Here is a 71,646-nt window from a genome sequence, read left to right as displayed (position 1 = left end):
TACATTTACGTAGAGACTAAGACGGCGTGTATGTACACGTCTCTACATTTACGTAGACTAAGACAGCGAAAATAAGGGGAACGCAAGAAACGTAGCGTCTACGCTATTTGCATTCCCCTTATTTTCTCCATCTTAGTCTACAAAAATGTTTACGTAGACTAAGACGTGTCAGAATAAGGAATGCAAATGGCGGCGCCCATGGGTGCCGCCATTTGCGTACGTGCATTTTTTTTTCTTTTAAATCAGCCATGATAGGCTACGTAAACATTTACGTAGCCTATCACGGTATTTTTTAAAAATCTAGCCATGATAGGCTACGTAAATCTTTACGTAGCCTATCACTTTTTTTGTTGTTGTTGTTTTTTACTGGACATGGCGGCGACGGCAGCCGGTCGGAAGACCGGCCGCCGCAGCTGCCGCCGCCGAACCACCGCCAAGCCGCCTCCGCCGCCAGGAAGATTCGCCCAAAGTAAGTCCCATCCTGGGGGGGGTGGCAGACCATTTCGCCACTGATTTCGGGGGGCCGAATGAGCTGGCATTCGGCCTCCCCGAGATTTGTGGCTTAATTCTCTGACATCCCTAGCTAATGCAATCTAGAAAGATAGTTGAGGCTGTTTAAGTAGTTTATAATCAGACAGCACTGCTCTCATACATCTGCATTAATCCATGTCTGGAAAAAAAAAGAAGCAAAGAAAAATAGAATAAAAGATAACTCAAATACAAGACAGAACATGGTGCTTTGAGGTTTAGCATGATAACGCATGAACTGTGAACCAAGACATCTGGGTCTACATCTCAGTTGAACACCATAAGCTCACCGAGAAGCCCTCCCCCTCTCTCCCTCTCGGAGGATTTCTAGTGGCACTATCAGCCTCAGCAAACACCATGCCACTGCCTAAGTTAGGTGCTCAAAGATTCCCCCCCCCACACACACACACACACAACAAAACTGCCCCCCCAGTCAGGCTGCTCCCCGTGCACCTTTCCCTGTGGCTGGTGCCAGTCACTCATGACTAGTATTGCCAGACCCCCGGGCCCTGCCCAGAGTACCTCGACCCCACCGTTGACCTCAGGGCAGGATGGGAGGGAAATAATTTCTGATCGAATGAGAGCTCTCTGCACCCTCTCTCTCTCCCTTGCCTGCTGCCCCATTCTCGCGCAAGCTTTTAGAAGTGTCCCAGCTCCTACAGCCTACCCTGTGAGTGCCGCCAACTTCCCAGACAAGCAGCTCCCCACATTTCTCTCTTGTGTAAAGAACGTCCACCAAGATCTCCTCCACAAGGAGAGATGCTCTTTATTTATTCATTTATTTATTTAATTTATTAATCGCCCATCTGACTGGTCACCCAGCCACTCTGGGTGATGTACAACCCACCATAAAACAATTTAAAACAAAATTTTACCATAATTTTTTTTAAAAAAATACCCTAACCCACCCCAAATGCCTGCCTGAACAACCACATTTTTAATGCACGACAGAAGCTCATTAAAGAGGGGGCATGATGGAGTTCCCTAGGGAGGGAGTTCCACAGAGTGGGGGCCACCACAGAGAAGGCCCTCTCCCTCGTCCCCACCAGTCTAGCTGTCCTGGCTGATGGGACAGAGAGAAGGCCATCTGAGGCTGATCTTGTTAAGCGGCCTGTCTGGTGTTGCTGGAGGCGCTCCTTAAGATAGGCTGGGCCGGAACCATATAGGGTTTTAAAGGTCAAACCAACACCTTGAATTTGGCCCGGAAAACAACTGGTAACCAGTGCAACTCCTTCAGCACTGGAGTGATGTGATGTCGCCAGCGGCTGCCTTTAATCAGGCGAGCCGCCGCGTTCTGTACCAGCTGCAGCTTCCGAACCGTCTTCAAGGGTAACCCCACGTAGAGCGCATTACAGTAGTCTAAACGAGAGGAGACCAGGGCATGTACTACCGATGGGAGCAGATGGTCGGGAAGGAAGGGGCGCAGCCGCCGCATCAGATGGAGTTGATACAGCACTGTCCGGCTCACAGCTGACACCTGAGCCTCCATGGACAGCTGGGAGTCCAAAATGACCCCCAGGCTGCGGACCTGGTCTTTCAAGGGTAGCCGTACCCCATTCAACACCAGATCAACATCCCCCAGCCTCCTCTTGTCTCCCACCAAAAGTACCTCGGTCTTGTCACAGTTCAGCTTCAGCTTATTCCTCCCCATCCAGCCACTCACCGTCTCCAGACATTTGGACAGGGATTCTACGGCCAACCTTGGTGAAGATTTGAATGAGAGGTAGAGCTGCGTGTCATCCGCATATTGATGACACTGCATCTTGCCTTATACAAGTTGAGGTCAGGATGAGACCTCTCCTCTCTCTCTCCCTCTCTCTCCCTCTCTCTCCCTCTCTCTCCCTCTCTCTCTCTCTCCCACCTCCAGGCCAGAGATGAGGGAGAAAGCAAGCAAGCACAGGATATGGTTCCAGAAACAAAAAAACAAAAAAAGTGATAGGCTACGTAAAGATTTACGTAGCCTATCATGGCTAGATTTTTAAAAAAATACCGTGATAGGCTACGTAAATGTTTACGTAGCCTATCACGGCTGAGTAAAAAAAACAACCGCGCATACGCAAATGGCGGTGCCCATGGGCGCCGCCATTTGCGTTCCTTATTTTGGCACGTCTAGTCTACATAAACATTTACGTAGACTACGGCGAAAATAAGAGGAACGCAAGTAGTGTAGCATCTACGCTATTTGTGTTCCCCTTATTTTCGCTGTCTTAGTCTACGTAAATGTTTACGTAGACTAGATGTGCCAAAATAAGAAACGCAAATGGCGGCACCCATGGGCGCTGCCGTTCGTGTACGCGTGGGTTTTTTGTGTGTTTTTTACTCAGCCATGATAGGCTACGTAAACTTTTACGTAGCCTATCACGGTTGACTGCAGGGACACAAACGGCGGCGGCTACAGCCGCCGCCATTTGCAGACCCGGCCGGCCAGGATTCGCGGCGGGAGGGATGGGGCGCCTCCCCCCAGCCAGAATTTTGGGGGGAGGGATGGGGCACCTCCCCCCTGGCCACAATTTCAGGGGGAGGGATGGGGCACCTCCTCCCCGCCTCAAATCACATTTCGTCAAAAGGTAAGTGACTTTCGTACATCCCTAGGACACAGAGCTATCCTGATCCAAAGTATGCATCTGTATTTGATCACCATGTTCTTTATCAGTAGCTACTTATATATGTCATTCTTCTTCCTTTTACCTATGAACCACATTTCCAACTAAAACAAACCATAAATCCAACGTGTTTAGTGTCAAAAAGCACAACTAAACATAACTAGGCCTGAATGTAAAAGAGAGGTTTACATTCATGTATAAGAAGGGCTCTAGCTATAGCCTGATATCCAAGGGTGGGTGACATCTTCCTACTCCTTCCAGACCAAAGGCCATGCCCATTTTCATTACATGGGTTTTGCTGGATATGGTATGATATGTAGCATGCTTGTCATCTGTGAAGAACTATGACTCCTACCTAGGGATGGGGGAGAATTTCTCCCCGAAACTTCGGGGGGCCGAGTGCCAACGCATTCGCCCCCCCAAAATCGGCAGTGAAATTCTCCGCCCCCCCGCCCCCCCTGGGATGGGACTTACCTTTCACGAATGTCCCTCCCGGCGGCGGGTCCCAGCTGCAGTTCGGCAGGTTTTCGTCAGGGGCGGGGGCAGCAGCCGGTCTTTCGACCAGCTGCCGCCGCCACCATTACAAGTGAAGTTAAAAAAAAAACAAACCCGTGATAGGCTACGTAACGATTAATGTAGCCTATCATGACTAGATCTCCAAAGTCAGCCGTGATAGGCTACATAAATCGTCACGTTGCCTATCACGGGTGACTTTGGAAAAAAAAAAACGCGTACACAAATGGCAGCCCCCATGGGGCGCCGCCATTTGCATTCCTTATTTGGTCCCTGTAGTCCATGTAAATTTTTACGTAGACTATGGCGAAAATAAGGGCAATGCTATTAACAGTTAACAGTTTCCATTTGAGCACAGAGCATTAAACAGCGTGTCACATTTAAATGGAAACTAGTAATAAAAGCAGGAGGCCTTCCATTTCAAAATCGTGATTTTGATCTTGCGATGGTTGGAATGAGCAGGTTTTGGGGTGGTATGTGATACATTTCAGTGCTGAGGCAGTAGGATGCAGACTATGCTCAACTCCTGCCCATCTTGCCTAACATCTAATAAGGAGGGGGTGGCTGGATGGGTCTAGGAGGTTGTCAATTACTCTTTGAGGGTGGTGGTGGTACCAGCCTCCTTAAAAGAGGCAGTAATCTGGCTGTTCCTGAGAAAAAAAATACCCTAAGCTGGACCCCAAACTGGAGGACAACTATAGGCGGGCTGCAGCAACCTTGCCCCTTCTTGGGCAAGGTTGCTGATCAACTCCAGACATTCTTAGATGAAGCTGAATTTCTAGATCCATTTCAATCCAGCTTTAGGCCTGCTATTGGGACAGAAAATGCCTTGGATGCCTGTGGGATGACCTTTGCTAAGACAGCCTCACAAAGAGAGAGAGAAATGTGACCCGCATCATTCTCTTGGACCCTTCAGTGGCTTTTAATACCATCAACTATGGTATCCTTCTGGATCAGTTGTCTTGTTGAGTTGGCCAGTTGACTTGGCCAGGGGAGTTGCAGTGGTTGAAGAGACAAAGGAGACAAAGGATACAAAGGAGACAAAGGAGACAGAGGCTAAGAGGTAAGTGGGCTGCAGGAAGCCCAGGGGGCTGCCCTTTATCCTACTGATTGGCTGTGAGCTCACCAGGTGCTTCTGAGAGCTCCAACTGAATTGGGGGGGTGGCCTAAGTACTCCCAGCAGCTGAGTGGGCAGGAAGCTTCAGTCTGTTTCCCGCCTCCCAGCTGAGCAGAGCAGAGCAAACTGCTCCAGCTGGTCCAGGGACTACAGAAGCAAGCAAGCTCCCAGAGAGCGAGCAACCAGAGCGAGCAAACAGGGGGAGCAAACAGGAGTTGGCCTGGGGAGGTCGGCAGGGGAGGACAAGGGGGAGGCCCCTAACATTTTTTTTCATTTTTTCATTTTATTTTATTTTTTAACTAACTTTTTTCCATTTATTTCTCTTGTAACACACACTTTCACACCAGTGGGACTCTGCTTTTAACCTCTACTGAGTACAGGAGCAGGCACAGGCTAGTCTAGAACAATCACAAAGCTAGACATAAAAAGGGGAAAGAGGCTATGGAAGGACAGGACTCTCCAGTGGTGGTGACCTGCAAGGTGTGTGCAATGTTTGTTTTCTTGCCGGAGAACAACATGGCCTACACCTGCAACAAGTGCAAGTTGATCACGCTGCTGGAAGAAAAAGTAAGTGGACTGGAGTGGCGACTGTCGACCCTCCAGGGAATAAGAGAAGATGAAGAGTTCTTGGACACAATGGGGGAACTACAGCAGCAAAGGGAAGACCAGAAGCTTGAAGAGCAACAGCAAGATGAGGCAGTGGGAAATGCTGAGGTGAAGAAAAATGGAGTAGAGGATACTCCTTGGAAAAGGGTGACAGTTAGGAGAAGAAGAACTAGACGCCACTCTGCACCAGTAGAAGCAGTGGAGCTGTGGAACTGATTCCAGTTACTTGCGGATGAGACTGGAGGACAGCCTGCAGAGGAAGAATGACAGGGGAACCTACATGAGAGTGAGCAAGAGGCTGAAGGTCAGTCAAACAGAGGCAATGAAACCCAGGCCTACAACAACAAGAAGAGAAGAGTGGTAGTAGTGGGGGACTCCTTGCTGCGTGGGATCGAGACCCAGGTATGTTGCGAGGACCCGTGGACTCACCAGGTATGTTGTCTCCCAGGAGGACGAATTGGAGACGTGACTGAAAGGTTGCCTGCACTCATAAAGCCCACTGACAGGTATCCCTTTCTTCTCATCCATGTGGGAACAAATGATACCGCCAAGTGGAGCTACGAAGAAATCACATCAGACTTTGAAGCTTTGGGATGGAAACTCAAGAACTTTGGGGCCCAGATAGTTTTCTCATCCATCCTTCCAGTAGTTAGAAGAGGGATAGAAAGGGAACGAACAATACTCCGGGTGAATGACTGGCTACGAAGGTGGTGCCGAATAGAGAGATTTGGATTCTGGGACCACGGCCTACACTTCCTGGAAGATGGGCTGTTGGCAAGGGATGAGTTGCACCTCACACTGGATGGGAAGAATGTGTTTGGCCACAGCATGAAGAACTTCATTAGGAGGGCTTTAAACTGAATCCTACGGGGAAGGGAGATGTAATGTTGGGGGTAACAATGGATGTAGGCGCATGCACTGCAACGGAGAGAACAGCTCTGATAGCGCCCAATAATAGTCTTCAGAAACATGTAGGAAGAAAGCCAGACTATGAAGCACATGGTCTTCAGTGTCTATATACTAATGCCCAGAGTATGGGAAACAAACAGAATGAACTTGAACTCTTAATACAAGAGGGAAATTATGACTTGATAGGTGTAACTGAGACTTGGTGGGATGACTCTCATGACTGGAATACAGCAATTGAAGGATATAACTTGTTCAAAAAGTACAGGAGGAAGAGAAAGGGAGGTGGGGTTGCACTGTATGTGAAAAATACATATCTCTGCACAGAAATACAGGAGGAGGAGCTAGGTAGCCCCATCAAATGCATCTGGACCAAAATAAATGGAGCAAAAAATAAAATAGCCAATGTTTTAAGGAAGCATGATGTAGTAGTAATGGGGGACTTCAATTTCCCCGATATTTGTTGGGAGACCAATTCTGCAAAACATGGCCCCTCCAGGAAATTCCTGACATGTGTGGCGGATAACTTCCTCCTACAGAAAGTAGAGGAAGGAACTAGAGGATCAGCTATCCTTGACTTGATCCTAACCAACAGAGATGACTTAGTGGATAAAGTAGCAGTTACAGGAACTCCGGGGGAAAGCGACCATGTTGTACTTGAGTTCTTGGTTCTAAGGGAAGCAAAAGCCGAGTGTAGTCAAATGCGTACCCTGGATTTTAGGAAAGCTGATTTTAATAAACTCAGAACAATGATCAGTAAGGTCCCATGGCAAGCAACGCTAACGAGAAAAGGAGTCCAAGATGGGTGGGAGCTTTTAAAAAAGGAAATTCTCAAGGCACAATCCCAAACAATTCCAACAAGAAGAAAAGGTGGAAGACAACAGAAGAAGCCAATGTGGCTTCACAAAAAGCTTAGGGATGACCTGAAAACAAAAAAGGACACATATAGGAAGTGGAAAGAAGGCCAAGTAACAAAGGAAGAGTACAGGCAGGTAGCACAGAATTGCAGGGATGGCCTCAGGAAGGCTAAAGTTGAGAACGAGCTGAGGCTAGCGAGGGATGCTAAAAACAACAAAAAGGCTTTCTTCAGCTACGTGCACAGTAAAAGGCAGAGGAAAGAAATGGTGGTTCAGCTATTAAATAAGGATGGCAAAATGATAACAGATGACAAAGAAAAGGCAGAGGTGCTCAATTCCTACTTTGGCTCAGTCTTCTCCCAAAAGAGGGTCTATGACCCCCCTGGCAAAGGCGACATACAGGCTGAAGGGGCAGGATTGCAGCTTGAGATCAATAGGCATATGGTCAAGGAACACCTAATTACTTTGAATGAGTTCAAATCTTCAGGGCCAGATGAACTGCATCCGAGAATAATAAAGGAACTGGCAGAAGAACTCTCAAAGAGTTCTATTCTCTTTGAGCAATCATGGAAGACAAGATGAGACATACAAGATGAGATGTTCCTTCGGGGCATTTCTACATGAGGCTTTCACCACACACCTTTACCGGGGCTTCTGCTTCTGGATTCTTTGAGGACTTAAGATCAGCTGCTTTACACATGCTTTTCTCTAGGGGGTTTCTTTCTCTGCCTTTCTTATACAGCTGCTGGGTGGCTCTGTGCAATAGCACAACTGTGCAATTATAGACTGTAAATATAACACCATTCAGAAAAACACTGCAATTTCTTTGATCCACCTCCCCTCCGCCCCACAAAAATGGTTGCAAAGCACGGGAGAGGCCCTGGAGGATGACGACTTTGTGTAAAGGACCCGCAAACTATTGTGACTGAGTGATCACAAGCACACAATAAAAGCCTCATGTAGAAAGGCTCTGAGATACTGTGGCTTCAGTCCATTTAGGCTTTTACAGATCAATACAAATTCTTTAAAATGGGCTTGGAAATAGATTGGAAGTCAGTGCAGCTGATGAATCACTGCTGTCACATGATCATATCAGTCACTCCCAGTTAGCAACCTGACACATGTGTTTTGAACTAAATGATGTTTCTCCCCATCTTCAAATGTGGCCCCACATACAATGCATTGCAGTGATCCAATTGGATGTTACGAGAGTGTGGGTAATTGTTGCCAGGGTATCTCTGTCCAAACAGGTGGATATACCAGCTGTGTCCCTAAGCTGACAAAAGGTGCTCTTAGCCACCAAGGCCACCTGGGCCTCAAGTGATGACACCACAACTAGGGATGCATGGGCACCCTCCCATTGGGTTCTCCAGGTGCCTATCCAGCCGCTGCCCCCACTTGAATGCACCCAGATGCACATTTGAGCTCCCCACCACTTGCTGAGCCACCCGCTCTGACCTGGGCAGCCTCATTGAGCACCGCGCTCACCATTTAAAAAAAATTAAATGACAATTGCAAAAATGCACATAAATGCATACGTGCGAATATGCGGATTTTCCCAAATGTGTACATTTGCATATGTGTGAATTTGTGAAGATGCGCATATTCACACACATGCAAAAAAGGCACATTTTCATGATTGCCATTTCATTTTTCAAAAAGTGGTGACTGAAGAGCTTGACGAGACTGCCTGGGTCCGTGAGGGTAGCCTGGCCAGCATGGGTGGGGGCGAGTGGTGACAGCGGCTTGGTGAGCGTGACTCTGGGGTGCAGGGAGGAGGATGCAGGTTCTGCCAGATTCTCAGATGGAATCGGGTGCCTGCACAATTCCCAACCTCAACTCATGTCCCTGGATCACCTCCCCCAGCACTTTCATGTAGATATGAAATAGCACGGGGGATAAAACTGAGCCCCATAGAAATCTGCTCCATAATTACCATGGAAGCGAACAATCACGTTCCAACACCACCTTCTGGAAACAACCATCTAAGTAGGAATAGAATCATTGTAAAACAGTGCCCCAACTCCCAACTCAGACCACAGAACCATAGAACCATACAATAGTAGGGTTGGAAGGGGCCTACAAGGCCATCGAGTCCAACCCCCTGCTCAATACAGGAATCCAAGTCAGAGCATCCCTGACAGATGGCTGTCCAGCCTTGTCTTGAAGGCCTCTAGTGTGGGAGAGCCCACCACCTCCCCAGGTAATTGGTTTCATTGTCGTATTGCTCTTACAGTCAGGACGTTTTTCCTGATGTTCAGCCAGAATCTGGCTTCCTGTCACTTGAGCCCATTATTCCATGTCCTGCACTCTGGGATGATCAAGAAGAGATCCTGGCCTTCTTCTCTGTGACAACCTTTCAAGTATTTGAAGAGTGCTATCATATCTCCCCTCAGTCTTCTCTTCTCAAGGCTAAACATGCCCAGTTCTTTCAGTCTCTCTTCATAGGGCTTTGTTTCCAGTCCCCTGATCAGCTTTGTTACCCTCCTCTGAACCCTCTCCAGTTTGTCTGCATCCTTCTTAAAGTGTGGTGCCCAGAACTGGACACAGTACTCCAGATGAGGCCTAACCAGTGCTGAGTAGAGGGGAACTAGTACTTCCCGGCATTTGGAAGCTATGCTTCGATTAATGCAGCCCAAAATAGCATTGGCCTTTTTTGCAGCCACATCACATTGCTGGCTCATATTCAGCTTGTGATCAACAACAATTCCAAGATCCTTCTCGCTTGTAGTGTCGTTGAGCCACATATCCCCCATCTTGTAACTGTGCATTTGGTTTCTTTTTCCTAGGTGCAGAACTTGGCATTTATCCCTATGAAATGTCATTCTGTTGTTTTCTGCCCAGCGCTCCAGTCTATCTAGATCACTTTGAATTTTGTTTCTGCCTTCCAAAGTATTCGCTATCCTGCCCAATTTTGTATCATCTGCAAATTTAATCAGCATTCCCTGCACCTCCTCCTCCAAGTCATTCATAAAAATGTTGAAGAGCACTGGGCCCGGGACTGAGCCCTGCGGTACCCCGCTTGTTACTTCTCCCCATTTTGAGAAGGTCCCATTGATAAGCACTCTTTGAGTCCGATTCTGTAGCCAACTGTGGATCCACCGGATCGTTGTTTCATCGAGCCCACTTTGAGCTAGTTTGCTCATCAGGATATCATGGGGCACTTTGTCGAAAGCTTTGCTGAAGTCGAGGTATATGATGTCTACAGCATTCTCACGGTCTACAAGGGAGGTTACTTGATCAAAAAATGAGATCAGATTTGTCTGGCAGGACTTGTTTTTGACAAATCCATGTTGGCTTCGTGTAATCACTGCATTGTTTTCAAGGTGCTTCCGGATGGATTGCTTTGTCATCTGCTTAGGGATGTACAAAAGTCACTTACCTTTCCGCGGATTTTGTTGATGGGGGGGGAGGCGTTCTGTCCCTCTCGCCGGAATCCTTGACGCGGGGGAGGCGATCCGTTCCTCCCCCCCGGAATCCTCCACGGCCGGCTATTTGCGTCACTTTTTGATTCACTGTTTTAGCCTACGTAAATATTTACGTAGGCTAAAACGGCAAATCAAAAAGGGACACAAATAGCGCCCGCTACAATATTTGTATTCCCCTATTTTCGCCGTCATAGTCTACGTAAATATTTACATAGACTAAGATGGCCAAAAATAAGGAACGCAAATGGTGGCGGCCGTAGCCGCCACCATTTGCATACGTGTGTTTGTTTTTTTCCCCGCTATCCCGCTATCCCGCTATCCCGGTTGGAAGACCAGCCGCCGCCACCGCCAAAGTCGCCGCCAGAGCTGCCGCCGCCTGGAACATCCGCCCCAGGTAAGTCTTGTCCCGGGGGGGATCCACAGGGGGGCGGGGGGGCAGGCCGTTCCACCACAGATTTCGGGGGGGCCGAATGCACTGGCATTCGGCCTCACCGAGATCCATGGTGGAATTCTCTGACATCCCTAAATCTGCTCCAGTATTTTCCCAGGGACTGATGTCAGACTGACTGGTCTGTAGTTCCCAGGTTCCTCCTTTTTACCCTTTTTGAAGATGGGGACAACATTAGCCCTCCTCCAGTCATCTGGCACTTCACCCGTCTTCCATGATTGCTCAAATCACACTCCACTGCTTCCACTGGTGCAGCGTGGCATCTAGTTCTTCTTCTCCTAACTGTCACTCTTTTCCAAGGAGTATCCTCTACTCCGTTTTTCTTCACCTCAGCATTTCCCACTGCCTCATCTTGCTATTGCTCTTCAAGCTTCTGGTCTTCCCTTTGCTGCTGTAGTTCCCCCATTCTGCCAAAGAACTCTTCGTGTTCTCTTATTCCCCGGAGGGTCAATAGTCGCCGCTCCAGTCCACTTACTTTTTCTTCCAGCAGCGTGATCAACTTCCACTTGTTGCAGGTGTAGGCCATGTTGTTCTCATGTAAACATGTAAGTGTTTGTTACAATTTTTAAAAAAAATGTTAGGGGCCTCCCCATTGACGGCAGGGCCTCCGCCAGCCGAACTCCCCTGGCCAACTCCTGTTTGCTCCTCCTGTTCGCTCGCCCTGGTTGAGTCTTTTGAGCCCAAACAGGCTTTACGCTCAAAAGCCTTCACTAGAAACAGCCAGTGTTGGTGCAATTTGGTCCATCCTGCCCCAGCTGTGTACCTTCCCTCCCAAACCGTTCCCTGGGATGGATGCTCCGTTTCCTGACATTTTGGACTGCCTCATGACTCTCCCTCTGGAGCACATCACGTACCTGACTCATTTACTGTGTCTGACCTCCTGCTTGCATCGTGACTGCCCTGCCGTTGCCTGATCTTCTGTGTCTGACTGGCTCTGATTTCTGCCTGGCCTTAGACCACCTCTGATGTAGCCTGAGCCCCACTGGATCCCCAGCTGTAGGCATAGAGGCTTCCCAACTTCACTGCAGTAAGCGTTTGCTACAGTCAAAACAAGACAGCAGATCTGAACAGGGATCGGGCATGGGGTGAGTGGCAAGCCAATGTTCATGGACCCCGAGATCTTGAATTAGGGATGTTGCAAGTGCCCACCTGGTCTGGGAGTCCAGCAGACGCCTGCATGACTGCCCCTCCAGACTCCATTCACCGAGCTGTGCGGCACTCGCAGGTTCAGTCACCAAGCTCCCTGGGTCTCCGCGAGTGGCCAGGAGCACTCCGCCCCCGTTGCAAGCCATGGCTGCCACTGCAGTCCCCATCGCTGCATGCCAGCTGCTCTCCCCACTCCCCTTCGCAAGCCCTCCAGGTGTCTTTCCTTACAAGGAGTCCCCATCGCTGCACGCCAATGACTCATTTCCCTCTCATCCTTGTACGGGGGAAAGGGGCAAGCGGTTTCTGTGTGGCGACAGGGACTCTGGCGGCCAGCAGCTCTGACGTCTATGGATGTACGAAACTCACTTATCTTTTCGCGGATTCTGTTCATGGGGGGAGAGGCGTTCTGTCCCTCCCCCCGGAATCCTCGATGGGGGAGGAGGCGATCCTTCCTCCCCCCCGGAATCCTCGACGGCTGGCTGTGCTCCGCAGCGGCTCTGTGGAGCAGCCGGCCAGGCCCAGGTCAGGGCCATACACAGCCGGATTTCCAGCCACGGAGGGCTCTGGGTAAAAAAAATGAAAATGCGTACGAAAATGGCAGTGGCTACAGCCACCACCATTTGCATTCTTTATTTTTGTCCGTCTTAGTCTATGTCAATATTTACGTTGACTAAGATGAAGAAAAGAAAGGGGAACGCAAATAGTGTAGTGGGAGCTATTTGCGTTCCCCTTTCTTTTCTTCATCTTAGTCTACGTAAATATTGACTAGGGGTGGACGAAAGTCACTTACCTGTCGTCGAAGGCCATTCGCGGTGGGGGGGAGGCGCTTCGCTGCTCCCCCCGTGAAGTTCAGGCCGGGGGGGGAGGCTTCCCGCCTCGCCCGGCCGAAATTCAGGCCGGGAGGGAGGCTTCCCGCCTCGCCCGGCCGAAATTCAGGCCGGGGAGGAGGCGCCTCGCCTCACCCGGCCGCGAACGCAAAAGTAAAACAAAAAACAAAAAACGCCCCCTGATAGGCTACGTGACGATTCACGTAGCCTATCACGGCTAGATCTGCAAAGTCAGCCGTGATAGGCTACGTGAATCGTCACGTAGCCTATCATGGGTGACTTTAAAAAAAAAAAAAGCGCGTACGCGAATGGCGGCCCCCATAGGGAGCCGCCATTCACGTTCCTTATTTAATCGCTGTAGTCTACGTAAATGTTTACGTAGACTACGGCGAAAATAAGGGCAACGCAAATGGCTGACTTTGCAAATCTAGCCGTGATAGGCTACGTGAATCATCACGTAGCCTATCAGGGGGCGTTTTTGTTTTTTTTCTTTCATTGCAATGGCGGCGGCAGCAGCCGGTCAAAAGACCGGCTGCCTCTCCCACCTCGCTCGAACACCCGGTGAACCGCCAGCCGGACCAGCCACCGGGAGGGACATTCGGTGAAGGGCGGGGGGTGCGGAGGATTTCTCCCCGAAACTTGTTCGGGGGCCCGAACACGTTGGCGCTCGGCCCCCCGAAGTTTCGGGGAGAAATTCTCCGCCATCCCTAATATTGACAGAGACTAAGACGGATTAAAATAAGGAATGCAAATGGCGGCGGCCATAGCCGCCGCCATTTGCGTACGCTTTAAAAAAAAAAAAAAACCAGATGTGATGGGCTACATAAGTCTTTACGTAGCCTATCACGTCTATGGGAGAAAAAAAAGCAAAAGACACAGACTACAAATGGCGGCGGCGGCAGCCAGTTGGAAGACCAGCCGCTGCCGCCGCCACCACCAAAGCCACCGCTGGAGCCGCCACTATCCGGAACATCCATCCCAGGCAAGTCTCTTCCGGGGGGGATCCGCAGAGGGCGGGGGAAGTGGCAGGCCATTCTGTGATGGATTTCGGGGGGCCGAATGCACTGGCATTTGGCCTCACTGAGATCCGTTGCAGAATTCTCTGACATCTCTACCTGGGTGAGTGAGGAGGGTTGGTCTCTCCAGGGTGGGAGAGAGCCACGTGAGCGAGAGAGCTTTGGCTGGGAGGGGGGCAGAGCTTAAGGCAACTCTGCCTGCCCCTCCCTGCTTGGTGGCACCACTGGGGGTGCCAGTGGCAAGCACCCACGTCATCTCTCCCCACCCGCCCGTAATATCCCCCCCCCCTTACAGCCAGACAAGCTGTCACTGGGGTTAGGGCATAAATGTTGACAGGCAAGTTGACTAATCAAGGAATTAAAAAGCTGTCCTTACTGGCAGATGTTAAGGAACTTAGCAATATTTCCATGTAGAATGCTGGATACATAAAACTACTGGACAGGGTTAGTGTCCCCACTAAGTGATATCAGTGTCATGCCTCCTCTGGTGGACTTCTCCTTAGAGGATGACCTGGAGTTCCTTGACTGAACATCCCAGAAGAGCTGCCCATGTTAAGGGACTTCGAGGCAGATCAGGAGGAACCTGGCCACTTGGGGTCCTTACCCCAATATGTAGTTATCCTTCTCTTGGAATGTGAGGCAGATGCTGAGTGGCCACCTAGCCCCAGGGAGAGCAGGTGCCCAAAAGTTCAAGTTTGGCCAACTGCCAGAGGCAGAAGTGCCCACCTGAGGGTGAGGGGCTCCTCGTCAGTAAAAGTATACTCATGAGCAAGGCTTTGTTTATGAGTAGGCCATTCCTCAGGTGACTGTATGGCCTGCGGGTGTGCTGTAGGTAAGGCCCTGGCTTAAAAGCCTTCAGTTGTATGCACAGAGTACTGGAACCAGGTCTGTGCACTGTCTTTCTGCCTGGTATTTTCCTGATAACTTAGTGGTTCTCTGGAAATTCCTGTGTTTGAGCTGGTGCTCTGCTGAATATTTGGATTCTTCCATTTGGGGCCTTTGAGGGTGGGGTTGAAATGAAAACTCTGGGGAAAGAGGCTTGGTAGGTGAGAATTTTGAATGACTTTCTCCGCTAGGGATGTACGAAAGTCACTTACCTGTTCGCGGATTATGTTGATGGTGGGGGGGGCGTTCCGTCCCTCCCCCGGGAATCCTTGCTGGGGGGGAGGCGCTCCGTTCCTCCCCCCCGGAATCCTCTGAGGCCGGCTGTACTCCGCGGCAGCTCCACGGAGCAGCCGGCCAGGCCAGAGCTGTCCGCAGCTGGATTTCCGGCCGAGGAGGGCTCTGGGTAAAAAAAAAACCAACCGCGTACGCAAATGGTGGCGGCTACGGCCACCGCCATTTGCATTCCTTATTTTTGCCCTCTTAATCTATGTAAATATTTACATAGACTATGACGGCGAAAAGAAAGGGGAACTCAAATAGCGTAGCGGGCGCTATTTGTGCCCCTTTTTGATTCCCCGTTTTAGCCTACGTAAATATTTACGTAGGTTAAAACAGGGAATCAAAAAGGGACGCAAATAGCGCCCGCTACGCTATTTGCGTTCCCCTTGATTTTTGCCGTCATAGTCTATGTAAATATTTACGTAGATTAAGAGGGCAAAAATAAGGAACGCAAATGGCGGCGGCCATAGCCGCCGCCATTTGCGTACGCTTTTTTTTTTTAATCCACCCAGCCATGATAGGCTACGTAAAGATTTACATAGCCTATCATGTCTTTCTTTTTCTTTCTTTCTTTTTTTTACCAGAGTGGAAATGGCGGCGGCAGCAGCCGGTAGGAAGACCGGCTGCCGCCGCCGGAGCCACCGCCACCCGGAAGATCCGCCCCAGGTGAGTCTCGTCCCGGGGGGGATCCACAGGGGGGCGGGGGGGCAGGCCGTTCCTCCACGGAGTTCGGGGGGCCAAATGCACTGGCATTCGGCCTCACCGAGATCCATGGTGGAATTCTTTGACATCCCTATTTCTCCCTCTTCTAGTTCCTAGGCTACAGGAGCTTCTCTGCAAAGCAAGAGCAATTGCACTTCTACAGCAAGCAAGACAGGAGTTTTCCCAAAGCTCCCAAAGTCCTATTTGTTCTTCTTTGCAATAGTCTGGGACTATTTGCAGAGAAGCTTCTTTAGAATCCAGCCCCCGGAATCCGTGGCGGAACGGCCTCCTGCCCCCCTCCCCCCCACGGAATCCCCCCGGGACAGCACTAACCTGGGGCAGATGCTGCAGATGCAGCGGCGGCGGCAGCTCTGGCAGCAGCAGCTCTGGCAGCAGCGGCTCCAGCGGCAACGGCTCCAGCGGCAGCGGCGGCAGCTGGTCTCCTGGCCAGCCGCAGCCAGGCTGCTGCCGCCGCCATTTCCATCCTTGCAGCCATGATAGGCTATGTAAGAATTTACATAGCCTATCATAGCTAAACCCCCCAAAAACACACCCCAGCATACGCAAATGGCAGTGGCTACGGCGGCCGCCATTTGCGTTCCCTATTTTTCGCCGATTTATCTTACGTAAATATTTACGTAAGATAAAACAGCAAAAAAAGGGGAACGCAAATAGCATAGTGGGCGCTATTTGCGTTCCTTTATTTTTCACCATTCTAGCCTACTTAAATATTTTGGGATTTGGGGGGGGTAGCCGTGATAGGCTACATAAAGACTTATGTAGCCTATCAGGGCTGCCTGGCTGGCCATTTGCATCCGCAGCAGCCCATCCGCGGCCGGAAATCCAGCAGCTGACAGCCCGGAGCCAGCCGTCAAGGATTCCAGGGGCAAGGATCAGATCACCTCCCCCCGTCAAGGATTCCGGGGGGAGGGATGGAGCACCTCCCCCCCCACCGCAAAAGATTCCGCGAAAAGGTAAGTGAGTTTCGTACATCCCTAATCCTGATGCTGCAGAGTCATTCCTAACTGGTATTAAAATTAAAACAAGGGAACCAACTCTCTCAGCCTCCGCAGTTGGAATTTAGCCATCTTTACTGTTCTTTTGAAGTGCTGTTTGGGCTATAGCTGATAAGATGTCTAGGCAGTATGCCAGAGCAAATGTTTGTATATTTTTGTTTTCTTTCTCCCTTTTTGTGTTATATTGTAATAAAATGCCTATTTGTGTGTATATGTGTGTGTACACATATAAATATATTTTAGATATGATATTACTTAAAATATACAAATGATTTGCTTTTGTTTTTTATTTTTATCTTTTTCTTAAACTCTTTTTTCCTCTTATTATTATTATTATTATTATTAATAATAGTATCATTATGGGATGATTATTATTACTATTTCTTGTTGGCTAAACTTTTAATGTTTATTAATACACATTAACTGAATGGTAATATATGGCCAATGGGAATGGATTGTTTGCTCCCATTCCGTTGCTATAAGATTGAGGTTAAGACATTGAAAGGTAAGGTTTACCATTTGTGGTGTAGCGGATTGAAGATGTAATAATACTTGCAATGTTTGGAAGAATGCTGTATAGGTATGATCTGCAATTGGATCTTTATTTGGATATTTGGTTTGTTCTTATTGAGTTTAATATAATCCTTTTTTTTCTTTTTTTCTCTTCCTTCTTTTGCTATCCTCCCTTTTTTCTTTCCCTCAGAATACTGTAATGTTGGAAACTAAAGATTCTGCTTATGTTGTTGGTAGTGTTTATCTCATTTATAAAAATAAAATAAAAATATATTCAAAAAAAGAAGAAGAAGCAATCACTCCAATGGCAAAGTTTCCCAGCTGATAGAATTCATGAGAAATTAGGACAGGATCACTTATGCTGCAGATCATCGAACAAGTCATGGAACATCTGCAATGTTGTTGCAGACAGAACGTGACTTGCAAACAATATAATGGCGCAACATCAATGGCACCATCCCTTTGAGGATGAAGCTTCCTTTTCACCCACACATTCTTCCATTTTCTTCAACAGCATTTAATTTCTTTGAATGTCGGCTCATGCTATTGATATGTTGTTTCTAGCTTCTCTCATCAGCCAATGTCTGCATCAGAGTCTGTCTTTTCCCTCTACAGTTCTTTGGACATACTATTTCTTGCACCTCAAGATTCCTTTTTGGCTATTTGGGACTTTGTTGAACCTGCACACTGAGGTTACTTTTCATTAGGGGTTCACGAAACCCCACTTACCTGGCTTCACCAGGTTCCACAAGTGGGGGAAGGCAATCCATTCCTCCCCCCTGGAATCCTGCCCAGCTGGCTTCGCTCCATGGCCAGGCCAACCCGCAGTGGGGCCTCCAGCCACTGCCGGGCTGGTGCAGACGCAAATGGCATCCTGTGTAGGGGACGCCATTTGCGTCCCTACGCCGGCCCATGTTAGGCTACGTAAATATTTACATAGCCTATCACGGCTAAAGCAGGGATGCAAATGGTGTCCCCTACGCCATTTGCATTCCCTCTTTAGCCGTGATAGGCTACGTAAATATTTACGTAGCCTATCACGGCTAAAAAAAAAAAAAGAACACAAATGGCCGCGGCTACGGCGGCCGCCATTTGTGTTCCTGTTTTTAGCTGTGATAGGCTACATAAATACTTACGGAGCCTATCACAGCCTCTGCAGGGCGCAAATGGCATCCCTGCATTTGCCATGATAGGCTACGTAAGTATTTATGTAGCCTATCACAGCCATTCGAAAGACGCACGAATGGCAGCTGCAGACATGGCCGCCATTCAAGGACCACCGGAACGGCTGACCAAGGTAGGCTCCGTTCCAGGTCCATTTCGTGGGGGGGCAGGGGGCTTCATTCCACCACGGATTTCGGGGGACCGAATGCGCTGGCATTCAGCCTCACAGAGATCCGTGGCAGAATTCTCTCCCATGCCTACTTTTCATGGAAGATCCAGAAGTGGAGCACTCTTCAGAGAAATCAGTGGGCTTGAGGTGCTGATTGCTGAAGTTGCTCACAATATGTTCCCTTTCATACAAATCACAGGACAATAAATCAACGGGAGCAATCATGCACTCCATCAGAGTGACAGAACCCTGTCTGCTCCTGCCCTTGTGCAAATGTTTCTAGCACTAGAAAGGGCTCTTCTGACCACATTTAGTCCTCATTACTTATTTTTCTTGTGGCTTCCAGATATTCCATTGGCACTTTTCTGGCAGAAAAATTACTCAAGGACATGCTGATAATTACAGGGGAGGTAAATAGCCCCCATGCACTGAAACTGCAAGCACAGCAGAACACCTGGAGAAAGTTGCTGTTTTCACCAGAGATCTTACCAGGAGGACTCAAAACTGTTTTTCCTTGAAATAAGAAGCAGTATGGCACACCCACATTTGCATGCCTAGAGCCAAAGTCGGATCAGCCTGCTGTAATTAGTTTGAGTTCATGGGCCAAATGGCTCACAGAGGGATTAGTGAGAATAAGTGAGACCACATTTGAATACAGAAATGGGAACCACATTGGAACCACAGCCTGGAGTCTCAATGTTGATCTCTTTATGGCAGGGGTGGGCAACTTGTGACCCTGCAGATATTTTGGACGGCAACTCCCCTCAGCCCTCACCAGCATAGCCAATGATGAGGGATGGTGGGAGTTGCAGTCCAACAACATCTGGGAGGGGGGCACAAGTTGCCAAGCCAGGCTTTATGGAGATTAGGGTTAATACATAACATCCCCTCTCCTTTCTCCATGCATTGGTGCCTACAGGGTAATAATGAAGATCAAGTGCATTTGAGAAACAGAATTATGTGGGGGTTGGAGGTGCATTGGGGGTTGGCACTACCTCTCCTGACCTCCGGTAGTCTGATTTGGCATTTGGACTCTGTCTTGTTGACATGCCACCAGATGTTGCATCCCCCTCATGGCAAGTTGTTCAGCATTCTTGGTCCCAAAGCAGGTAAATATATGGCCCTATTCTCATCCTTAAATCTCAGGATAGGGGATCAGGATCATATCTCTTGGCCCTGCCCTAGACCGCCATAGGCTAAAGAGAAGGTGAGCATATGGCTCTACGTGGATGTAGTCACTGTACATGTAATCAGAAACCCGTGGATGGTTGTTATCACTGAAGGAAAACACAAAATTGAAGAATAACCATTTCTCACAAACCATTGGTTTTAGTTCATTTTATTATTTATCTGTTGGCATTTTAGACATATTATCTTTTTTGGTGGATCATGCAGAGAGAGTAAATATGCTGGTTAATCCAAGGGATGTTTACTTAGAAATACGAGCTGTTGCACTCACTAGGACTTTGGACTAGATTGACTCTGCATCTGTCAAAAGGATGCGTCCTATTCAACAATAGAGTAGGACCATTGTCTTTTCTTGTAGGTAACTTGGCCTAATTATTTACAGAATCAGAAAAAAGGAAAGTGACTCTCATAATTTTTAATTTTGGGGTTCCTTTAGTTTGTTCTCCTCATTAGTTGCTCCCTGTTGTTCAGATCAGCCCTCCACATGAGGATGTAGCATTTCGGGAGAAAGATGCAAACCAGTAAGCCAGCACTGGAGGTTAAAATAGAGAAAATTTCCACAGCCACCATGTATTTTCCTTTGGTGCTCAGGTAGGCTGGGACAAAGGAGAGCCAAACACTGCAAAATGCCAACATGCTGAAGGTGATGAACTTGGCCTCGTTGAAACTGTCAGGCAACTTCCTGGCTAAGAAAGCTACTGTGAAGCTGACAATAGACAGAAAGAACATGTAGCCCAGGACACAGTAGAACATGGTGATAGAACCTTCATCACATCCTGCTACAATTTCCCCAGTCAGTGAATGCCTGTCCATATCTGGGAATGGAGGAAAAGTACTCAGCCAACTCACGCAAAGTCCTGTTTGAATCAAGGAGCAGGAAATGACTATCAAATTTGCCACCTTTTTCCCTACCCATTTCCTCATTGTGGATCCTGGTTTGGTAGCCAGAAATGCCAGAACCACCATGATGGTCTTTGCCAGAAGAGAAGAAAGCGCAAGTGAGAAGATGATGCCAAAAGCTGTTTGCCGGAGAAGGCAAGTCAATGCTTTTGGCTTTCCAATGAACAACAAGGAGCAGAGGAAACAAAGAAGGAGAGAGATGAGGAGGACGTAGGTGAGGCTCCGGTTATTGGCTTTGACTATGGGAGTGTCGTGGTGCTTCACGAAGGTTCCAAGTACCAAAGCTGTGATCAGAGCAAGACCAGGAGCAGAGAAAGCTAAAGTGATCCCCAAAGGTTCTTCATAGGAGAGGAAGCTTATAACCTTGGGAATGCATTGGATCTGCTCTAAGTTTGAATAATGGTCTTCTGAACATTCAGTGCAAAAATCCATATCTGGAAAGAAAAGAGAGATTGAGAGGTTATGAAATCTACGCTAGCAGAGGCCTTGAAGCAACAATGTAGCAGGGTTCAAACTTCATTTCCTTATTATTCAGCAGTGCCCACATACATACTCCTTAGTCCATATGTGCTGCAAAGCAAAAATAAAATAAAGGATGCTTCAGATATGAAAGAGAAGGGAGTGCTTTGGGGTATAGCATGAACAGTAAGCCAAGATGTTTGTGTTTGAGATCTCACCTGAGCAGTACAAAATCAGCCAGAAGTCCTCTCTCTCTCTCTCTCTCTCTCTCTCTCTCTCTCACACACACACACACACACTTGCCCACCCAGTGAGAATTTCCATGGGTGCAGCCAACCTCAGCCCAAGCCATGCCACTCCATGAGGTAGGCAAGCAAAGACTGCCCCCCAGCCAGGCTGCCCCCATCAATCTAGGGATGTACAAAACCCCGTTTACCTGGCTCCACCGGATTCCACAGATGGGGGGAGGTGCTCCGTGCTTCCCCTCGGAATCCCGCCTGGCTGGCTCCGCTCCGCGGCCAAGCCGCGGAGCTGCCAGCTGACTCCAGCCTCCCGCAGCTGGACATCCAGCCGCTGGGCAGCCCTGCTGGGACACAAATGGCGGCTGCCATAGCCGCCGCCATTTGCGTCCCTGTAGTGAGCCATGATAGGCTATGTAAATATTTACATAGCCTAGCACGTCAGGGGGAAAGCCCCAGCGTACTGGGTTTTTTTTCCCTTGCCATGATAGGCTACATAAATACTTACGTAGCCTATCATGGCAGGGGGGAAAAAAACCCAGCGTACACAAAGGGCGGTAGCCACAGCCATTAGCGTACGCTGGGGTTCCCCAGCAAATGGCGTCCCTGCATTAGCCATGATAGGCTACGTAAATATTTACGTAGCCTATCACGGCTGAAGAGGAAGAAGCAAATGGCAGCCGCAGGACGGGAGCAAGTAAGTGCTCCGTTTCGCGGGCCTTTTGTGGGGTTGTGGCGGCGGGGACTTCGTCCTGCGCTCCTTTCGTGCAGGGGGCGGGGGCTTCGTTCCGCGACTGTTTTCAGGGGGCCGAATGCACTGGCATTCGGCCTGACCGAGATCTGTCGTGGAATTCTCTGACATCCCTACATCAATCTATCACCTGCATGCATGCCTCTTTTGCTTCTGCCAGTCCCATGCCCTCTTCATGCCCTAAAACACCATAATAGCAAAACTTCCTGTCCCTCATCAGATCTCCTGAGAAGCAGGTATAACTCCCAAATGCTTCCAGAGGTTACACCTCAGTTCTTTCTTGTTCTCAATCTCTGACTCCCCAAAAATATTGTATTGTTTCCCACTGACATCTTGTCCCCTCCCTCTCTCTGGAGGGGATAAATAAGGATAAATCACCTTTCCAACTGGCTCCTAGCCTCCCAGGGGCATTTTCCTTTAATTTCCATAACAGAAGGGTATGCTTGGAAGCTTGCCGCTGAGTATTAAGGAAGATTTGTAGTCATTCTGGCCTGATTAACTTTTCCCTGCCCAATCCCCCACATATCTATCCTCTCTCTCTCTCTCTGTCTCCAACTATAACTCTATTCAATTATCAAAAAACCTGCTGAGTTAAAAGACCAGAGGCTCTCTCATTTTGGACCAAACCCCCAAAGGCCAGGAAGCTGAGGCTGATGCCGTAAGTGACATGCCTTGTGATCAGTAATGATGCTGTACGATGTCACATATTGTGCTTGCTTACAATTTTCCCTCCAAGCACCCACACTTTTCCCTCTTTTTGTGTTATTGGTGCTGCAAAATGTTATTGAGAATGGATACTTTTTCTTTTGCTGTCCCCCCCCATCATTGTTTGTTTCTGATATTAGTTGAAATAATAAAGAAAACACAAACTAGGAGGTGAGGGAAGACACACACAGATACAGACTGAAGGGCGGGGGTGGGGACACACAGACACACACACACTGTGGGCAGGGAGCAGACATACATACATCCTGGGGACTGGGGAGAGGGCAATCTGGGTTGTTGTTGTAGGGGTGTGTGAACTGTGTGATCTGTTGGGGGGAGGGGAAATTCAGGGCTCTCCTAGGGTGGTGGGCAATTCAGGTTGTCATTGGAGGACAGAATTAGAATTCCTATTATACAAATAGAAATTAGATTGAAACAGTTTTTCACCAACTAAAGTACAAGAGGAATATCTTTTATGTGAGAACGCTGTCACTTCTTCAGAAATCTTGACTAAAAACATGGTCACCAGCCCTCCCATTCTGGACCGTTTCTGCATTTATCGCATGCTCCCACACGGTGACCACATGACTGCTGAGAAGGGTAGCATGTTATTTTCAAGGTTCCATCGGACACAATGAATCTGCACCATCTCGTGGCTGTTTGAATAGTGTAACAATACGACAATAAAAGATGGTTTATTCGTTCCGACTTTTTTTGGAGCACAATAACCAGGAAATTGCTCTGGATGTGCCCTGGAGGTTACCGACGTCATGAAAAGGACCCACAAACTTCTGTGAGTGAGCAATCTCAATAGAATAAAATCTCCATGTGAAGGAGCCCTGAAAGTCACTTCTGACAAATGGAGCGGCTTTTTTCACTTTTTGTCTTTAAACTGCTCTTTCTCTCTCAAACATTCACCAATATTCCTGATATTGTCAGGATATGTACAATGAACCTTCTTTCTGGCATCTGAAAGTTTCAGAGAGATTGGGGAAATTATTCCAATTTTATAAAAGTTAGAACAACCCAAGCCCCGATCACCATTTAAAATGGTGGAAGGCTTAAACACACACACACAAAAAAAAAACTTCATGGGACTTAAGAATATAATTAAATGTGCATAAACACCAGTATCCTTCTCTGTGGCATCTACCTTTCTGTATGCAGTAATTTCTTTCTTTTGAGGTTTGGAGAGATATTTAATTACATGACTAACATAGAGTCAGCCATAGAGCTATCATGACCCAATACACACATCGTTTTTATGAGATAACATGCCAATGCATTCTTCGTTGGTAGCTACCTACATATATCTTTCTTCTTTCATTTGCATATGAAGCACATTATTAACTAAATCAAACCACAAATCCAATGTTTTGAGTGTTGAAAGACATAACCAAGCATAACTAGGCCTGTATGTGAAAAGGAGATTTACGTTCTTCTATAACAAGGGCTCTGGCTATAGTCTGATATTCAAGGATACCTAACATATTCCAACTCCCTCCATATAAGGGCCATGCTAATTTTGATTAAATTAGTTTTGCTTGATAGTATGAGATGTAGTGCACTTGACAGCTGTGAAGACTATGCCTCCTACCCTTTTGATTAGAAACCTTTCCTCGTGGACATGGAACACAATCATAACAGCAAAATGGCTCCCCTTCCTTCTTTTTCCTGCTGTAACCAGGATGGCAGTTGTCATTACACAGGGAACGGGGCAGCACCTGATCAGAAATATCAGTGGAGAAGGGTTAGGACTGCAAATGATATGGTTGAGGATTCATCTGATGGTTGAGGATTCATCCGATGGTTGACGACTCCTTTGCAGGTGTAAAGAAATGTGGTGTTCTAAATGGGGTGGATTTCCTATGAGTTTGTTTGTTAATAATACTTACATGTAGGGTCGGGCAAATCACTTACCCAACCCAGCTGGGGGGGGCATGGGGAGAGGTGATCCGTCCCTCCCCCCCCATAATCCGTCCATGCCAGCTCTGCTCCACAGTGATCCTATGGAGCTGGCCGCCGGCTCCACAGCACTGGTGATATGGCCCGCCGCCATTGCCATGCTGTATCGCTGTGCTAAGCCTGGACACAAATGGCATCCACTATGCCATTTGTGTCCCTGTTTTCACGCAATAGGCTACACAAATTATATTTACATAGATATTTCTGTAGCCTATCGAGTGAAAAAACAGCGGCTGGCTCTACAGGGTCACTGCATGGAGCAGCCAGCCTAGACGGATTCCGGAGGGGCGCGGAGGTGAGTGCTCCATTCCACCACAGACTGCAGTGAGGCTGGATTCTTGGAATCCAGCCTCATTGGGGTCCGTGGCAGAATTCCCCAACATCCCTACTTACATACCACTTAATATAACCAAGTGTCTGAGCAGTTCACATACTAAAGTATTAAAATTACTGTTAGAAATATACTGTTATTAAACAATTACATCTAGTATGACAAAAATATAATAAAAAGAATAAAATGGACCAGCATGACAATTATTAATTACAAGCCAGGGGAAGCTTGAGTAACCAGGTACATTTTCAGGAGGCTCTTAAACACGTCCTGTTTTCAGCCTCCTGAACTACATGGGGGAAGTTGTTCCAGGGGGTGGGCATCACTACTGAGAAGGCTCTCTTTTGAGATTTCAGATCAGTCCATTGAGACATTTTCTCAGTATATGATATAGAATGTAATCCTCACTAATTTCTGGTTATACTGATGGAATGAGATTGTTCCAACTCAGCCTTAACACAGGGCCACACAGCTATGGCCCTTTAATATTTAGATATGGTTGTTATTGTTGTCTGTCACCTCGATACGTTGTATATGACAGATGGCATTAAGTTCATTTTAAACAAACTAACAAAAAATAGGTTGTGTTAAATCAGACTCATATAAATTAGCCATCTACAATTTTTCATCTAAAAAAACTTTAGGTTCTTTCTGTCTCACCTGGTTAAACATCCTAGGCCACACAATGCTTTTATCTTCAATTGTTAACTGCTTTCCACGAGGAGCCTGTGGACTGAACCTTCCAACCTGAACTCTCAGAAAAGACTGATTTGGGAAAATCACCCAGTTGGTAACATCAAATCCTGTGACTACTTCTCCATTTTCATCAAACTGTATTGTCTCTCCTGCACTGTTGTTGAATGAGATGCCCCTTAGAAAAGGATGGAGCTAAATGCAAAGAGGAAAAGATACAATGGGACAGCAAAGTATTTTCATGATCACAATGACAACGTGCTTTTGATTGAATGTGGTAACATGAAGACCTGAATAGGGCTCATGCCTTCAAGCAATGCTCCATTGAGAAGCTGGGAAGCAATTTGTGGTAACTACACCCTTATCAGGACAGTGAAAGCCCAGCTACACTTATCCATGCTCTGATAACTTCTCATCTGGATTACTGCAATGTGTTATAGGCTGGGCTGCCTTTGAAAATGGTCCAGAAACTTCAGCTAGTCCAAAATAGGGCAGCAAGACTGTTAGCAGGGACTGGCCAATGAGATCACATTACACCAGTACTTTTCCAGCTGCACTGGCTGCCAGTCCATTTCCGGGCCCAATTCAAAGTGCTGGTATTAACAGTCAAAGCCCTTAACAGCTTAGGGCCAGATTATCTGAAGGATTCCCTCCTTCCTGTCTGGACCCTAAGATCAACCTCAATGGTCCTTCTCTGTGAGCCCCTGTCAAAGGAAGTGAGGTGGGTGGCTACCAGGAAGAGGGCCTTTACTGCTGTGGCATCCCAGCTGTGGAATGAGCTCCCTAGAGGGGTTTGGCTGGCACCTATGCCGTACTCCTTAATAAAAGGCACCAGGTGAAGAGCCTTTTATTCGCCCAGTATTTTAGCATTTAAGCCTCCTAGTCTTTTATCTTTGGTGTTTTAAATCTGTATTTTAAATTTCTGCATTGCTGCTAGGTTTTATTCTGTTTGTACTGTTCTATGGTGGTTTTAAGCATTCATATTTTATATGGTTTTATGCTGTGTTTTATGGTTTTAATTTTTGTGAACAGCCCAGAGAGCTTAGGCTATCATGTGGTATAGAAAAGAAATAAAAGAAATGAAAATTAATTAATGTAGAGCGGACCTAATCAAGCTGAAAAGGTTTTACATGGATTTCGTTGGCAATGGTATCAGCTTACATTTCCCACGGCCACCACCCAATCCAAACAAAGAAGAGATGAGCTTTTGCATGAAAATACCTGCCATGCCTGCAGATTGAAGGGCTCCAGCTTTCTTCCAGCCACCCATGACCTGTGTTTGGATCTGGATTCACGCATCGAGTGTAGAGCATGCGCCACAGCATGGGCAGCACTGTGAACACTGTAGCTGTGACCAGCCATACTCATCTCAAAGAAAGTTCCAGGGAGGCTCTCCAGTTCCTCCTCCCCACTGCAGCCTTGATTTATCACCTCACCCTCATTTGATTTTTTCAATGAACACTTGAAAACCTTCTCCCAGAAATCATGGATGAATCCGTCTTGTTTTGCCCAGGAAGGTTTTACGCTCTGAAGAAATTGCCTGAATCCTAACGGTTCCTTTGAGTGGACTGCAAAGGATAGCATGCCATGGAAGGACTGTATATCATGGCCCCTTAGATTGGTGCTTGATGTGAAATCCCAGTCTGTTTTCATAATCCATACCTTACTTATTGGGGAATCCAGGACTGCCCTCTGAAGAAATGAGCTAATTTTAATTATTAATATAGGTGCAGTATCAGCAAAAAATACATTGGTTGTCGTTTCCATGAAGGCTGAATGGTATTCCAGTTCACCCTGCAACGACCCTGCCTTTTCAGAGTGTTTTTGGAATGGTGGCAATTTTTCTATGAAGGCAACACAGATGCCCCCCTGTGAAAGCATTGGCAGTAATTTTTGCAAACGCCCTTCTCCATGAATATTATCCACACTGAAGAGCCCAATCCATGTCCATTTGAAATGCACAAGCAACTGGACAATCCCAGTGTACTGCTGAGCTTCATTTGGGGCCATCTGGTATAAAGGACAGTGGGTGACTGTTTTGTCACCCCAGGCTGGGAGAAATGCTCCACAAGTGAGCTGAAATAGAATGCAAAGATATTTTATGAATTGCACACATTTTTGTGTGCAATAAGTGACACATCTAATCATTTCTACCAAATACCTGATGGGATGGGGTAAACATTGCCTGCATGGATAAACGAGGTCTAAGATATCATAATGTCTCTCTTGTATCACTTTATGCTTCAGTTGAAGTCTCAGTTGATGGAACCCTCTCTCACTGATGCCCTCCTACAGAAAAGTGGGATGTTATGGAAATGGCTCATCTAAATGTTTATCCCTGACATGCTAGTTGTGTGTTCAGGGATTTAAAATGTATTATACAAAATATGTATAGAGTCATCCTTTCATCGTATCAATTACCTATAACGGGCCATTGAGTCCAACCCCCTGCTCACTGCAGGAATCCAGTTTAAACACCCCTGACAGATGGCTGTCCAGTCTCTGCTTGAATGCCTCCAGTGACAGAAAACTGACCACCTCCCTAGGCATTTGGAGACATTGTCTGACTGCTCTGATATTTAACCAAAATCCTCCTTCATCTACCTTAAGCCTGTTTGTTTGTTTAAAACATTGGTATGTCATTAAGATGAACTTGAGCACGCTCCGGGAGAGAGCGCAGGACAGGAAGGCCTGGCGTGCTATGGTCCATGGGGTCACGAAGAGTCGAACACGACTGAACGACTGAACAACAACAATGTCATTAAGATTTCAGGGCGCCTTACAAAGAAAATCATTTTCAACAGTATAAAACATCTTGATCGTCTCTGTTGCCCAACTCGTTACAATTTATCTGACTCCTTCTTAAAGTATGGTGTCCAGAACTGAACTTAGTATTCGAGGCGAGGTCTGACCAGCACAGTGTTGGGTGCAATGATTACTTCCCATGATTTTGAAACTATACTTCTATTGATGCCTCCTGAAAATGCATTCGCCTTCTTTACAGCCACATCGCACTGCTGACTCATATTCAGCTGGTGGTAGACTACAAGCCCAAGATTCTTGTCATATGTACCAGCCAGGCATTCCCCGTCTTACACCTGTGCATTTGATCCCCCCCAAATGAAGAATTTTGCCCTTGCCTCTGTGAAATTTCATTCTGTTCCTTTCTGCCCAGTTTTCTAACCTATCAAGATCATTTTGAATTTTGTTGCTGTCTTTAAGCTAATAGCTACCACTCCAATCTTGGGTCATCTGCAAATTTGAGAAGCATTTCCCCAAGTCTTCCTCCAAGTCAAGGGGCGGAATTGTGATTTTCCTATTAGCCCAGTCGCTTCTTTTTCCCAGGCTGTGGTTATAGCAGAACTGCACACACTTACACACAGCCATTGAAGCAAATTTACATCTCAGTAGTGGATTATCTCCCTTTTTTATTTATTTATTTATTTGGCGGGATAAAGATAAAAAACAGCTGGATGTGCCCTGGAGGTAGATGGCATTATGTAAATGACCCACAACCTTCCCTGAGTGACCAATCACGAGCGCACGATAAACGCCTTGTGTAAAGACAGCCTATGGTTCTCCAGCCAGCTGTGGAACCGCAGAGATGCTGCATTTTGTACTAACTGAAGTTCCCAAGAAGTCTTCAAAGGCAGCCCCGAATACAATGCATTGCAGTACTCCAATCTACAGGGTAATAGTGCATGGATAAAACAATGGGCAGGCAATCACTGTCTCGGAGATGTTGTAGCTTGCTCACTAGCCTAAGCTGGTGAACATCACTGTATGCCAGAAAACAGAAGTGTGCATTCCTTTAAAAAAGAAATGAAACATGAAATCAATGCGTTCACATTTGTTCTACGTTTGTTTAATGTAAAGAGAATGTAAAGAAGACATAAAGAAGACAAGAAGGTGAAGAATAAATATGATCATTTTCATTTTCACATTTTTTCACATTTACATTAGTGAGCTCTGACTGAAATTTAATGTGCATGATGGCCTGGAGGAATAGTAGAAAACATGGATGGAGAAAATGCCTTGTTTTCCTGCCATCAAGAGCATGATGGTGGGGGTAGAGATGTGAAGGTCAAGAAAAAAACTGGAAAAATGCAGGGAAAAAATGGGGTCTTTCAATTATTCTATGATTCTATCAGCCATTTGTCAGGGATGCTCTGACTTGGATTCCTGCATTGAGCAGGGGGTTGGACTCGATGGCCTTGTAGGCCCCTTCCAACCCTACTATTCTATGATTCTAATTTTCCCCTCCTAAGAACCTTGTTTTGTCCCCGCCCTACACACACACAAATGTGTTGGAAAAAATGAGCCACTTTGCATTATGAAATATTTTGTTTTAAAATAATGAATACATTTAAGAAGATGAATTATGTAATAAGAAGACTTTTATGGGAAAACTAGAGATCTAAACTTTCTGGAAATTGTGGACCCACGGGTGGAAATTCATCATCATCATCTACCCTTTAGGATTCATTAAATATCTTCCACTATTTATTAATATTATTGATCTAATGTATGTTTTGCTGATATACAGTTAGGGACATTTCGGGATGCCCCAAGTCATGCTCAGTTTCCCAACATGCGTCTAGGGTCATTATATCATTACATGTAAAGGAAATGTTGTTCTTGCCAGTTTGGGGTATGGGCCATAGAGTGCTCTGTTTCTGGTCCTGTTCTGGTTATCGGGGGTAGGCGACATGTTGCCTGCAGGCACCAGTGTGCCCCCTGATAACTTCTATGGTGCCCACCATGGTGCCCTCGTCCTCCTGATTTTTATTTTACAGTATTGTTTTTAAAGGACTTACAAGCAGCTGGGACTGCTTCAAAGCGAAGAGAGGGCCTCCAGCCCCTGCCTTTACAACTGTCGCATGCATGGCTTTGGCCTGCACATGGGGCTCAGAGACATGCGTAGGAAATTAAGATGGCTGGATTGCTGCAGGTTGATACTTCCCTCTGCAACACACCCAGCCATCAAGACCAAGAAGGGGGGAGAAGATGATGGGACCCCGGTTGCTGCTGTTTGGTAAGATCCGGCATATGCGGGGGTTAGAAAGCAGTGAAGAGGTAGGGAGACCAGTGGGGGCCTAGGAAGAGCAGCAGGAGGCCCTCCGGAGGGTTAGGGGAGCCAGCTTCAGGTGTCCTGGGGGTGTTGTGCAGCGCAGTGTCCTTATGTCTGAATGGAGGGCAGATGCATACATGTGTGTCACACAAGGGGAGAAATAAAAGTTTTAGGGGCCGTCTCCAGAGGGGGGCTTTTGGAGGGATCCTAAGGAGAGTGAGTGTGATCTAATTGGGGTTGCAATGAACAGAAGGGCAGGCCCTGTGTGTATTCATGGACGTGTGCATTATGAGGACATGGCACCCTTGCTATTGGGTGTGTGCGCGCACACATTCGCGAATAGCTGGATTGGTGTGTGTATGTGTGTGTAAAAGAGAGAGAGAGAGTAGGGCCATGCACCGCTTTGCCCACCTCCAACGCAAGGAATTGTTAGAATGGTGACTCCCTGTATTTCCTGCATTTCCCCATTCCCCAGAATGCCAAGATGGCTGCTGGCGTGTCCCCAAAGGCCCTAGGAGCTGGCAGCAGCAGCGGCTCCCCTGGGAGCACTGGCGGCAGCTCGCCTTCATTGCGAGCTGCCAGCACTGGCCTCACTCAAGCCTGCACAGGCTCCCTGCAAGCAAGGAACCCATGAAGGCTTCTGCTGAGGCAGGAGTCGTCCTCGAACAGGGCACCCTGCCCTCCTTGCAAGGAAGGGAGAGAGCACAGTTGCAGGTTGACTCCCGCCCTCATGCCTGTCAAATCTGCATGGTCTGCTTCAGTGCAAGAAAGGAGGCCGTGCAGGCTTGACGGGCAGTGCCTCCCGCCAATCACCCCTTCGTCCCTCCTTGCAAAGAGGGCAGGCGGTTGGCAGGCTGTGCTGGGCAGCACCCACAGCAGCAGCTCCCTCAGCAGTGGCTCCCAGGGTGGTGGCGGCAGCCTCCCCCCACACGGAACTAGGGATGGATGGAACTCTTACCTTCTGTTCCATTCTGTTTCCGCAGTGGGGGGAGGCGATCCGGTCCTCGCCCTGGAATCCTACCCAGACAGCTCCACTCCGTGGCCATCTGGCCGCTGGGCAGCCCTGCAGGGACGCAAATGGCAGCTGTCATAGCTGCCACCATTTGCGTCCTTGTATTTAGCCGTGATAGGGTACGTAAATATTTACATAGCCAATCACAGCAAGGGGAAAAAAACCCAGCGTACACAAATGGCGGTAGCCGCCGCCATTTGCATACGCTGGGTTTTTTTTCCCTCTGCCGTGATAGGCTACATAAATACTTATGTAGCCTATCATGGCAGCGGGAAAAGAAACCAGCGTACACAAATGGCAGTAGCCGCAAATGGCGTCCCTGCATTAGCCGTGATAGGCTACGTAAGTATTTATGTAGCCTATCACGGCTATGAAGAGGAGGAAGCGAATGGCAGCCGCAGGATGGCCACCATTCGCAAAGCAGCGTGGATGGGAGCAGGTAAGTGCTCCGTTTCATGCGTCTTTTGTGGGTTGGGGACGGCGGGGACTTCGTCCCGTGCGCCGTTCTTTGGTTGGGGGGGCGGGGGCTTCGTTCAGCGACGGATTTGGGGGGGCTGAATGCACTGGCATTCGGCCTCACCGAGGTCCGTCACGGAATTGTCTGACATCCCTACACGGAACAAGGGCCCAGGTGAGGAGCTGGGGTTGGCCGGCGTGCTGGGGAGGGCAAAGCAGGATTCGGATGTCTGAACCCCGCTTTGGCTTCGTAGTGGGAGAGAGAGCAGGTGTGTGCGGCTGGTGAGCCAGGGTGGGACAGACTGCGTAGGCAGTGATCCGGGGTGAGAGAAGAGATGGGGCAATGACTGACAGAGAGAAGGAGTAGAGAAAGAGTCTTTGCTCTTGGAGAAATAGGTTTCTGTTGGCACAGAAAGCTGTGGGTGCCAAGGAGATGTTTTGTGTGTCGGGGCTCAGATCCCACCTTGTTTACTTTTCCTTTGCAACTCGCCATGGCAGCCACTAGTTTGTGGTGTTGCAGACCTCTTGCTGAGATGCTGTAGCAGACAGTCAGTGGAGGAAGGGCAAGCATCAAGACTCCTTTCTGGATCCTTCACATGTGGGGGTGAGGGGAATTGCCAGAGTCAAAGGGCTCCCAAATTCTGCCTGCCTGAGGTCTTTCTCTGAGGCCTGGAGTCGATTGCCAGCTAAGCAGTCTCTCTCTCTCTCTCTCACCCCGCCAACTCAGTGGGATGCAGCTGTAACAGCCTCAGCCTCCCCCTCTCTCTTTCCTATCATTCCAAATAGATAACAGAGTCTTCCCCAGCTAGATTTCCCTTCAGTCCAGATTTTCCTGAACTCCACCCCAACCAATTCCTCACACACAGGAACAGATGCTGTACAGCAGTCATCCTCTGCCTCCAGCTCTTCCTACTTCTGTTTTTTAGGATAGTTCTGATATTTTATGAAGTATTTGCTGAAGTTCCTAAAATATATAATGTATAACTCAGTTTGCTCATAAAACTATAATGTTTGGTATATTAAATTTAAAACTATACTTTATTCAGACAATAAATACAAATTTACTGCATTTACTTCTAAATGTTTTTCATTTTAATGATAATTATATGAGAAAACCAAGTTATACATAATGTATTTTATGTTCCTGAATTAGCAAAGTGACTACAAATCTTTAAAGAGCTGTAAAAAATATAGGAATTGTAGTTTTCAATTATCCATTAAACTTTCATTATTTTCCAGACGGGAAAAAAAAAATGCCAAAACACAACGTTTTATACCATCAAAAATTTCCAGATATTTTATGTGGGAATTGGTGAGAATTTAATTTCAGTCCAATTTTGATAGGAATTTAACAAAATTAGTTAGATCTCCATATCTGGGGGGGTGGGGAGAACTTTGCATTTTTTGTTTTTAAAATGAATGTGGGGAAAACTGAAACTGACATATTCGCCCACTCCTAATTCATGTCTTTAGGTGCTGGTAGGTGCTGGTGGTGTGGAATGGCAAATATTAAGCCCGCCTTCTGAATCATGCATATCTGGGGTGTGATGGGGGAACTGCCAGAACTGAATGTCTGCTTAACTCTGTCTGCCTGCCTGGTTATAACTTCTCTGAAAACATGGTTTTATTCTTCCAGAAACCTGAAGCGTTTCAGCCAAATTATTAGTAATGTCCTTCCTTGGGACCATAAAAACAGAAAACATCTTAGTTTCGTATATCATCAATAACTACTAACATCAAATAATACACATGGCAAAAATGGTATATGTATACTTACAATTCTTTAAAAGGCCTTCAGAGGCCTCTGTCAGGGCTGTCTCTTACATTTGAAGATGATGGAAGGTGTTACAATTTACACCATACAACAGAAGTTATCAATCTGCTACACAGGCGTTAGTCATAGCTCATGATTAAATGTCAGGGAGAAACTGGTTGTATTGGTACTCCAAGGAGATGTGTCTCTAGCTCTAAGGTCTGAATTACATGAGAGGAAAACCAATCCACCTCCTCCTTGAGGTCATGTGGAACTAAGGTTTTAAGTCTCAAAAGCCACTTCTTTGCTGTTGTACACAAGATCTTCTCATTCTCTGCGTTTACCATTGGTCTGATGGCCGTTTTATGAATTGTAAGTATACATGGGCAATTTTTGCAATGTGTTTTATTTTGCAAGGTGTAAACACCAGATGAAACTTACATGTATGGGACTCACAATGGATAAATGCCGGTACCTTCCTGCTTCCTTTCCTTTGCCTGGGGTTCCCTCTCACCTTGGGAACAAAATACCAATCACAGAACCACCTTGCAGAAAGACTGACTGCCCGCTCTGTCTGCCTATGCCTCTTAATTGATGTGAGGAAGGAGCCAGAATTCAAATGGGAAAGCCTGCTCATTCTGCTATTATGGGGGAAGAAGCCAACTCATGTCTACAAACCTACCTGTGGAATCTTGTAAGTCTCTGAGATTGTGGCAATCACAAGAGAGATGAAAGGGTACATTCCTCCAATGATGGCTATCAAATTGTTCTGCAGATCACACTTGTAGTTGGGGTGGAATCTCTGCAGTGTAGAAAGCAGGCCAAGGGTGGCCATATAAGTAATCTGTGGATTGTAGTAGCTCTCATAGATGCGGAACCCCAAAGTGACATTAGGTAAGAGTGAGGGATTTTCATTGATCTCCTTGATAGCAAATACTAAGGCTAGGATATGCTGGTAATTCTTTGGCATCACACTGCAATAGAAGATACATACCGTGTACTGAAACAATAACAACAGCTGAAGCATCTTAGAGAAATAGAGTTTCTTATGGGCTTGATTTTCTGTGATGGGACTTTGGTTGCTCTTCTGCATTATGTGTCGCATCAGCATTCTAATTGCATGAAATTACTCCAGATCTGTGTTGCTCCTGGAGTGCTGCAATAACATTATGCCAGGCATAATGCCACAAAAAAGTAAGGATGTCATAGAATTCCACGACGGATCTCAGTGAGGCCAAATTCCAGTGCATTCAGCCCCCCAAAAACCGTCGCGTAACGAAGCCCCCGCCCCCCCAACCCATGAAAGGCACGCAAAACGGAGCACTTACCTGCTCCTGTCCATGCTGCTGTGCGAATGGCGGCCGTCCTGCGGCCGCCATTCGCTTCTCCCCCTTCAGCCATGATAGGCTACGTAAATACTTACGTAGTCTATCACGGCTAATGCAGGGACGCTATTTGTGTTCCTGCAGAGGCCATGATAGGCTACGTAAATATTTACATAGCCTATCATGGCGGGGGAGGGGACCCAGCATATGCAAATGGCGGCGGCTACCACCATTTGTGTATGCTGGGGTTTTCCCCTTGCCGTGATAGGCTACATAAATATTTACATAGGCTATCACGGCTCACTACACGGACACAAATGGCGGCGGCTACGACAGCTGCCATATGCGTCCCTGCAGGCCTGCCCAGTGGCCGGATGTCCGGCTGCAGGTGGCTGGAGCCAGCCGGTGGCTCCGCAGAGCGGAGCCAGCTGGGCAAGATTGTGGGAGGAGGCACGGAGTGCCTCCCCCCCATTGAGGATTCCGGGGGAAGGGACAGAGTGCCTCCCCCCACCTGCAGAACCTGGCGGAGCCAGGTAAGCGGGGTTTTGTACACCGCTACAAAAAAGGTCAAAAACTGATCTAGTTTCCACTTGCACCATAGAGAGGCTATGTGAAAGAACAGAAAAAAAATCTTTTTGCCTTTATTTCCTTAATTTTCATTTCATGTTAGAATTAAGTGATGGAAAAAATAAATTAATTCTTACCAATTAACAAACAAAATCACTGAAAACCCAGAAGTGGCCTAGATTTTTTTCTACATTACATTTACATTACATTTTTTCATATTTTTTAAGCTTTCAGTTGGATAATAATCTGCTCCAACTTATTATGGGCTAAGCAAAAAGATACTATGGGAGTGGAGAAGTCCTTACATGAGTTCCTTCATGAACAGTGGAGATGGCTTTGCACTGAACTCTGTAGAGGGGTACAGGAAAGAGAACGTAGAAGCAACCTCTCCGATGACAAGGTCTTCCGGTTGATAAAACTCATGCCCACTCGCGATGTGGTCACTTACTCTGCATATACTGGAAGCAGTCTTCATGCTGGGATGAAGAGAATCTCTCTTGCACACAACATGTGGCAGCAGCACAAGCAGCCACACCAAGAAAACCACCGTTTGGAGGAGAAAAGTTCCCATCTAGACCCACATTCCACTGTTTTCCTCCAGAGCAGTAAATGCCTCAGGGCTGGGCTGTTTACAACTTGCTTTGAATGGGAACCGACCCTACTGAAAAATTGGTCAATTTATATCAGAGTATGACTTCACCAATTCCCTGATCCTTTATTTCAAAACGTTTAGGAGGGCTTGGTACTGCTTCATGCACTGCTGTATCCCCATGGAGATTTAGACCCTTTCCTAAACTAGTGCATCAAACAAGACCCAGAAATGGAGCAATCCTTTGCAAGATGGCCCCAATAGTTGCTGATTTCTCAAGCTACTCATATTAGTTTTTCCCTGAGAGAAATCCCGGGACAGCCCTGCAGTGCAGACATCCCTGAAAATGATCAACAACCTCATGGACAGAGCCTCTGCCCATTCTGCACTGCTTTGAGGATGGTGGATGTCTGTTACAGGATTTTCCAGTATTATTGTTAATTTTTCTTGAGGCCTCTAGATCTCCCTTGGGGCTTAGTGAGGAGCACAATTAATCAGGGACATGCCAATAATTGCAGGGGAGAAAAGTCCCTTTCCCTGTGCTGCCATTACTGTGGCATGGAAAGGAGTCAAACAACAGCTACAGTGGCAGGCGGCAGGTGACCTGGTGCGTCCGGCCTCCCTTAGCCCAAGCAAGGGGAGTGTCAGCCGCCTTCCTGCTCAGGCTGTTTTGGTATGAGGGACACAGAAGTAATCCTCATTTCATTTAGCATCTGCACCCATTTGACCACAGCCCCACAACTTTCGGAACTGTGTGTGCTGCTCTGAAACAATCTGCAGCTTTATTAATCTCAACTTATATTAAACACACACACACACACACACACACACACTTCTTTAAACAAGTATAAGCCACTGAGAAGGAGAGCCAGATCATGGATTCCCTGTGCCTGGGACGACTGGCCTAGATGCCATGACACAAAATGGTCCCCAGGATCTCACCTAAATCCTTAGTGACTATTGTGGGCAGCTCTGCCCTCTCAATGCATGTGGGCAGCGTGATATCCAGGCAGCCCCAGCCCGGATCACTGCCACCTGTGGACCAACCAGGTTCCCCGGGAGGAGATCTGAGGCCCCCCTGCTCAATCTGTAACCTGACCGATTGACATTTGTGCTGTGCCTCCCCCAGATGTTGTTGACTGGCTGCATGCAGATTACACACACGTCAACTGAACCTAGAGATGCAGAGTCTTTTGACATGGAACTCTGGGTGCAAAGGAAAACCTGATACACCAAAAGCTAAGGAAGTCGGAGACCACAGACAAAGTCCTTGAAAGCTGTTACTTGGAAGAAGAACTGAAGTGAATCACCGGATGAAGTTCATTCACCAGGGGAACTGGAATCATAAATTCAAAAGACATTAAAATGGAGACAGCGAGGGCATCATCTTATCGAGAGAGGCACCAGCCTCCGACCTCAGAGACTACTGACGATCCTACGCAGGACAGCCGCAGCACAGGATAGAGAGTCTAGCGTCTAGCTGCAGCTTCAGGGAGGAGGACAGAGGGGGACTGGAGACTGGATAGAAAACTGTCCAAAATAGCTTCTGCGGTCTCCTCCCCTCCCTGTGTCCAGTAGGGGTGCACGAAAGTCACTTACCTGGTCTCGCAGCTTTTCGCGGTGGGGGGGAGGCGCTTCGCTGCTCCCCCCGCGAAGTTCAGGCCGGGGGGGAGGCTTCCCGCCTCGCCCGGCCGAAATTCAGGCCGGGGGGGAGGCTTCCCGCCTCGCCCGGCCGAAATTCAGGCCGGGGGGGAGGCTTCCCGCCTCGCCCGGCCGAAATTCAGGCCGGGGAGGAGGTGCCTCGCCTCGCCCGGCCGCGAACGCGAAAGTAAAAAAAAAAAAACAAAACACCCCCGATAGGCTACGTGACGATTCACGTAGCCTATCATGGCTAGATCTGCAAAGTCAGCCATGATAGGCTACGTAAATCGTTACGTAGACTATCACGGGTGACTTTGAAAAAAAAAAGCGCGTACGCTAATGGCGGCCCCCATAGGGCACCGCCATTTGCGTTCCTTATTTGGTCCTTGTAGTCTACGTAAAGATTTACGTAGACTACGGTGAAAATAAGGGCAACGCTTAGTGTAAATCGTCACGTAGCCTATCACGGGTGACTTAAAAAAAAAAAAAGCGCGTACGCGAATGGCGGCCCCCATAGGGAGCCGCCATTTGCATTCTTTATTTAGTCGCTGTAGTCTACGTAAATGTTTACGTAGACTACGGCGAAAATAAGGGCAATGCAAATAGCGTTGCCCTTATTTTCGCCGTAGTCTACGTAATCTTTACGTAGACTACAGCGACCAAATAAGGAACGGGAATGGGGGCCGCCATTATCCGTACGCACTTTTTTTTTTTTTTAAGTCACCCGTGATAGGCTACGTGACGATTTACACTAAGCGTTGCCCTTATTTTCACCGTAGTCTACGTAAATCTTTACGTAGACTACAAGGACCAAATAAGGAACGCAAATGGCGGTGCCCTATGGGGGCCGCCATTAGCGTACGCGCTTTTTTTTTTCAAAGTCACCCGTGATAGTCTACGTAACGATTTACGTAGCCTATCATGGCTGACTTTGCAAATCTAGCTGTGATAGGCTACGTTAATCATTACGTAGCCTATCACAGGGCTGTTGTTTTTTCTTTTACTTTCCTTGTAATGGCGGCAGCGGCAGCCGGCCAAAAGACCGGCTTCCGCCCCCGCCCCGGATGAAGACCCGCCGAACCGCCGGCGGGACCCGCCGCCGGGAGGGACATTTGGCAAAGGTAAGTCCCATCCCGGGGGGGTGGCGGAGAATTTCACCACTGATTTCGGGGGGGCGAATGCGTTGGCACTTGGCCCCCCAAAGTTTCGGGGAGAAATTCTCCCCCATCCCTAATAATGATATTATTTTCCCAGTAGTAACATATGGCTGTGAGAGCTGGACTATAAGGAAGGCTGAGCACCGAAGAATTGATGGCTTCGAACTGTGGTGCTGGAGAAGACTCTTACGAGTCCCCTGGACTGCAAGGAGGTCAAATCAGTCCATCCTAAAGGAAAGCAACCCTGACTGCTCTTTGGAAGGACAGATACTGAAGCTGAAGCTCAAATATTTTGGCCACCTAATGTGAAGAGAAAAGTCACTGGAAAAGACCCTGATGCTGGGAAAGATTGAAGGCAAAAGGTGAAGGGGATGGGCCGGCAGAGGATGAGATGGCTAGATAGCATCACCGATGCAATGAATATGAACTTGAGCACAGTCCAGGAGAGAGCAGAAGACAGGAAGGCCTGGCGTGCTATGGTCCATGGGGTCACGAAGAGTTGGACACGACTTAACGACTGAACAACAACAATGATATTATTATTAATAATCAAAAGTTTATGAAAAAGATCAAAAAAAGCAAATCATTTGTATATTTTAAGTAATATCATACTTAAAATATATTTATATGTGTACACACACATCAAACCAGTCCATACTCCAGGAAATAAAGCCAGACTGCTCACTTGAGGGAATGTTATGAAAGGCAAAACTGAAGTACTTTGGCCACATAATGAGAAGACAGGATACCCTGGAGAAGATGCTGATGCTAGGGAAAGTGGAAGGCAAAAGGAAGAGGGGCTGACCAAGGGCAAGGTGGATGGATGATATTCTGGAGGTGACAGACTCGACCTTGGGGGAGCTGGGGGTGGCGAGGGCCAACAGAAAGCTCTGGTGTGGACTGGTCCATGAAGTCACGAAGAGTCGGAAGTGACTGACCAAATAAACAACAACAACACACACACATACTCACACAAATAGGCATTTTATTACAATATGACACAAAAAAAGGAGAAAGAAAACAAAAGTATGCAAACATTTACTCTGGCATACTGCCTAGACATCTTATCAGCTATAGCCCAGACAGCACTTCAAAAGAACAGTAAAGATGGCTCACTTCCAACTCCGGAGGCTGAGAGAGTTGGTTCCCTTGTTTTAATTTTAATACCAATTAAAAATGATTCTGCAGCATCAGGATCCAAAAATCTTTTCATCTGGCCTTCAGAAAGAATGTAAAATGTAGCCGGATAATTAATATGATATTGCAGGTTAATTTGCTTGCCAAACTTCTTGCCTTGGTGAATTGCCTTCTTCTGTCAATGTTTTCTTTAGTATAATCAGGAAAGAGCATAATCTTGTCATTTGCTGGTCCCCACGGAAGCTCACCTCATTCTCTTGCCAGATGCTTAAGGTACGTTTTTGTAGAAACTCGTGAAAATTGAACAATAACCGTGCCAAAAGACCCTTTAGTGCCTTGTATTGAACCAGGAACATGATATGTATCCTCAATATCAAGTAAAAAATCAGATGGTAAAGCAAATAGCTCATGCAAAAGTTTATCCATAAATTCCGTCAAACTTATATCAGAAGCCACACCTTTAATACCAAGGATACGTAGATTCGCTCTATGTGTGAAGGCCTCCAGTTGAGAAATTTGAGCAGACAAAATATTATGAGATGCTTCGATGGCCGTTTCATTAGCAGTAACCCAATCTTCAAGAGACTTTCGATTCCATCTTTTGAAAAGAGATATTAATTAAATCCACAGCCCCCTGAAGGGCAATGCTTGAGTCCTGAATTGTTTCCATTTTCTTTGACTGCTCTGGTAGCTGAGAAGACATAGTTTTTATCAAAGCAAGCAACTCCTCTTCATCTCTAGCTTTTCTAGAAACCTTTGCCGAGGGAGCAATTGGGGGGGGGTAGGTGGCGTTCTCAAGCCTTTCCTTTTTTCCTTTGGTACTGCCATCCTCAATTTTCCAAAGCACAACAAGCAAGTATAATTGCAGAAACAAAACAAAAACAAACTTATGCAGATTTAGTTACTCAGATATTGCTGGTAGTTTAAAATCAGAAATGCTACTTGGAGCCGTTTATCCTTGTGTCTCCTAATTGCTTAGGAGTTTCAAACAGTGTTCAGTAGATGACACACTGGCATCTATTCCTAGATTTCAGCCCCTCTGTTTCTCCACAGAAGCAGCTGTTCTTCCGAGATTTCATCCAGGTGGTACTGCAAGCTTTCCCTTTTAATTTCAGGGGAAGATAAAAAGGTTTCTCAACCTTTTCCCTTGTATCAGGTCCCCCTTTAATCATCCTTTTCTTAAACTACACGATCCCTCAAACATTTAGCCTATTTGGGGGAAGGTACTCTTCATCACCCCTTCATGGATCACTGCCTTGTTGTGGAGAAGGGGCTTGCATAACTCAGTGAAGCCATAAGATATGCCGTGCAGGGCCACCCAAGACGGACAGGTCATGGCAGAGAGTTCTGACAAAATGTGGTCCACTGGAGAAGGAAATGGCAACCCACTCCAGTATTCTTGCCAAGAAAACCCCATGGAACGTATCACAAGTCTAAAAGATATGACGCCGGAAGATGAGCGCCTCAGGTCGGAAGGTGTCCAATATACTACTGGGGAAAAGCAGAGGGTATGAATGTCATTCACCAGGGGAAATGGAATCATAAATTCAAAAGACATTAAAACGGAGACAGCGAGGGCACCATCCTGTCGAGAGAGTCATCAGCCTCCAACCTTGGAGGCTAATGACTATCCTATGCAGGACGGCCACAGCACAGGATAGAGGGTCTAGCGTCTAGCTGCAGCTTCAGGGAAGAGGACAGAGGGGGACTGGAGACCAGATAGGAAACTGTCCAAAATAGCTGCTGCAGTCTCCTCCACATTAACATTTTTATGATGGCATAAGTATTTCCACATTAACATTTTTATGATGGCATAATTATTTCCCTTCATTAGATGCAACAAATGTTGGTTGTTGCTGTTGTTGTTGTTGTTGGAAAAATCCTAAATTTACAAACATAACCTTTACACACATTGACCTGGTTTGCATGTAATGGCACTTCCTGGGTTGTTTAATCCATGAATTGTCATGGCCACATGATAGCAGGCAAGCGGGCTACTTCCCACATGCCATCGCTTCTGTTTTGATTCAGTTTCATTACAAAACAAAACAAGAGGAGTGCCCCATTCCTGGCTTATTTAATGTGAAGTCGAAACCTGGAACCCTGGGCTGTTGAGGGAAAAACAACTCAGTGTTTTAACCCAAGAACAAAGTATTGCCAAAACATCTGGTTTGTTCATTACACAACAACCCAGAGTTCTGGGTTTAGACGTTGTGTCAAACAACTTAGGAATGCGGCTTTCCAGGACCGTTTATGAAAATGGATATAAAGCAAAACTGGCAAGCATGTAGGAAGCGCAGTGTGTGCTTTTCTCTGGTACAGTGCTGACTAAGTATGGGTAGTTTAACCCATAGTTAGTCATTACATGTGAACCAGGCCATTGTCTCAATCAATGTAAAACACATACGGATTTAGGATTCAATCAGGGTACGTATACGTGACTCCCTCCACAGCCTGAAAGCCAAAGGTACAACAAGTCTGTAGTCATCACCAAGGTCCTCAAACTAATGATTATATAGCAGCATGCCTTGGTATTAGGGATGTATGAAACACTTACCTGGTTTTGTCCAGGGACATCTGCGGTGGGGGGGAGGCGCTCCGTCCCTCCCCCTGAAATCCTCGACGAGGGGGGAGGTGATCCATTCCTCCCCCCCCCCCGAATCCTGCCTGGCAAGCTCCGCTCTGCAGCCAGGCCGCGGAGCCGCCAGCAAGGCCAACGCGCAGCGGGGCCTCCAGCCACTGCCGGGCTGCTACGGACGCAAATGCCTTCCTGAGTAGGGGACGCCATTTGTGTCCCTATGGTAGCCCGTGATAGGCTACATAAATATTTACATAGCCTATGACAGCTAAAGCAGGAACAGAAATGGCATCCCCTACGTAGATAATTACGTAGACTAAGACGGCGAAAATAAGGGGAACGCAAATAGTGTCCACTATGAAATCCAGCTGCGGATGGCTCTGGCCTGGCTGGGCCGGGCCGGCAGCTCTGAGGAGCTGCTGCAGAGCACAGCTGGCCGTGGAGGATTCCAGGGGGGACGAACGGAGCGCCTCCCCCCTGTCCAGGATTCTGGGGGGAGGGATGGAACGCCTCCCCCTCACCATAAACATAATCCGCCAACAGGTAAGTGATTTTCGTACATCTCTACCTGCAATATCATGTTCAATACTGTATCTGGCTACATTTTGGATTCTTTTTGAAGGCCAGATGAAAAGGATTTTAAAACCTGATGCTGCAGAGACATTCCTTAGTGGTATTAGAATTAAAACAAGGGAACCAACCGGCATAACCGATGAAGTGGGATGGTGGGAGTTGCAGTCCAACAACATCTGGGAGGGGGGCACAAGTTGCCAAGCCAGGCTTTATGGAGATTAGGGTTAATACATAACATCCCCTTGGATTGGTGTTATTTTATTATTTATTTGTTGGCATATTAGACATATTATCTTTTTTGGTGGATCATGCAGAGAGAGTAAATATGCTGGTTAATCCAAGGGATGTTTACTTAGAAATACGAGCTGTTGCACTCACTAGGACTTTGGACTAGATTGACTCTGCATCTGTCAAAAGGATGCGTCCTATTCAACAATAGAGTAGGGCCATTGTCTTTTCTTGTAGGTAACTTGGCCTAATTATTTACAAAATCAGAAAAAAAGGAAAGTGACTCTCATAATTTTTAATTTTGGGGTTCCTTTAGTTTGTTCTCCTCATTAGTTGCTCCCTGTTGTTCAGATCAGCCCTCCACATGAGGATGTAGCATTTCGGGAGAAAGATGCAAACCAGTAAGCCAGCACTGGAGGTTAAAATAGAGAAAATTTCCACAGCCACCATGTATTTTCCTTTGGTGCTCAGGTAGGCTGGGACAAAGGAGAGCCAAACACTGCAAAAGACCAACATGCTGAAAGTGATGAACTTGGCTTCATTGAAACTGTCAGGTAACTTCCTGGCTAGGAAAGCTACGGTGAAGCTGGCAATAGACAGAAAGAACATGTAGCCCAGGACACAGTAGAACATGGTGACAGAACCTTCATTACATCCTGCTACAATTTCCCCAGTCAGTGAATGCCTGTCCATATCTGGGAATGGAGGAAAAGTACTCAGCCAAATCACGCAAAGTCCTGTTTGAATCAAGGAGCAGGAAATGACTATCGAATTTGCTACCTTTTTCCCTATCCATTTCCTCATTGTGGATCCTGGTTTGGTAGCCATGAATGCCAGAACCACCATGATGGTCTTTGCCAGAAGAGAAGAAAGCGCAAGTGAGAAGATGATGCCAAAAGCTGTTTGCCGGAGAAGGCAAGTCAATGCTTTTGGCTTTCCAATGAACAACAAGGAGCAGAGGAAACAAAGAAGGAGAGAGATGAGGAGGACGTAGGTGAGGCTCCGGTTATTGGCTTTGACTATGGGAGTGTTGTGGTGCTTCACAAAGGTTCCAAGTACCAAAGCTGTGATCAGAGCAAGACCAGGAGCAGAGAAAGCTAAAGTGATCCCCAAAGGTTCTTCATAGGAGAGGAAGCTTATAACCTTGGGAATGCATTGGATCTGCTCTAAGTTTGAATAATGGTCTTCTGAACATTCAGTGCAGAAATCCATATCTGGAAAGAAAAGAGAGATTGACAGGTTATGATAGGGATGGACGAAAGTCCCTTACCTGGTCGCACAGCTTTTTTCAGGGGGGGAGGCGCTCCGTTTCTCCCCCCGAAAATCTTGGCGGGTGGGGAGGCGCCCCGGCCCTCCCCGCTGAAATTCTGGCCGGGGGGGAGAGCCCCACCTCTCCGGGACTCTCCAACTATAACTCTATTCAATTATAAAAAAACCTGCTGGGTTAAAAGACCAGAGGCTCTCTCATTTTGGACCAAAGCCCCAAAGGCCAGGAAGCTGAGGCTGATGCCGTAAGTGACATGCCTTGTGATCAGTAATGATGTTGTGCAATGTCACATATTGTGCTTGCTTACAATTTTCCTTCCAAGCACCCACACTTTTCCCTCTTTTTGTGTTATTGGTGCTGCAAAATGTTATTGTGAATGGATACTTTTTCTTTTGCTGTTTCCCCCCCCCCTCATTGTTTGTTTCTGATATTAGTTGAAATACTAAAGAAAACACAAACTGGGAGGTGAGGGAAGACGCACGCAGATACAGACTGAAGGGCGGGGGTGGGGACACGCAGACACACACACACTGTGGGCAGGGAGCAGACATACATACATCCTGGGGACTGCGGAGAGAGACAGACAAATGCACACACTGGGGACTGGGGAGACACAGATAGAGACACACTAGGGGGTGGGGAGACACAGACCAGAGCATGCACACACACTGGAGAATGGGGAGAAAGACAGGCACATGGGGGGGGGGACATACACACATCGGGGCTGGGGAGAGATCCAAACATATACAGAAGGGTGGGGAGAGACACACACCCACAAACTCGCACACTGGGGTGTGGGTGGACATACGCACATCCGCACTCTTACTGTAGGGTGGGGAGACACAGAATACACAAACCTACTGGTGGGACAACCCAAGCTATCTCAGCGTTGGGGGATTCAAGGCTGTCTGGGTGTGGGGAGAGGGCAATCTGGGTTGTTGTTGTAGGGGTGTGTGATCTGTGTGATCTGTTGGGGGGAGGGGAAATTCAGGGCTCTCCTAGGGTGTTGGGCAATTCAGGTTGTCATTGGAGGACAGAATTAGAATTCCTATTCTACAAATAGAAATTTGATTGAAACAGTTTTTCACCAACTAAAGTACAAGAGGAATATCTTTTATGTGAGAACGCTGTCACTTCTTCAGAAATCTTGACTAAAAACATGGTCACCAGCCCTCCCATTCTGGACCGTTTCTGCATTTATCGCATGCTCCCACACAGTGACCACATGACTGCTGAGAAGGGTAGCATGTTATTTTCAAGGTTCCATCGAACACAATGAATCTGCACCATCTCGTGGCTGTTTGAATAGTGTAACAATATGACAATAAAAGATGGTTTATTCGTTCCGACTTTTTTTGGAGCACAATAACCAGGAAATTGCTCTGGATGTGCCCTGGAGGTTACCGACGTCATGAAAAGGACCCACAAACTTCTGTGAGTGAGCAATCTCAATAGAATAAAATCTCCATGTGAAGGAGCCCTGAAAGTCACTTCTGACAAATGGAGCGGCTTTTTTCACTTTTTGTCTTTAAACTGCTCTTTCTCCCTCAAACGTTCACCAATATTTCTGATATTGTCAGGATATGTACAATGAACCTTCTTTCTGGCATCTGAAAGTTTCAGAGAGATTGGGGAAATTATTCCAATTTTATAAAAGTTAGAACAACCCAAGCCCCGATCACCATTTAAAATGGTGGAAGGCTTAAACACACACACACACACAAAACTTCATGGGACTTAAGAATATAATTAAATGTGCATAAACACCAGAATCCTTCTCTGTGGCATCTACCTTTCTGTATGCAGTAATTTCTTTCTTTTGAGGTATGGAGAGATATTTAATTACATGACTAACATAGAGTCAGCCATAGAGCTCTCATGACCCAATACACACATCGTTTTTATGAGATAACATGCCAATGCATTCTTTGTTGGTAGCTACCTACATATATCTTTCTTCTTTCATTTGCATATGAAGCACATTATTAACTAAATCAAACCACAAATCCAATGTTTTGAGTGTTGAAAGACATAACCAAGCATAACTAGGCCTGTATGTGAAAAGAAGATTCACGTTCTTCTATAACAAGGGCTCTGGCTATAGTCTGATATTCAAGGATACCTAACATATTCCGACTCCCTCCAGATCAGGGGCCATGCTAATGTTAATTAAATTAGTTTTGCTTGATAGTATGAGATGTAGTGCACTTGACAGCTATGAAGACTATGCCTCCTACCCTTTTGATTAGAAACCTTTCCTCGTGGACATGGAACACAATCATAACAGCAAAATGGCTCCCCTTCCTTCTTTTTCCTGCTGTAACCAGGATGGCAGTTGTCATTACACAGGGAACGGGGCAGCACCTAATCAGAAATATCAGTGGAGAAGGGTTAGGACTGCAAATGATATGGTTGAGGATTCATCCGATGGTTGAGGATTCATCCGATGGTTGACGACTCCTTTGCAGGTGTAAAGAAATGTGGTGTTCTAAATGGGGTGGATTTCCTATGAGTTTGTTAATAATACTTACATGTAGGGTCGGGCAGATCACTTACCCCATCCCAGCTGGGGGGGGCACAGGGGGAGGTGATCCATCCCTCCCCCCCCCAGAATCTGTCCATGCCAGCTCTGCTCCACAGTGATCCTATGGAGCTGGCCGCCGGCTTCACAGCGCTGGTGATACGGCCAGCCGCCATTGCCGTGCTGTATCGCTGTGCTAAGCCTGGACACAAATGGCATCCACTATGCCATTTGCGTCCCTGTTTTCACGCAATAGGCTACACAAATTATATTTACATAGATATTTCTGTAGCCTATCGAGTGAAAAAACAGCGGCTGGCTCTACAGGGTCACTGCATGGAGCAGCCAGCCTAGACGGATTCCGGAGTGGCGCAGAGGTGAGTGCTCCATTCCACCACAGACTTCAGTGAGGCCGGATTCTTGGAATCCAGCCTCATTGGGGTCCGTGGCAGAATTCCCCAACATCCCTACTTACATACCACTTAATATAACCAAGTGTCTGAGCAGTTCACATACTAAAGTATTAAAATTACTGTTAGAAATATACTGTTATTAAACAATTACATCTAGTATGACAAAAATATAATAAAAAGAATAAAATGGACCAGCATAACAATTATTAATTACAAGCCAGGGGAAGCTTGAGTAAACAGGTACATTTTCAGGAGGCTCTTAAACTAGGGGTACACGACAGCCACTTACCTGGAATCGCAGCTTTTCGCGGTGGAGGGGAGGCGCTTCGCTGCTCTCCCCGCGAAGTTCAGGCCAGGGGGGGAGGCTTCCCGCCTCGCCCGGCCGAAATTCAGGCCGGGGAGGAGGCGCCTCGCCTCGCCCAGCCGCGAAATAAAAAGTAAAAAAAAAACGCCCCCGTGATAGGCTATGTGACGATTAACGTAGCCTATCACGGGTGACTTTAAAAAAAAAAAAAAAAGCGCGTACAAAATGGCGGCCCCCCATAGGGAGCCACCATTCACGTTCCTTATTTGGTCGCTGTAGTCAACATAAATCTTTACGTAGACTACGGCGAAAATAAGGGCAACGCAAATAGGGTTGCCCTTATTTTCGCAGTAGTCTACGTAATCTTTACGTAGACTACAGCGACCAAATAAGGAATGGGAATGGCGGCTCCCTATGGGGGCCACCATTAGCCGTATGTGCTTTTTTTTTTAAAGTCACCCGTGATAGGCTACGTGACGATTTACGTAGCCTATCACGGCTGACTTTGCAAATCTAGCCGTGATAGGCTACGTTAATCATCACATAGCCTATCACGGGGGCGTGTTTTTTTTTAACTTTTATTGGAATGGCGGCGGTGGCAGCCGGTTGAAAGACCGGCTGCAGCCCCCACCCCTGACGAAGACCCGACGAACCGCCGCCGGGACCCGCCACCAGGAGGGACATTCAGGAAAGGTAAGTCCCATCCCGGGGGGGGCGCGGAGAATTTCTCCCCGAAACTTGTTCGGGGGGCCGAACACGTTGGCGCTCGGCCCCCCGAAGTTTCGGGGAGAAATTCTCCACCATCCCTATCTTAAACTAGGGATGGCGGAGAATTTCTCCCCGAAACTTTGGGGGGCTGAGCGCCAATGTGTTCGGCCCCCTGAACAAGTTTCGGGGAGAAATCCTCCGCACCCCCCCCTGCCCCCCGCACCCTCCCTGCCCCCCGCACCCCCCCGGGATGGGACTTACCTTCCCTGAATGTCCCTCCCGGTGGCGGGTCCGGCTGGCGGTTCATCCGTTGTTCGAGCGGGGCGGGAGCGGCAGCCGGTCTTTCGACCAGCTGCCGCCCCCGCCATTGCAATCAAAGAAAAAAAAAAAAGTCCCCTGATAGGCTACGTGACGATTCACATAGCCTATCACGGCTAGATTTGCAAAGTCACCCGTGATAGGCTACGTGATGATTCACGTAGCCTATCACGGCTGACTTTCCAGATCTAGCCATGATAGGCTACGTGAATCGTCACGTAGCCTATCAGGGGACGTTGTTTTTTTTTTCCTTTACTTTCATGTTCGCGGCCAGGCGAGGCGGGAAGCCTCCTCCCCGGCCTGAATTTCGGCCGGGCGAGGCGGGAAGCCTCCCCCCCAGCCTGAATTTCAGCCGGGCGAGGCGGGAAGCCTCCCCCCCCAGCCTGAACTTCGCGGGGGGAGCAGCGAAGTGCTCCCCCCCACGACGAACAAGCTGCGAGAAAAGGTAAGTGACTTTCGTCCACCCCTATCTTAAACACGTCCTGTTTTCAGCCTCCTGAACTACATGGGGGAAGTTGTTCCAGGGGGTGGGCATCACTACTGAGAAGGCTCTCTTTTGAGATTTCAGATCAGTCCATTGAGATATTTTCTCAGTATATGATATAGAACGTAATCCTCGCTGATTTCTGGTTATACTGATGGAATGAGATTGTTCCAACTCAGCCTTAACACAGGGCCACACAGCTATGGCCCTGTAATATTTAGATATGGTTGTTATTGTTGTCTATCATCTCGATACATTGAATATGACAGATGGCATTAAGTTCATTTTAAACAAACTCACAAAAAATAGGTTGTGTTAAATCAGACTCATGAATTAGCCATCTACAATTTTTCATCTAAAAAAACTTTAGGTTCTTTCTGTCTCACCTGGTTAAACATCCTAGGCCACACAATGCTTTTATCTTCGATTGTTAACTGCTTTCCTCGAGGAGCCTGTGGACTGAAACTTCCAACCTGAACTCTCAGAAAAGACTGATTTGGGAAAATTACCCAGTTGGTAACATCAAATCCTGTGACTACTTCTCCATTTTCATCAAACTGTATTGTCTCTCCTGCACTGTCGTTGAATGAGATGCCCCTTAGAAAAGGATGGAGCTAAATTCAAAGAGGAAAAGATATAATGGGACAGCAAAGTATTTTCACAATCACATTGACAAGTACCTATCCTAGATTTGTTGAGAGTATTTCACATTTGTCTGGGTCTACCCCCTAAAGGCTTTCCCTGAGAGTTTTGTGGCTGGAGGGATGCAAAGTCTGTCTCTTACGAAGAGTTGTCTGTCCCCAATTGCAAACAAGGTGGAAACAGAAATTTGTGACAGAATGATTTGGCGAATTAGGTATTGAGTCATCACACCCCTATCCTGTCGTAATGGGACCCTTGAGAAAACTAAGTTACTGATCATGGGTCTATGGAAGAGGAGATGGAGACAATGAGCAAATTGATAGTACTTAACCCTAATTTAACCCAAATAACACATGTATCATGGCCCCATTCAGGCATTCTTGTTACCATGTTTACTCATCACATGAGGAGAGGGTGTGCTCCAGGCCCACCCTGCTCTGTTGCCAGCCACATCCATCGCCCTGTACATGTGGATGGTGACAGTTGGAAGGCAAGAGCTTCCTGTATCCACAGAGGCCCCATTAAGAACCCTGTTTAAGAACCCATGTATACAGGGGTTGCTCCTCTTCAGACCATCACCCTCCATGTATACAGAGTGACAGATGTGACAGCAGAGAGGGGTGGGGCTGGAGTGTTCCCTCTCCTTGTGTGTTGATTGAACGTGGTAACATGAAGACCTGAATAGGGCTCATGCCTTCAAGCAATGCTCCATTGAGAAGCTGGGAAGCAATTTGTGGTAACTATACCCTTATCAGGACAGTGAAAGCCTAGCTACACTTATCCATGCTCTGATAACCTCTCATCTGGATTACTGCAATGCGTTATAGGCTGGGCTGCCTTTGAAAATGGTCCAGAAACTTCAGCTAGTCCAAAATAGGGCAGCAAGACTGTTAGCAGTGACTGGCCAATGAGATCACATTACACCAGTACTTTTCCAGCTGCACTGGCTGCCAGTCCATTTCCGGGCCCAATTCAAAGTGCTGGTATTAACAGTCAAAGCCCTTAATGGCTTTGGGCCAGATTATCTGAAGGATTCCCTCCTTCCTGTCTGGACCCTAAGATCAACCTCAAAGGTCCTTCTCTGTGAGCCCCTGTCAAAGGAAGTGAGGTGGGTGGCCACCAGGAAGAGGGCCTTTACTGCTGTGGCATCCCGGCTGTGGAATGAGCTCCCTAGAGGGGTTTGGCTGGCACCTATGCCGTACTCCTTAATAAAAGGCACCAGGTGAAGAGCCTTTTATTCGCCCAGTATTTTAGCATTTAAGCCTCCTAGTCTTTTATATTTGGCATTTTAGATCTATATTTTAAATCTCTGCATTGCTGCTAGGTTTTATTCTGGTTGTACTGTTCTATGGTGGTTTTAAGCATTCATATTTTATATGGTTTTATGCTGTGTTTTGTGGTTTTAATTTTTGTGAACAGCCCAGAGAGCTTAGGCTACGTGGTATAGAAAAGAAATAAAATAAATGAAAATTAATTAATGTAGAGTGGACCTAATCAAGCTGAAAAGGTTTTACATGGATTTTGATGGCACTGGTATCAGCTTACATTTCCCACGGCCACCACCCAATCCAAACAAAAAAGAGATGAGCTTTTGCATGAAAATACCTGCCATGCCAGCAGATTCAAGGGCTCCAGCTTTCTTCCAGCCACCCATGACCTGTGTTTGGATCTGGATTCACGCATCGAGTGTAGAGCATGCGCCACAGCATGGGCAGCACTGTGAACACTGTAGCTGTGAACAGTCATGCTCATCTCAAAGAAAGTTCCAGGGAGGCTCTCCAGTTCCTCCTCCCCACTGCAGCCTTGATTTATCACCTCACCCTCATTTGATTTTTTCAATGAACACTTGAAAACCTTCTCCCAGAAATCATGGATGAATCCGTCTTGGTTTGCCCAGGAAGGTTTTACGCTCTGAAGAAATTGCCTGAATCCTAACGGTTCCTTTGAGTGGACTGCAAAGGATAGCATGCCATGGAAGGACTGTATATCATGGCCCCTTAGATTGGTGCTTGATGTGAAATCCCAGTCTGTTTTCATAATCCATACCTTACTTATTGGGGAATCCAGGACTGCCCTCTGAAGAAATGAGCTAATTTTAATTATTAATGTATGTGCAGCATCAGCAATAATTACATTGGCTTTGGTTTCCATGAAGGCTGAATTGTATTCCAATTCACCCTGCAACGACCCTGCCTTTTCAGCGTGTTTTTGGAATGGTGGCAATTTTTCTATGAAGGCAACACAGATGCCCCCCTGTGACAGCATTGGCAGTAATTTTTGCAAACGCCCTTCTCCATGAATATTATCCACACTGAAGAGCCCAATCCATGTCCATTTGAAATGCACAAGCAACTGGACAATCCCAGTGTACTGCTGAGCTTCATTTGGGGCCATCTGGTATAAGGGACGGTGGGTGACTGTTTTGTCACCCCAGGCTGGGAGAAATGCTCCACAAGTGAGCTGAAATAGAATGCAAAGATATTTTATGAATTGCACACATTTAATCATCTAATCATTTCTACCAAATACCTGATGGGATGGGGTAAACATTGCCTGTATGGATAAACGAGGTCTAAGATATCATAATGTCTCTCTTGTATCACTTTATGCTTCAGTTGAAGTCTCAGTTGATGGAACCCTCTCTCACTGATGCCCTCCTACAGAAAAGTGGGATGTTATGGAAATGGCTCATCTAAATGTTTATCCATGACACGCTAGTTGTATGTTCAGGGATTTAAAATGTATTATACAAAATATGTATAGAGTCATCCTTTCATCGTATCAATTACCTATAACGGGCCATTGAGTCCAACCCCCTGCTCACTGCAGGAATCCAGTTTAAACACCCCTGACAGATGGCTGTCCAGTCTCTGCTTGAATGCCTCCAGTGACAGAAAACTGACCACCTCCCTAGGCATTTGGACACATTGTCTGACTGCTCTGATATTTAACCAAAATCCTCCTTCATCTACCTTAAGCCTGTTTGTTTGTTTAAAACATTGGTATGTCATTAAGATTTCAGGGCGCCTTACAAAGAAAATCAATTTCAACAGTATAAAACAATAAAGAATTTAAACAGCTAAAAGCACATTAAACCATTCAACAAGCTATGTTCTTTCATGTCCTACAGTCCTGGGTGATAGAGACCAGGCTGTGGCCCTCTCCTTCAGGTACTTGATAAGTGCTATGATATCTCCTCTTGGTCTACTACTCTAAAGGCTTAACATACCTTGATCGTCTCTGTTGCCCAAACAATTTATCTGACTACTTCTTAAAGTGTGGTGTCCAGAACTGAACTTAGTATTCGAGGTGAGGTCTGACCAGCACAGTGTTGAGTGCAATGATTACTTCCCATGATTTTGAAACTATACTTCTATTGATGCCTCCTGAAAATGCATTCGCCTTCTTTACAGCCACATCGCACTGCTGACTCATATTCAGCTGGTGGTAGACCAGGCATTCCCCGTCTTACACCTGTGCATTTGATTCTCCCCCCCAAATGAAGAACTTTGCCCTTGCCTCTGTGAAATTTCATTCTGTTCCTTTCTGCCCAGTTTTCTAACCTATCAAGATCATTTTGAATTTTGTTGCTGTCTTTAAGCTAATAGCTACCACTCCAATCTTGGGTCATCTGCAAATTTGAGAAGCATTTCCCCAAATCTTCCTCCAAGTCAAGGGGCGGAATTGTGATTTTCCTACTAGCCCAATGGTTTCTTTTTCCCAGGCTGTGGTTATAGCAGAACTGCACACACTTACACACAGCCACTGAAGCAAATTTACATCTCAGTAGTGGATTATCTCCCTTTTTTATTTATTTATTTATTTGGCGGGATAAAGATAAAAAACAGCTGGATGTGCCCTGGAGGTTGATGGCGTTATGTAAATGACCCACAACCTTCCATGAGTGACCAATCACGAGCGCACGATAAACGCCTTGTGTAAAGACAGCCTATGGTTCTCCAGCCAGCTGTGGAACCACAGACTCAGAGATGCTGCATTTTGTACTAACTGAAGTTCCCAAGAAGTCTTCAAAGGCAGCCCCAAATACAATGCATTGCAGTACTCCAATCTACAGGGTAATAGTGCATGGATAAAACAATGGGCAGGCAATCACTGTCTCGGAGATGTTGTAGCTTGCTCACTAGCCTAAGCTGGTGAACATCATTGTATGCCAGAAAACAGAAGTGTTCATTCCTTTAAAAAAGAAATGAAACATGAAATCAATGCATTCACATCTGTTCTACATTTGTTTAATATAAAGAGAATGTAAAGAAGACATAAAGAAGATAAGAAGGTGAAGAATAAATATGATCATTTTCATTTTCACATTTTTTCACCTTTACTTTAGTGAGCTCTGACTGAAATTTAATGTGCATGATGGCCTGGAGGAATAGTAGGAAACTTGGATGGAGAAAATGCCTTGTTTTCCTGCCATCAAGAGCATGATGGTGGGGGTAAAGATGTGAAGGTCAAGAAAAAAACTGAAAAAATGCAGGGGAAAAATGGGGTCTTTCAATTTTCCCCTCCTAAGAACCTTGTTTTGTCCCCGCCCTACACACACACAAATGTGTTGGAAAAAATGAGCCACTTTGCATTATGAAATATTTTGTTTTAAAATCATGAATACATTTAAGAAGATGAACTATGTAATAAGAAGACTTCTATGGGAAAAGTAGAGATCTAAACTTTCTGGAAATTGTGGACCCACGGGTGGAAATTCATCATCATCATCTACCCTTTAGGATTCATTAAATATCTTCCACCGTTTATTAATATTATTGATCTAATGTATCTTTTGCTGATATACAGTTAGGGACATTTCGGGATGCTCCAAGTCATGCTCAGTTTCCCAACATGCGGCTAGGATCATTATATCATTACATGTAAAGGAAATGTTGTTCTTGCCAGTTTGGGGTGTGGGCCATAGAGCGCTCTGTTTCTGGGCCTGTTCTGGTTATCGGGGGTAGGCAACAGCCCCTGCCTTTACAACTGTCACATGCATGGCTTTGGCCTGCACGTGGGGCTCACAGACATGCGTAGGAAATTAAGTTGGCTGGATGGCTGCAGGTTGATACTTCCCTCTGCAACACACCCAGCCATCAAGACCAAGAAGGGGGGAGAAGAAGATGGGACCCCGGTGGCTGCTGTTTGGTAAGATCCGGAATATGCAGGGGTTAGAAAGCAGTGAAGAGGTAGGGAGACCAGTGGGGGCCTAGGAAGAGCAGCAGGAGGCCCTCCAGAGGGTTAGGGGAGCCAGCTTCAGGTGTCCTGGGGGTGTTGTGCAGCGCAGTGTCCTTATGTCTGAATGGAGGGCAGATGCATATGTGTGTGTCACACAAGGGGAGAAATAAAGGTTTTAGGGGCGCTCTCCGGGGGGGGGGCTTTTGGAGGGATCCTAAGGAGAGTGAGTTTGATTTAGTTGGGGTTGCAATGAACCGAAGGGCAGGCCCTGTGTGTATTCATGGACGTGTGCATTATGAGGACATGGCATCCATGCTATTGTGTGTGCGTGCGCGCACATGCACGAATAGCTGGATTGGTGTGTGTATGTGTGTGTAAAAGAGAGAGAGAGAGTAGGGCCGTGCACCGCTTCGGCCCAAAGCCCGAGCTGTGCACCACTTCAGCCCACCTCCAAGGCAAGGAATTGTTAGAATGGTGACTCCCTGTATTTTCTGCATTTCCCCCATTCCCCAGAATGACAAGATGGCTGCTGGCATGTCCCCAGAGGCCCTAGGAGCTGGCAGCAGCAGTGGCTCCCCTGGGAGCACCGGTGGCGGCTCGCCTTCGTTGAGAGCTGCCAGCACTGGCCTCACTCAAGCCTGCACAGGCTCCTCGCAAGCAAGGAACCCATGAAGGCTTCTGCTGAGGCAGGAGTCGTCCTCCAACAGGGCACCCTGCCCTCCTTGCAAGGAAGGGAGAGAGCACAGTTGCAGGGTGACTCCCGCCCTCATGCCTGTCAAATCTGCATGGTCTGCTTCAGTGCAAGAAAGGAGGCCGTGCTTGACAGGCAGTGCCTCCCACCGATCACCCCTTCGTCCCTCCTTGCAAAGTGGGCAGGCGGTTGGCAGGCTGTGTCGGGCAGCGCCCACAGCAGCAGCTCACTCAGCGGTGGCTCTCAGGGTGGTGGCGGCAGCCTCCCCCCCCCCCCGGAACTAGGGATGGACGGAACTCCTACCTTCCGTTCCGTTCTGCTTCCGCATTGGGGGGGAGGCGATCCGGTCCTCCCGCCGGAATCCTACCCAGCCGGCTCCACTCCGCAGCTATCCGGCCGCTGGGCAGCCCTGCAGGGACCCAAATGGCGGCTGTCGTAGCTGCCGCCATTTGCGTCCTTGTATTTAGCCGTGATAGGGTACGTAAATATTTACATAGCCAATCACAGCAGGGGGGAAAAAACCCAGCGTACACAAATGGCGGTAGCCGCCGCCATTTGCATACGCTGGGTTTTTTTCCCTCTGCCGTGACAGGCTACATAAATACTTATGTAGCCTATCACGGCAGCGGGAAAAGAAACCAGCGTACACAAATGGCAGTAGCCGCAAATGGCGTCCCTGCATTAGCCGTGATAGGCTACGTAAGTATTTATGTAGCCTATCACGGCTATGAAGAGGAGGAAGCGAATGGCAGCCGCAGGATGGCCACCATTCGCAAAGCAGCGTGGATGGGAGCAGGTAAGTGCTCCGTTTCATGCGTCTTTTGTGGGTTGGGGACGGCGGGGACTTCGTCCCGCCCGCCTTTTTTGGTTGGGGGGGCGGGGGCTTCGTTCAGCAACAGATTTTGGGGGGCCAAATGCACTGGCATTCGGCCTCACCGAGGTCCGTCACGGAATTGTCTGACATCCCTACACGGAACAAGGGCCCAGGTGAGGAGCTGGGGTTGGCCGGCGTGCTGGGGAGGGCAAAGCAGGATTCGGATGTCTGAACCCCGCTTTGGCTTCGTAGTGGGAGAGAGAGCAGGTGTGTGCGGCTGGTGAGCCAGGGTGGGACAGACTGCGTAGGCAGTGATCCGGGGTGAGAGAAGAGATGGGGCAATGACTGACAGAGAGAAGGAGTAGAGAAAGAGTCTTTGCTCTTGGAGAAATAGGTTTCTGTTGGCACAGAAAGCTGTGGGTGCCAAGGAGATGTTTTGTGTGTCGGGGCTCAGATCCCACCTTGTTTACTTTTCCTTTGCAACTCGCCATGGCAGCCACTAGTTTGTGGTGTTGCAGACCTCTTGCTGAGATGCTGTAGCAGACAGTCAGTGGAGGAAGGGCAAGCATCAAGACTCCTTTCTGGATCCTTCACATGTGGGGGTGAGGGGAATTGCCAGAGTCAAAGGGCTCCCAAATTCTGCCTGCCTGAGGTCTTTCTCTGAGGCCTGGAGTCGATTGCCAGCTAAGCAGTCTCTCTCTCTCTCTCTCACCCCGCCAACTCAGTGGGATGCAGCTGTAACAGCCTCAGCCTCCCCCTCTCTCTTTCCTATCATTCCAAATAGATAACAGAGTCTTCCCCAGCTAGATTTCCCTTCAGTCCAGATTTTCCTGAACTCCACCCCAACCAATTCCTCACACACAGGAACAGATGCTGTACAGCAGTCATCCTCTGCCTCCAGCTCTTCCTACTTCTGTTTTTTAGGATAGTTCTGATATTTTATGAAGTATTTGCTGAAGTTCCTAAAATATATAATGTATAACTCAGTTTGCTCATAAAACTATAATGTTTGGTATATTAAATTTAAAACTATACTTTATTCAGACAATAAATACAAATTTACTGCATTTACTTCTAAATGTTTTTCATTTTAATGATAATTATATGAGAAAACCAAGTTATACATAATGTATTTTATGTTCCTGAATTAGCAAAGTGACTACAAATCTTTAAAGAGCTGTAAAAAATATAGGAATTGTAGTTTTCAATTATCCATTAAACTTTCATTATTTTCCAGACGGGAAAAAAAAAATGCCAAAACACAACGTTTTATACCATCAAAAATTTCCAGATATTTTATGTGGGAATTGGTGAGAATTTAATTTCAGTCCAATTTTGATAGGAATTTAACAAAATTAGTTAGATCTCCATATCTGGGGGGGTGGGGAGAACTTTGCATTTTTTGTTTTTTGTTTTTAAAATGAATGTGGGGAAAACTGAAACTGACATATTCGCCCACTCCTAATTCATGTCTTTAGGTGCTGGTAGGTGCTGGTGGTGTGGAATGGCAAATATTAAGCCCGCCTTCTGAATCATGCATATCTGGGGTGTGATGGGGGAACTGCCAGAACTGAATGTCTGCTTAACTCTGTCTGCCTGCCTGGTTATAACTTCTCTGAAAACATGGTTTTATTCTTCCAGAAACCTGAAGCGTTTCAGCCAAATTATTAGTAATGTCCTTCCTTGGGACCATAAAAACAGAAAACATCTTAGTTTCGTATATCATCAATAACTACTAACATCAAATAATACACATGGCAAAAATGGTATATGTATACTTACAATTCTTTAAAAGGCCTTCAGAGGCCTCTGTCAGGGCTGTCTCTTACATTTGAAGATGATAGAAGGTGTTACAATTTACACCATACAACAGAAGTTATCAATCTGCTACACAGGCGTTAGTCATAACTCATGATTAAATGTCTGGGACAAACTGGTTGTATTGGTACTCCAAGGAGATGTGTCTCCAGCTCTAAAGTCTGAATTACATGAGAGGAAAACATATCCACCTCCTCCTTGAGGTCATGTGGAACTAAGGTTTTAAGTCTCAAAAGCCACTTCATTGCCTTTCTACACAAGATCTTCTCATTCTCTGGGTTTACCATTGGTCTGATGGCCGTTTTATGAATTGTAAGTATACATGGGCAATTTTTGCAATGTGTTTTATTTTGCAAGGTGTAAACACCAGATGAAACTTACATGTATGGGACTCACAATGGATAAATGCCGGTACCTTTCTTCTTGCTTTCCTTAGCCTGGGGTTCCCTCTCACCTTGGGAACAAAATACCAATCACAGAACCACCTTGCAGAAAGACTGACTGCCCGCTCTGTCTGCCTATGCCTCTTAACTGATGTGAGGAAGGAGCCAGAATTGAAATGGGAAAGCCTGCTCATTCTGCTATTATGAGGGAAGAAGCCAGCTCATGTCTACAAACCTACCTGTGGAATCTTGTAAGTCTCTGAGATTGTGGCAATCACAAGAGAGATGAGAGGGTACATTCCTCCAATGATGGCTATCAAATTGTTCTGCAGATCACACTTGTAGTTGGGGTGGAATCTCTGCAGTGTAGAAAGCAGGCCAAGGGTGGCCATATAAGTAATCTGTGGATTGTAGTAGCTCTCATAGATGCGGAACCCCGAAGTAACATTAGGTAAGAGTGAGGGATTTTCATTGATCTCCTTGATAGCAAATACTAAGGCTAGGATATGCTGGTAATTCCTTGGCATCACACTGCAATAGAAGATACAAACCGTGTACTGAAACAATAACAATAGCTGAATGGGACATTAGTTGCTCTTCTGCATTATGTGTCGCATCAGCATTCTAACTGCATGAAATTACTCCAGATCTGTGTTGCTCCTGGAGTGCTGCAATAATATTGTGCCAGGCATAATGCCACAAAAAAGTAGGGATGTCAGAGAATTTCACGACGGATCTCGGTGAGGCCAAATTACAGTGCATTCGGCCCCCCAAAAACCGTCGTGGAACAAAGCACCCGCCCCCCCCAACCCATGAAAGGCGCGCAAAACGGAGCACTTACCTGCTCCCGTCTGCGCTGCTGTGCGAATGGCGGCCATCCTGCGGCCGCCATTCGCTTCTTCCTCTTCAGCCACGATAGGCTACGTAAATACGTAGCCTATCACAGCTAACGCAGGGATGCCATTTGTGTTCCTGCAGAGGCCCTGATAGGCTACGTAAATATTTACGCAGCCTATCACGGGGGGGGGGACCCAGCGTAGGTAAATGGCGGAGGCTACCACCATTTGCGTACGCTGGAGTTTTCCCCTTGCCATGATAGGCTATGTAAATATTTACATAGCCTATCATGGCTCAGTACAGGGACGCAAATGCCGGCGGCTACAACAGCCACCATTTGCATCCCTGCACTGCTGCCCAGCGGCCAGATATCCAGCTGCGGGTGGCTGGAGCCAGCCGGCGGCTCCGCAGCTTGGCCACAGAGCGGAGCCAGCTGGGCAGGATTATGGGGGGAGGCACGGAGTGCCTCCCCCCCATTGAGGATTCTGGGGGAAGGGACAGAGCGCCTCCCCCCACCTGCAGAACCTGGCGGAGCCAGGTAAGTGGGGTTTCGCACACCCCTTCAAAAAATGTCAAAAACTGATCTAGTTTCCACTTGCACCATAGAGAGGCTATGTGAAAGAACAGAAAAAAAATCTTTTTGCCTTTATTTCCTTAATTTTCATTTCATGTTAGAATTAAGTGATGGAAAAAATAAATTAATTCTTACCAATTAACAAACAAAATCACTGAAAACCCAGAAGTGGCCTAGATACATTTTTTTGTATTGAATGGAAACCATTTTTTTAAGCTTTCAGTTGGATAATAATCTGCTCCAACTTATTATGGGCTAAGCAAAAAGATGCTATTGGTATGGAGAAGTCCTTACGTGAGTTCCTTCATGAACAGTGGAGATGGCTTTGCACTGAACTCCGTAGAGGGGTACAGGAAAGAGAACGTAGAAGCAACCTCTCCGATGACAAGGTCTTCCAGTTGATAAAACTCATGCCCACTCGCGATGTGGTCACTTACTCTGCATATACTGGAAGCAGTCTTCATGCTGGGATGAAGAGAATCTCTCTTGCACACAACATGTGGCAGCAGCACAAGCAGCCACACCAAGAAAACCACCGTTTGGAGGAGAAAAGTTCCCATCTAGACCCACATTCCACTGTTTTCCTCCAGAGCAGTAAATGTCTCAGGGCTGGGCTGTTTACAACTTGCTTTGAATGGGAGCCAACCCTACTGAAAAATTGGTCAATTTATATCAGAGTATGACTTCACCAATTCCCTGATCCTTTATTTCAAAACATTTAGGAGGGCTTGGTACTGCTTCATGCACTGCTGTATCCCCACAGAGATTTAGACCCTTTCCTATACTAGTGCAACAAACAAGACCCGGAAATGGAGCAATCCTTTGCAAGATGGCCCCAATAGTTGCCGATTTCTCAAGATACTCATATTAGTTTTTCCCTGAGAGAAATCCCAGGACAGCCCTGCAGTGCAGACATCCCTGAAATGATCAGCACCCCCACGGACAGAGCCTCTGGCCCTTCTGCACTGCTTTGAGGATGGTGGATGTCTGTTATAGGATTTTCCAGTATTATTGTTAATTTTTCTTGAGGCCTCTAGATCTCCCTTGGGGCTTAGTGAGGAGCACATTTAATCAGGGACGTGCCGATAATTGCAGGGGAGAAAAGTCCCTTTCCCTGTGCTGCCATACTGTGGCATGGAAAGGAGCCAAACAACAGCTGCAGTGGCAGGCGGCAGGTGACCTGGTGCGTCCGGCCTCCCTTAGCCCAAGCAAGGGGAGTGTCAGCCGCCTTCCTGCTCAGGCTGTTTTGGTATGAGAGACACAGAAGTAATCCTCATTTCATTTAGCATCTGCAGTCTGCACCCACTTGACCACAGCCCCACAATGTTCGGAACTATGTGTGCTGCTCTGAACCAGTCTGCACCTTTATTAATCTCAACTTATATTAAACACACACACACACCTCTTTAAACAAGTATAAGCCACTGAGGAGGAGAGCCAGATCATGGATTCCCTGTGCCTGGGCCGACTGGCCTAGATGCCATGCCACAAAATGGTCCCCAGGATCTCATCTAAGTCCTTAGTGACTACTGTGGGCAGCTCTGCCCTCTCAATGCATGTGGGCAGCATGATATCCAGGCAGCGCCAGCTCAGATCACTGCCACCTGTGGACCAACCAGGTTCACCAGGAGGAGATCTGAGACCCCTCTGCTCAATCTGTAACCTGACCGATTGACATTAGTGCTGCACCTCCCTCAGATGGTACTGACTGGCTCCCCTCCCATCCCAGGCACCCTTCTGTTCAACCTGTTGTGACATGTGCCTATTTACATACCTGCAGTTTACACACACGTCAACTGTACATAGAGATGCAGAATCTTTTCACATGGAACTCTGGGTGCAAAAGAAAACCTGATACACCAAAAGCTAAGGAAGTCAGAGACCACAGACAAAGTCCTTGAAAGCAGTTATTTGAAAGAAGAACTGAAGTGAATCACTGGATGAAGTTCATTCACCAGGGGAACTGGAATCATAAATTCAAAAGACATTAAAACGGAGACAGCGAGGGCACCATCCTATCGAGAGAGGCACCAGCCTCCGACCTTGGAGGCTACTGACGATCCTACGCAGGATAGAGAGTCTAGCGTCTAGCTGCAGCTTCAGGGAGGAGGACAGAGGGGGACTGGAGACTGGATAGGAAACTGCCCAAAATAGTTTCTGCGGTCTCCTCCCCTCCCTGTGTCCAGAATTTCCCCCATTTTCACCCTCACCGTGCTCCATTTACAAGCATAGTGGCCTGGGATGTTCCAGACCTGGGAACTCTACTCATCATGACATCCTTCTAGGGGTGGACGAAAGTCCCTCACCTGTCATCGAAGGACGTTCGCGGTGGGGGGGAGGCGCTTCGCTGCTCCCCCCGTGAAGTTCAGGCCAGGGGGGGAGGCTTCCCGCCTCGCCCCGGCCGAAATTCAGGCCGGGGGTGAGGCTTCCCGCCTCACCCCAGCCGAAATTCAGGCCGGGGAGGAGGCTTCCCGCCTCGCCCGGCCACGAACGCGAAAGTTTGGGGGGGGGGAAACGCCCCCTGATAGGCTACGTGACGATGAACGTAGCCTATCACCGCTAGATCTGCAAAGTCAGCCGTGATAGGCTACGTCAATCGTCACGTAGCCTATCATGGGTGACCAAATAAGGAACAGGAATGGCGGCTCCCTATGGGGGCCGCCATTATCCGTACATGCTTTTTTTTTTTTAAAGTCACCGGTGATAGGCTACGTGACGATTGACGTAGCGTATCACAGCTGACTTTGCAAATCTAGCCGTGATAGGCTACGTTAATCGTCACGTAGCCTATCAGGGGGCGTTTTTTTTTTTCTTTTATTGCAATGGCGGCGGCGGCAGCCGGTCAAAAGACCGGCTGCCGCTCCCGCCCCGCTCGAACACCCGCCGAACCGCCGGCCGGACCCGCCGCCGGGAGGGACATTCAGCGAAGGTAAGTCCCATCCCGGGGGGGGGGGGTTGGAGGATTTCTCCCCGAAACTTGTTCGGGGGGCCGAACACGTTGGCGCTCGGCCACCCGAAGTTTCGTGGAGAAATTCTCTGCCATCCCTACATCCTTCTGCCCTAACAGCTTACTTGGTTCTGGCAATCATAGCAGCAGCATCCTATGTTAAAAACTTAGCTCCCACTTGACTCCAGAGTGTTGGACATAGCAGAAGGCAACCACCCTTTAAAATTATTTATTTATTTATTTATTTATTTAATTTCTATACCGCCCAATAGCCGAAGCTCTCTGGGCGGTTCACAAAAACTAAAACCAAACAACACACAATAAAACAATTTAAAATATATAGAACATTAAAACCACAATATAACAATACAACCACAATAAAACCTAGCAGCAGTACAGGAGTTTAAAATACAGATTTAAAACAGCAAAGATAAAAATTTAGAAAGCTAAAATGCCTGGGAAAATAAAAAGGTCTTCACCTGGCGCCGAAAGGAGTACAATGTAGGCGCCAGGCAAACCTCACTGGGGAGCTCATTCCAGAGCCGGGGTGCCACAACAGAAAAAGCCCTCCTCCTAGTAGCCACCCGCCTCACTTCCTTTGGCAGGGGCTCATGGAGAAGGGCCGCTGATGATGATCTTAAGGTCCAGGCAGGCACATATGTGAGGAGGCGATCCTTCAGGTAACCTGGCCCCAAGCCGTTAAGGGCTTTGAATGTTAACACCAGCACTTTGAATCAGGCCTGGAAATGGACTGGCAGCCAGTGCAGCTGGAAAAGTACTGGTGTAATATGAGCTCGCAGGCCAGTCCCTGTTAACAATCTTGCTGCCCTATTTTGGACCAGCTGAAGTTTCCGGACCGTTTTCAAAGGCAGCCCCATGTATAACGCATTGCAGTAATCCAGACGAGAAGTTATCAGAGCATGGATAACTGTAGCTAGGCTATCTCTGTCCAGATAAGGGCGTAGTTGGTATACCAGCCTAAGTTGATAAAAAGTGCTCCGTGCCACTGAGTTCACCTGTGCCTCAAGTGACAGTTCTGAATCCAAGAGCACCCCCAAACTACGAACGTAATCCTTTAGGGGGAGTGCAACCCCCTCCAGAACAGGTTGAATATCACGTAGCCGGGCAGACGAACCACCCACTAACAGTACCTCCTTCTTGTCTGGATTGAGTTTCAGTTTATTAGCCCTCATCCAGTCCATTACCGTGCCCAGGCACTGGTTCAGAACAGCCACTGCCTCACCTGGTTTTGATGAGAAAGAGAGGTAGAGCTGGGTGTCATCCGCATATTGATGGCACCTCAGCCCACACCTCCGGATAACCTCCCCCAGCGGTTTCATGTAGATGTTAAACAGCATGGGGGATAAAATAGAGCCCTGTGGAATCATCTGGAACGCAATACCCAACATGACACTAGCAGGAACTCAACTCTCAACAAGGATGGCAGTGATGTCTGGAAGCTGAGCTGGGCAGGGAGCAGGGCTGGGGGTGATGTGAGGATTCTCATTTCTACCACCCATCCCAATCTGCCAGCTGAGGCAAGAGGCTTGCTGAGCCTAATGGTAGGGCTGGTGTTGAGTGCTGTGTCTACCTGGGTTTAATCACTGGAGGCTTATGGCATTTTTCAGTATTTGAGTTTATTTACAAATAGGCAGGTGGGACATAGGTGGAAGAAAACACTCCAATACCAACCCTGCCTGTCCCACATCAGATCTCCAGAGCGAGATATAATCCTGAAATATTTTCAGAGGTTACACCTCAATTCACTGTCATTCTCATTCATTCTTCATCTTTTTCTCCCAAGAGTTCTTGTAGTGTTTCTCAGTCACACCTAGCTTGTCCCCTCCCTCTTGCTGGAGAGAGTGAATAAGGATGAGTCACCTTCTCTAACTATCCCCAAGCCCTTCCAGGGCATTTTTCTTTACAGTCTATAACATAAGATGTGTCTTGAAACTTTGCCATGGACTATTAAGAAACATTGGTAGTCCTTCTGCCTCTATTAACCCTCTCCAGTCCAGTTCCCCATGTTGCACAAAATGCTAGTTTCACCCCCTGGAGGCTAGTCCAATTTGCCCCAAAGAGGAGAGTCAACTTCAGGCTGGGTCCAACTCGATTTTATTGTTTGCAAACAGTTCAACAAAGGAGCTCACGCTCAAAAGCAGAGTCGACCCCCGGCAACCCCCGCGCTACAGTTTTATCACTTAGCTTGCATTCCTCAGCCAGCGTGTTACTTTTGATTGGTTGCCAGAGGTTTGCTTAGCAACCTTATCTTAGGGTTACTGTCTGCTCATTCGAGGCATGCGCAGCTCTTACAATGCTACGTGGTGCTTAAGGCACATACAATGGCTTTTAGGTTACATTTTTACTACAATTCCCCCCTCAAGATGCTTTCTTCTTATAACACTTAGTCTACTTCAGCCATCGCTAATCTCTGGTAATGTACAAACATTTCCCTGCTGACTACAGATTCTACTGTACGTTTGACTAGGGCTATAATGCAGGGAAGTATGCAGGGTAATAAGCACAAAATTTGCATAACTAAGCAGAATATCATAAATCCAGTCTTCAACCAGCGAAAGTCTGGCAACCATGAAGTCAGCCAGTCAGTACTCCACCCGTTCCAGGTTTGTACTGGGACGTGAGTTATTTTTCTAATTTTGGTTGCAATATCCCTAAGGATATCGCCATTGTCATCAATCTGCAAACAGCAGTCTGTCCAGTTAAACTTCTGACAAAGGCCCCCCTCTGCTGCTAACACGTAATCAAGTCCCATCCGATTTTGGGTGACAGCATTGCGGAGTTGGGTTAGCTGTGTGGCTGCTAAATCTATGGCCCTTGCAGTCTCATTTGCAAAGATTTCCACTATTGCCTGAAGCCGGATTATGCGGTTAGTAAGGTACGTGGGTTCTCTCCCCACCACGTTGGGTTCCCAAGTGGCAGGCCCATAATACCTTATTATCCTTTCTGCCGGCCACTCATCATTTCCCCATCTTTGTGTAGCAGACAAGTCTTCCATGCTCAGGGATCTTTTATCTATTCCGTATAGTCGGTGCAGTACTGAGGCCCTTTGAGGCAACAGCGTGAATGGGGGCCTTAATATCCCAGGATAACACATGCCAGTCCAGTTGGCGGGCAACTGGGTGTATGCGTGAGTCCCACAGATCCAATAATGGCCAGTCAAAGCAGGCCAAGACTTGTCTGCGAGGCCATATTTTTGGGGATCCAAATACTGATTATAATATCCCAAATATAGGGTTGAATCTCCACGCGGGCTGAGAGTTCCATTCATATAGCATGCTCTAGCATTTTGATCTTTTGTCTGGTTTCGAATGCAATAGAACAAGGATTGTGAGCTACTATGAGGGATTGACCACAACACACACTTGTGGCCACCTATCACCCTTGAAACCTCGGGCCGAAGGGTGATGTAATCTGCATATCCTGCGCAAAAAGTTCTCTTCGAGGTGTGGTTGTTGTGCCATGCACCTCCCTTTACTATATAATTCCTGCAGCTGCTATTTCCTACAAAGTGTGTATGTGTGTCAGACCTGTTTTGCATGAAGCACCATTCTCCTAATTGGGGCCGTACTTCCCATGATGGAGTTTGACTTAAGATAAAATCGTCTTCCCAAGTAACATTTGTTTGTTTATGTATTCTATAATCGGTGTGTACTAATTCAGTCAGGTTCAGAGGATGAGGGATCCATGTGCTTACCTTTCCCTCATTCTCGGCCTGTATGCAGACCCAGCAGTTCGAGAGGTTCAAGTATGTGGCTACAGCTTCGGCTAGAAACAGCATGCTGTTTTCTCCTACAGCTAGATTTAGCCTTAGGATTATTACTAACAGACACAGCTGCTGCATACTTAATCTTTGGTCCTTGTTTTACATAATCTTAATTTCAGTTCTGAAATAGGATAACTATGCCAGTTGTCTTTATCCCGCTGCTTGCAGGCTTCTTCTTCCGAGAGGAGGTCAGCTTCCGGAGTGACCACGCCCTGGGAGCTGGTGTCCTCACCTTGGTTATACCTTTTTATTCTGGAACAGTGAGTCCACCTGTCATTTCCGCTGAGCTTGACAGCTGTATGGGTTACCAACAACACCTGGTATGGTCCCTCCCACCTCTCAGTTAGGGGGCCCTTTTTCCACTTTTGGAGAAGCACCTGGTCCCCCGGCTGGAAGTTGTGGATCGGAGCATCCAGCGGTAGGCTCTGGAATGGTGCAGCAAACCTGTGAAGGGATGACAAAACAGACTGCAAGGCAATAGCATGTTCTCCAATTTCAGTTTTTCCCAAATCGACAGTGACTTGTTCCTCCACCCTGCTGGCAGAACCCTAGGAGGCATTCCAAACATTAATTCAAAAGGTGACAATTTTATCCCTCTACGTGGAGTGCTACGAATGCGAGTTAAAGCCAGTGGGAGCACCTGGGGCCACTTTAAGTGGGTCTCTGTGCAAATTTTTATCATTGTCTTTAATGTCCTATTCATGCGCTCCACCTGACTTGAACTCTGAGGCCTCCATGGGGTATGGAGTCTCCATTTAATGCCTAAAGCTTTGGACACTTCTTGCACTATCTTTCCCACAAAGTGGCTCCCTTGATCCGACTCAATAGACTCAGGCAACAGGAACCGGGGTATCAGTTCCTGGAGCAGGAAGCATGCCACTGTTGATGCTGTAGCTGTCCTTGTAGGGTAGGCCTCTACCCATCCCGTTAGCTGGTCTACCAGTACCAATAAATATTGGTGTTGGCCTGACCTTGGAAGCTCTGCGAAGTCAATCTGCCAGGCCTGTCCAGGGTAGTGCGCCCACTGTCGTCCTCCCATTGGCCGTGGCACTTGGGCCCCTTTTGGATTTACCTTCTGGCAGGTGGGGCATCTTGCTGCAACTCATTGAGCTTCTACATACAATCCCGGTGCCACAACCTGTCGAACTAGTAAGTCTCCCATTGCGGTGCCTCCCATGTGGGTCTTCGCATGAAGTTGTTTTACCACTTCTTCTGCCAGCCATCGGGGTAGCATGACTTTTCCTCCTGGGACTATCCACCACCCTTGGGGATTTTTTGTGGCCTTGTTTTCCTTGGCAGCTTTGTCATCAGCCTGGGTGTATTTTGCTTTATAGTCTTCCAAGCGGAGGGGTATCTCATGGGCTAAGCCTTGAAACACTACTTCTCCTCCCATCTGCACTGCTTCTTTGGCTGCCATGTCGGCCTTCGCATTTCCCCTTCTCTGGTGCTCATCTGTGGCTCTGCCATGCGCTTTTACATGCACCTCAGCTACCGCCTTTGGCAGTTGGAGAGCCTCCAGTAGTGCCACAATCTGCGGTCCATTTGCAATCTTCTGTCCAGAGGCTGTGATGAACCCATGTTCTTTCCACAGTAGTCCATGGGCATGTACAATGGCAAAGGCATAGCGTGAGTCTGTAAATATGTTCACTCTTTTATCCTTCCCCAATTCTAGTGCACGTGTCAAGGCAGTGAGTTCTGCTGCTTGCGCTGACCAACTTGCGGGGAGTTTCTCTTTCCACATAGTTTCAGTCAGCGTTACCACGGCGCATCCTGTATGTCGTGTGCCATCGATTACGTTGCTTGAGCCATCTACAAAGAACTCTTCTTCTGGATTTTCAAGCGGGTCATCTGTCAAGTCGGGTCGAATCAATACTGTTTGAGTTAACACTTCTAGACAATCATGACATGGGGGTCCTGGTTCTGGCAGAAGGATGGCTGGATTCAGGGCCGTGGTATGCTTATAGGTGAGGCCTGGATTAGATAACAAAAAGATCTCATATCTAGATTGTCTGGAAGGGTTTAAGAACTTTCCTCCCTCTGCTCCAAGGATTTGGGGCACGCCATGTGGGGTGTGTATCTCCATGTTAGCTCCCATGACAATCTTTTGTGCCTCCTCTACAAGGGTAGCAGTGGCCGCAACGGCTCTCAGACATGCTGGCCACCCTTTTGCTACAGGGTCCAGGACCTTGGAGTAATAGCCCACAGGCCTCCATGTTGGGCCCACTGGTTGAGTCAAGACTCCCGAGGCAACTCCCTTGTTCTCATGCACGTACAGTCTATAGGGCTTGCGCCCATTTGGAATCATGAGTGCTGGAGGTTGTGAGAGGGCAGTCTTCAATAGTTCAAATGCATGCTGATTTTCTTTGGTCCATTTCCAACTTGCGAGGCCCTCTTTGGTAAGAGACTCATACAGGGGCCTAGCCTTTCCCCCATAATCAGGAATCCACATTCTGCAAAACCCTGTCAGACCCAGAAAGGCTCGTAGCTCCTTTGGGCTTTTAGGAGCAGATATATTTTGTATAGCTTGAATTCGATCTTTGCTCGGGACTCTTGTTCCCATTTCAATTTCATAGCCTAAGAAAGTGACCTTTGGTTGGCATATTTGAGCCTTCTCTCGTGATACTTTGTACCCCCTTTCTCCCAAGGTGTTCAGCAAGGACTCTGTTGCTCTCTTCCCCGTTTGCATGCTAGGGCTCGCTATCAACAGGTCATCAACATATTGCAACAGCGTCACCTCCTGGTGTTTGTCTCTCCACTGCTCCAAATCCTTCTGCAATGCTAATCCAAAAATGTGGGGGGCTGAAACGAGCCCTTGGGGCAACACAGCCCATAACAATTGAGTTTTATGATAAGTATCTGGGTCTTCCCATTCGAATGCAAATATTTTCTGGCTGTCTTTGTGCAGTGGGATAGAGAAGAAAGCATCTTTTAAATCTAGGATGGAAAACACCCTTGCATTTGCTGGGACTTGGGTCAAAATGGTGTGGGGGTTCGGAACCAGGGGATGATCCACTAAAACTTTCTAGTTTATGGCTCTCAGGTCTTGCACCAGCCTGTAGGAGGCACTGTTTGGTTTGAGCAACCCCAATATTGGGGTGTTAAAGGGGGATGAGCCCTCTACTAGCCAGCCATACTTCTTAAACTTTTCAATAAGCGGTTTTAAGCCTGCACGAGTAGCTCTGTTCAAAGGATACTGTTTCACACACACAGGCAGCTCTCCCTCCTTTAGGGGAATTTTGATTGGTGTTACATACTTTGCCCGAGCTGGGGTTCCATCTGCCCATACACACGGGTCAACATTCTCTAAGAGCTCAATCCCCTTGGCCTTTGACACAGTTTCAGTTGCCTGGAGGGCCATCTGGTAATTTGAGCTCTGCTTCATTGGTAGCTGTACTACAATCTGATCCCCACGAAAGAAGATCTCAGCTTGCAGCTTCGTCAGCAAGTCCCACCCCAGAAGGGCAACCAGACATGTGGGCGAGACCACAAAGGCATGTTCTAGTCTATTGTCTCCGATCTTTGTGAGGAGGGGCTCACATACAGGCAATCTAGCCTTTCTTCCTTCAATTCCTTCTATTGTCACGTGTCGTCCGCTTTCTTTGGTGAGGGGGGGTTTTGCAGGGATCATGGAAAAGGTGGCTCCAGTATCTACCAGAGCCTCATAGTCTCTGCCACCGACCCTTATCTTTACCATGGGATCTTCCCGAGTACTTACTCGTAGGGTGGTGGCTTTAGATCCCGGTCTCCTTCAGCTACATTCCTCAGAGGAGTCTGCTCTCAATTGGTGCCCCTCCCCCTGGCTCTTCTCTCTCTGCCTTCTCAGCGGGCAGTCTTTCTTCCAGTGTCCCTTCTTTCGGTTATATGCACATTCGTCAAACCTCGGGCGGCCCTTTCCCTTCTTCTGCCCCCCCTCTTCCCT

At 47.3% G+C, this 71,646-nt stretch overlaps 2 protein-coding genes across 2 annotated transcripts; both read right to left on the bottom strand.

The window, feature by feature from the left end:
• Positions 1–20,343: 20,343 nt before the first annotated feature.
• On the bottom strand, positions 20,344–36,613 carry LOC146341724 (vomeronasal type-2 receptor 26-like). Its single transcript, XM_084807627.1, has 5 exons — positions 36,444–36,613; positions 34,929–35,220; positions 25,922–26,026; positions 24,563–24,689; positions 20,344–21,245 (listed from the first exon to the last, which is right to left on the bottom strand). The coding sequence occupies exons 1-5, from the start codon at positions 36,611–36,613 to the stop codon at positions 20,344–20,346; spliced, it is 1,596 nt and encodes a 531-aa protein (XP_084663753.1).
• A 7,740-nt stretch (positions 36,614–44,353) lies between these two features.
• On the bottom strand, positions 44,354–61,460 carry LOC146341723 (vomeronasal type-2 receptor 26-like). The gene is made up of 6 exons (XM_084807625.1): positions 61,291–61,460; positions 59,825–60,116; positions 51,130–51,278; positions 50,443–50,653; positions 47,546–47,672; positions 44,354–45,255 (listed from the first exon to the last, which is right to left on the bottom strand). The coding sequence occupies exons 1-6, from the start codon at positions 61,458–61,460 to the stop codon at positions 44,354–44,356; spliced, it is 1,851 nt and encodes a 616-aa protein (XP_084663751.1).
• Between the last annotated feature and the right edge of the window lie 10,186 nt (positions 61,461–71,646).

The sequence above is a fragment of the Heloderma suspectum genome, chromosome 6 (genome assembly GCF_057233095.1).
Source record: "Heloderma suspectum isolate Gila_16-S chromosome 6, 16-S_ref, whole genome shotgun sequence".
NCBI classification, from domain to species: Eukaryota; Metazoa; Chordata; class Lepidosauria; order Squamata; family Helodermatidae; genus Heloderma; species Heloderma suspectum.
This window is presented reverse-complemented; position numbering and strand designations above follow the sequence as displayed.

Excerpts from the sequence above, each read along its gene's own strand:
- LOC146341724 (XM_084807627.1), bottom strand. The coding sequence starts at position 36,613 with ATGAAGACTGCTTCCAGTATATGCAGAGTAAGTGACCACATCGCGAGT. Across the intron at positions 35,221-36,443 it reads CTGTTCATGAAGGAACTCAT|TGTGATGCCAAAGAATTACC; the intron begins GTAAGGACTTCT and ends CTTCTATTGCAG. Across the intron at positions 26,027-34,928 it reads AGACTTACAAGATTCCACAG|TCTTTTCTGAGAGTTCAGGT; the intron begins GTAGGTTTGTAG and ends TTCCCAAATCAG.
- LOC146341723 (XM_084807625.1), bottom strand. The coding sequence starts at position 61,460 with ATGAAGACTGCTTCCAGTATATGCAGAGTAAGTGACCACATCGCGAGT. Across the intron at positions 60,117-61,290 it reads CTGTTCATGAAGGAACTCAC|TGTGATGCCAAGGAATTACC; the intron begins GTAAGGACTTCT and ends CTTCTATTGCAG. Across the intron at positions 45,256-47,545 it reads AAAGGTTTCTAATCAAAAGG|ATATGGATTTCTGCACTGAA; the intron begins GTAGGAGGCATA and ends TTTTCTTTCCAG.